Source organism: Pelobates fuscus, chromosome 9 (assembly GCF_036172605.1).
Source record: "Pelobates fuscus isolate aPelFus1 chromosome 9, aPelFus1.pri, whole genome shotgun sequence".
Classification (NCBI taxonomy): domain Eukaryota; kingdom Metazoa; phylum Chordata; class Amphibia; order Anura; family Pelobatidae; genus Pelobates; species Pelobates fuscus.
The window spans coordinates 67,890,384-67,962,472 of record NC_086325.1 but is presented as its reverse complement, the minus strand read 5'-3'; the positions used below and the strand labels follow the sequence as shown (position 1 = coordinate 67,962,472).

The window sequence follows — 72,089 nt, the reverse complement described above, 5'->3', positions numbered from 1 at the left end:
TTCCCTCGATCCTATTACCTCGTATCTCATCCGCACTTTCCCTCTCTTGCTCTTCCTCTCACTAAAATGTTCAATCTCTCCCTCTCCTCTGACACATTTCCCTCACCCTTCAAACATGCAACTGTAACCCCAATTCTGAAAATGCCCAACCTTGACCCTAACTCCCCCATCCAACTACTGCCCTATCTCACTACTGCCATTTCCCTCCAAGATCCTCGAGAGAGTTGTGTACACCACATTGACTGACTTTCTCGAATCCAACTCTCTGCTTGACCCCCTTCAGTCTGGATTCTGCGCTGGTCATTCTGTCGAAATGGCTGTGACCAATGTATCCAACGATTTAATTGCTGCTAAATCTCGTGGCCATTACTCTATCCTAATTCTCCTTGATCTTTCTGCTGTCTTTGACACTGTTGATCATCAACAGCTTCTTCGCATTCTCCGTAATTTTGGTCTACAGGATATTGCTCTCTCCTGGTGCTCCTCCTACCTATCCCAGCGCTCTTTCAGTGTTTCTTTCTCTGACTCTGCCTCTTCCCCCAACCACTCTCTGTCGGCGTCCCCCAAGGTTCTGTCCTTGGTCCCAGGGCCGCCATCAGGGGGTGACAACCATGACGGTTGTCACGGGCCCGGCGGCCCTGGGGGGGCCGGACTGCTCTAGCAGTCCTGGGCCCCTCTTTCATTCTCTGCACACATAGATAGCGAATATCGCTATCTATGTGTGCAGCCGCGGGCCCCCCGGCTCCCTGTTACCCAGCACACAGCTTCTCCTCTTCTCGCTTCTATTAACTCTCGCGAGACCCGGTTGCCATGGCAACGCTCCGCGGGTCTCGCGAGAGTTATTGGAGGCAATGAGCTGAATGTGAAGAAGCTGTGTGCTGGGCCCCCTCTGCGGTAACTGGGGGCCGGGGGCCCCTTCATGCCACCGGACCACCAAGGATGGAATCTCCCCCCTCCCTGGACACAGGTAAGAAGCAGGGAGGGGGGAGAAACATTTAATTAATTTAATATACAATTATAAAATTAATGTAAAAATGCCACTTTCCCCACCCCTCCCCCTCCACAGATTGCACATTTACACACACACACACACACTGCTTACACTACACTGATACACGCTGCTTACACTACACTGACACACACTGCATCCACTACACTGACCCACACTGCATACACTACACTGACCCACACTGCATCCACTACACTGACCCACACTGCATACACTACACTGACCCACACTGCTTACACTACACTGACCCACACTGCTTACACTACACTGACCCACACTGCATCCACTACACTGACCCACACTGCATCCACTACACTGACACACACTCTGCATCCACTACACTGACACACACTCTGCATCCACTACACTGACACACACTCTGCATCCACTACACTGACACACACTGCTTACACTACACTGACACACACTGCATCCACTACACTGACACACACTGCTTACACTACACTGACACACACTGCATCCACTACACTGACACACACTGCATCCACTACACTGACACACACTGCATCCACTAAACTGACACACACTTCATCCACTACACTGACACACACTATGCATCCACTACACTGACACACACTCTGCATCCACTACACTGACACACACTCTGCATCCACTACACTGACACACACTGCTTACACTACACTGACACACACTGCATCCACTACACTGACACACACTGCTTACACTACACTGACACACACTGCATCCACTACACTGACACACACTGCATCCACTACACTGACACACACTGCATCCACTACACTGACACACACTGCATCCACTAAACTGACACACACTGCATCCACTACACTGACACACACTGCATCCACTACACTGACACACACTGCTTACACTACACTGACCCACACTGCATCCACTACACTGACCCACACTTCATCCACTACACTGACACACACTATGCATCCACTACACTGACACACACTCTGCATCCACTACACTGACACACACTCTGCATCCACTACACTGACACACACTGCTTACACTACACTGACACACACTGCATCCACTACACTGACACACACTGCTTACACTACACTGACACACACTGCATCCACTACACTGACACACACTGCATCCACTACACTGACACACACTGCATCCACTAAACTGACACACACTTCCTCCACTACACTGACACACACTATGCATCCACTACACTGACACACACTCTGCATCCACCACACTGACACACACTCTGCATCCACTACACTGACACACACTGCATCCACTACACTGACACACACTGCTTACACTACACTGACACACACTGCTTACACTACACTGACACACACTGCTTACACTACACTGACACACACTGCATCCACTACACTGACACACACTGCATCCACTACACTGACACACACTGCATCCACTACACTGACACACACTGCTTACACTACACTGACACACACTGCTTACACTACACTGACACACACTCTTCATCCACTACACTGACACACACTCTGCATCCACTACACTGACACACACTCTGCATCCACTACACTGACACACACTCTGCATCCACTACACTGACACACACTCTGCATCCACTACACTGACACACACTGCATCCACTACACTGACACACACTGCATCCACTACACTGACACACACTGCTTACACTACACTGACACACACTGCTTACACTACACTGACACACACTGCTTACACTACACTGACACACACTGCATCCACTACACTGACACACACTGCATCCACTACACTGACACACACTGCATCCACTACACTGACACACACACTGCATCCACTACACTGACACACACACTGCATTCACTACACTGACACACACACTGCATTCACTACACTGACACACACTGCACCCACTACACTGACACACACTGCATCCACTACACTGACACACACACTGAATTCACTACACTGACACACACACTGCATCCACTACACTGACACACACTGCACCCACTACACTGACACACACTGCATCCACTACACTGACACACACTGAATTCACTACACTGACGCACACTGCATTCACTACACTGACGCACACTGCATCCACTACACTGACCCACACTGCATCCACTACACTGACACACACTGCATCCACTACACTGACACACACTGCATTCACTACACTGACACACACTGCATTCACTACACTGACACACACTGCATCAACTACACTGACACACACACTGCATCCACTACACTGACACACACACTGCATCCACTACACTGACACACACTGCATCCACTACACTGCCACACACTGCATACACTACACTGACACACACACTGCATTGACTACACACTAACACACTCTCTGCATTCACTAGTACAACACACACACACTCTGCATTCACTACACATTGACACACACTCTGCATTCACTGCACTAACACACACACACTCTGCATTCACTACACACTAACACACACTGCATTCACTACACTAACACACACTGCATTTATTACACACACTAAATTCACTACACTGACACACACTCTGCATTAACTATACACACAGCACCCACTACACAAACATCCTGTATTCACAGTATACACACTACATCCACCACACATTGAAACACTCTGCATTCACTATACACAGACACTGCGTCTAATACACACCCTACATCCACTACAGACACTGCATCCACTAAACACAATGCATCTAGTACACACAAACACATCCACTACATCACTGTACCCACACTACATCCACTACTCAAACACACTCTGCATTCAGTATACACACTGCATCCGCTACACAAACACACACTCTGCATTCACTGCACAAACAGTATCTAATACACACAAACACTACACCCATTACACACATTTCACTTCCACTATACACACCACATTCAGTCCCGCATCATTGTCAGCGGACTAGGTAGGGCGTGGGCGGGCCCGGGGGCCCCAGACCTTGTGCTTTGTCAGGGGCCCCAAAATTTCTGATGGCGGCCCTGCTTGGTCCTCTACTGTTTTCTATCTATACTGCCTTCCTTGGTAAACTCATCAGCTCCTTTGGCTTCCGTTATCCTTTCTATGCAGATGACATGCAAATCTACCTGTCCTCTCCTGATCTCTTTCCGCCCATCTTGACTCGTGTCTCTGACTGCCTCTCTGCGATTACCAACTGGATGGCTGCTCACTTCCTGAAACTCAACCTGTCCAAAACAGAACTTCTGGTATTTCCTCCCTCAAGTGTTGCTACTTCGCTTTTTTTGTCTCCCTCCAAGTCAACGGCGCTACCATCCCCTCTACCTCGCAGACTCGCTGCCTGGGTGTTCTTTTTGACTTCAACCTCTCCTTCACCCCTCGTGTCCAATCAATCGCCAAATCCTGTTGCTTCAATCTCAAAAACATAGCGCGCATCAGCCCCTATTTAACACCGGATGCGGCTAAGGTGCTCGTCCATGCTGTTGTTCTCTCTAGCCTTGACTACTGCAATCCCCTTCTCAGTGGTCTTACGTGTTCCCAGATTGCACCGCTGCAATCTATAATGAATGCGGCGGCGAGGCTCATTTTCCTGTCTGCTAGCACCTCCCACGCCAGTCAGTTTCACTTTTTGTATCACACAGCTTTGTTACAATGCAGCCGCCCATCCCATGTGTTCCCTAATAAGGGTTAATAAGTATATAGGGGTGTATATATATATACCCCTCTCTGTCTCAGTGGAGATATCTTTGCCAGAAGCTCAAGGAAGCAAGGTGAAGGGTCAGTGTAGGACCTGCTTAGGGGGGTCTGCCTTGAAGTTGGCAGGCGGGCATTCCCTCCAATGGCAGTTGGAGTAACTAAATGACCTCCATTTGTCTAAATATACATAGGGATTAAGGAGAGAGCGCAGGTAACTTTTTTTCTTTGTTTTTTAACTATATATTGGGGCTGATGTGTACTGTGGTCATTGCTGCCGCCCAGGAGTGATGGGAGTGAGCGCAGGACTTATCTTTTTGTATTTGTATTCACTTTTTGTATCACACAGCTTTGTTACAATGCAGCCGCCCATCCCATGTGTTCCCTAAAAAGGGTTAATAAGTATATAGGGGTGTATATATAAAAATACCCCTCTCTGTCTCAGTGGAGATATCTTTGCCAGAAGCTCAAGGAAGCAAGGTGAAGGGTCAGTGTAGGACCTGCTTAGGGGGGTCTGCCTTGACGTTGACAGGCGGGCATTCCCTCCAATGGCAGTTGGAGTAACTAAATGACCTCCATTTGTCTAAATATACATAGGGATTAAGGAGAGAGCGCAGGTAACTTTTTTTCTTTGGTTTTTAACTATATATTGGGGCTGATGTGTACTGGGTCATTGCTGCCGCCCAGAAGTGATGGGAGTGAGCGCAGGACTTATCTTTGTGTATTTGTATTTCTCAACCCTGATGAAGGAAACTGTGATTGAGAAAAAAACATGAATATCACTTAAAATCTTAAAGGGACACTCTGGACCCCTAATGTACTTCAGCTTGCTGAAATGCATCATGCATGACAAGTGTGTCCTCTTTTATTTTACATTCTACCAAAAATTATTTTGATAGAGATTGGAGCACTTTTATAAATTAACTTTGTAACACCCTCCTGGCTGTCAATCAGACACCAGTTCCGGTTTGGTTACCTCAGTGGAGCTAAACTCAAGAGGCAGTCAATTGCCCAGAGCAGCCGCCTTGCAAAGACTTCTCATTGGAGAATGTTTTGGCAGGGTTAGAAGAGAGGGGCTTGCAAAGACTGCAGACAAGAGAGCTGCAACTTTTGCAAGCTGTTTACAGATATACCCCCAATGAAAACATGCATAGTTAAAGGACCACTATAGTTCCAGAAAAACAAACTAGTTTTCCTGGCAAAATGTAGTCCTTAGGTCCACCCCCACCCTCATGGCCCCACTCCCGCAGGGCTGCAGGGGTTAAAACCCCTTCAGCCACTTACCTTAATCCAGCGCCAGGCTCCCTTGGCGCTGGTGACCTCTCCTCCTCCTGCCGACGTCAGCACCGAATGCGCATGCCTGGCAAGAGCCACGCAAAAAACGCAAATAGGAAAGCATTACTCAATGCTTTCCTATGGACATCAGCGTCTTCTCACTGGGATTTTCACATTGAGAATTGCGGAAGCGGCCTCTAGTGGCTGTCAGTGAGACCACCACTAGAGGCTGGATTAACCATCAGTGTAAACATAGCAGTTTCTCTGAAACTTCTATGTTTTCAGCTGCAGGGTTAAAACTAAAGGAACCTGGCACCCAGATCACTTCATTGAGCTGAAGTGGTCTTAGTACCTATAGTGGTCCTTTAACCCCTTAAGGACCAAACTTCTGGAATAAAAGGGAATCATGACATGTCACACATGTCATGTGTCCTTAAGGGGTTAAATGCATGCACGTTTTCATTGGCAGTATATACAATAAATAGTGATTTTGTAAAAAAAAAAACATTATTTAGACCAGGGGTAGTCAACCGTTTTCTACCTACCGCCCACTAATGCATCTTTCTTGATGGAAAAATTTCCTTACCGCCCACCAGTTTTCGCGCAAGTGCGGAATATTTTTTAGAAAGGAGGGTGTTTTTAAAAATAAAATAAATGTATGTACATTTATCTTTTTATTTCTACTTTATCCATGTTTATAATGTTTTTTTTAACTTTATAAAGTTTAATGAGAAAACAATAAAGTAAATTGAAATTACCTTTACTAGTGATTAATGAGGTCCTTGAGGTTGATGCTGCGAGACTAAATATTATCTGGTTCGATTTTCGTAAGGTGGATGGGGGGGCTGTAAGGTGGGTAGGTGTTCTGTAAGCTGGGTAGGTGTTCTGTAAGCTGGGTAGGGGTTCTGTATGGTGGGTAGGGGTTCTGTATGGTGGGTAGGGGTTCTGTATGGTGGGTAGGGGGACTGTATGGTGGGTAGGGGGACTGTATGGTGGATAGGGGGACTGTGAGGTGGATAGGGGGACTGTGAGGTGGATAGGGGGACTGTGAGGTGGATAGGGGGACTGTGAGGTGGATGGGGGACTGTGAGGTGGATGGGGGACTGTGAGGTGGATGGGGGACTGTGAGGTGGATGGGGGACTGTGAGGTGAATAGGGGAGCTGTGAGGTGGGTAGGGGGGCTCTATTGTGGGTAGGGGGGCTCTATTGTGGGTAGGGGGGCTCTATTGTGGGTAGGGGGCTCTATAGTGGGTAGGGGGGCTCTATAGTGGGTAGGGGGGCTGTGAGGTGGGTAGGGAGGCTGTGAGGTGGGTAGGGGGCTCTATAGCTGGTAGGGGGCAGTATAGTGGGTAGGGGAGCTGTGAGGTGGGTAGGCGGGCAGTATAGTGGGTAGGGGGGCAGTATAGTGGGTAGGGGAGCTGTATAGTGGGTAGGGGGACTGTGAGGTGAATAGGGGGGCTGTATAGTGGGTAGGGGAACTGTGAGGTGGGTAGGGGGCAGTATAGTGTTAGGGGAGCTGTGAGGTGAGTAGGGGGCAGTATAGTGGGTAGGGGAGCTGTGAGGTGGGTAGGGGGGCTCTATAGTGGGTAGGGGGCTGTAAGGGGGGTAGGGAGGCTCTATAGTGGGTAGTGGGCTGTGAGGTGGGTAGGGGGGCTGCATAGTGGGTAGGGGGGCTGTGAGGTGGGTAGGGGGCAGTATAGTGGGTAGGGGAGCTGTGAGGTGAGTAGGGGGCTCTATAGTGGGTAGGGGGCTGTAAGGGGGGGTAGGGAGGCTCTATAGTGGGTAGGGGGCTGCATAGTGGGTAGGGGGGCTGTGAGGTGGGTAGGGGGGCTGTGAGGTGGGGAGGGGGGCTGTGAGGTGGGGAGGGGGGCTGTGAGGTGGGTAGAGGGGCTGTGAGGTATGTAGGGGGCATTATAGTGGGTAGGGGCATTATAGTGGGTAGGGGGCTGTTAGGTGGGTAGTGGGGCATTATAGTGGGTAGGGGGGCATTATAGTGGGTAGGGGGGCATTATAGTGGGTAGGGGGGCATTATAGTGAGTAGGGGCATTATAGTGAGTAGGGGGCATTATAGTGAGTAGGGGGTCAGTATAGTGAGTAGGGGGTCGGGCTGTAGGTGGGTAGTGGGGCATTATAGTGGGTAGGGGGCATTATAGTGGGTAGGGGTCAGTATAGTGGGTAGGGGGGCTGTATAGTGGGTAGGGGCAGTGAGGTGGGTAGGGGCAGTGAGGTGGGTAGGGGGGCAGTATAGTGGGTAGGGGGCTGTGAGGTGGATAGTGGGCTGTGAGGTAGGTAGAGGGACTGTCTGTGAGGTGGGGGCGTTTGAATGGTGGGTAGGGGGCTGAAAAAGGTAAATACCTTTCAGTGTCCTCTTGGTACGGTGGGCAGCTTCCCAGTAACGTGTGGGGGTGGAGCTTGAGGGCAGGAGGCAGAGCTTCTGTTTGGGGGCGGGGCATGCGACCGGAATGATTTTAGAGTGTGCAGGGAGACTGAGAGGTCTCCCTGCAGCTGCTGGCAGCCACACCAGCCCCCAGCTCCTCCCTCCTTCCTCCCCTCGGACTGACAGGCTGGCACAGTCTGAGGGGAGGATTAATCAGAATGATTAGGTCTGTCAGCCCAGCCCCAGCCCCAGCCACACCAGCCCAGCCACCCACTCTCTCAAACAGAGGATTTAGCCGCCGAAATCCCTACCGCCCACCTGGAATCCTGAAACGCCCACTAGTGGGCGGTAGGGACCAGGTTGACGACCCATGATTTAGACAGTGGAAGGTCCCTTTAAAGTATAAAAAGGTATTTAAGGAGGACGCAGACTATGACCCTTGCTGCACTGGGAGATGTTTCCACTAATTCTTTCGTATATATAGTGGATCTCTGTGAAGTGAGAATGGCTGAAGGGGCAGGTGCATGTTTCAGGGATACAGACGAAAGGAATGTGTAAAACAAGAAAGCAATGTAACAATTATATGATTCATATACAATAATAAATAAAGAAAGTCTGGGAAAAAGCTGCATCATAATATAACCGTAAAAATGAAAATCCAGCGCACTCACTTGTCTACTAAACAGTTATTGTAGTGCTGAACAATTTTGTTAGTTTTATTAAAAACACCTAATCTAGGCAAAAAATAATGGGGGTTTAGTTACATTATATGATCATACATTGCATAAGCCTGCCACAAACGTCAATGTACCCCATCTTTGGCAGGTCCTACTCTGTCTGCTAAATGAGCTACTCGCTTGGGGAAATCCTTCCATCTCGAGTTCTCTGCAGTGCAAGGCTTAAATAGGGTCCTAAAATGAGGCACCTGTAACAGGGAGGGGTGCAAAACCAAGGAGCTGGCTAGACTCCTAAATATATACATTTGTGGTCGGTTAATATCGTATAGTGAAATACCTTGTGATTGGAATTAAGTCGGTGTGGTGTGCCGGAACCGACGTAGAGGGTAGGCCTCAAAAAGAGGGCCCCCCTGAATGAATTGTATAAGAGGGAGAGGTGGGAGGGGTGACCAGCGTGCGTACGGCAGGTAGGAAGGGGGGGGAGTAGCGTTTATATGGAACGCTTAACTCCTCCCACAAATACAGGCCTTACGGCCTTAAACTTGTGGTCGGTTAATATCGTATAGTGAAATACCTTGTGATTGGAATTAAGTCGGTGTGGTGTGCCGGAACCGACGTAGAGGGTAGGCCTGAAAAAGAGGGCAAAAGGAAATGCCAGAAAAACACACTTATAGCACTATATAAATCCGTTGTCTTGCTACTCATGCGTTGGGAATGTTCCTGTATAATATAGCCGATTCCTAGAGCCTCTAATTGTTTGTTCCGGCGTACTGCTACTGGATGTCGTGCTTATCGAATGGATGTGAAAAAATAGGAGCCAGTGGTCCTACTTACTCTAATGACAGGAGTGTGAATGTAGAATCGTATTTAGAAGTAGTTAGGGAATGATTAGTAGGTCATGTGTCTTGATTGTCTGGTTCGAATTTTGACGTGACGCGGTGTAGTGTTTGTGCCTTCTTAAATTTCCCTTGGGGAGACATGACTTACCTGTCTGATTAGTTGTGATCGTGGAGTTGTAGGGTTCAGGCACGTAGATTTAAGAACTGGTTGTGTGGCGCGAATGCTGTTTTTAGGGAGTCTGATACTGCCCGGTATTCCCATCTGTGTACGTACGTTACTGTAGAGCGATAAACCAATTATCTTTTGATATCTTGTGTAAAAACGGGGTATGGTTTGAAAGGCTTGTCAGAAACGTGTATGTCAGTTTGGAATAGTGCGATCGTGTGCGTATGAAGGTTTGAATAAAAGGAGGCAAAAAATTTAGAAAAGACTACAGGGTGATCAGTATGCCTGTGGAAGTCATGCTCCACTGATTCTTGGGAAGAATGTCATGATTCTGTTATATGTATCTTAGAGCAAATGAATAATGTTCTATATGATAACTTGTGTCGAGCCCCAACAGCCGAGTGACCGAAAGGGGATGATAAAATGCGGATTATGCTTGAGAGATGTGAGTTGGGTGAGGTACGAGACTGAGCGACTCTTGGATAGTCGGCCCTAATAGACACGAAAATGCTGCAATCCCTCGTCCGACGTTGCCTTTTTAGGACATCCTGAAAAAGAACATGACAACAACAATGAACTCAAATAACAACAATACGGTTAAGTAAAATAGAACTGGCTGGCTAACTAGTGCCGAAGCGAAAAGCTCACTACCCCGTGACAAGTGCGGCCCTGCTAGTAGCCAAGCGGCTGGTGAGAGGCTCTACCTATGATTTGGGCGTGGGGCTCGAGCCACTAGCGTGGTGGCGGGGTGGTGGCCTCTCGGTGACAGCAAAGATCCAAAAACGTGTGGCCGTGTCAGGTGAGGCCCTAACTATAAACCCGATAGGTGGGCGAATGCGAGGCACTAACTATGATTTGGGCCAAGGGGCGAAAATCTCCGTGTTGAGATTGGGGAGTTGGCCTCGCGGGACCAGCTACGTTGTACAGCTAAGGCCAGCTCCTAACCCTAGATAGCCAGTTCTCTGACCCTAGACGGGGGCTTGATAAGGGGGTAACGTAATGTGTTTGGTAACCCAAGTTGTGGATAATGATAGGTACCCGGAGATTCCCAGACAGAGACAACGGAGGGGGAGGAAGGAGGAAAAAGAGGAAAGGAACTGAAGTCGAGGGAAGGAAAATAACGTGCCGTACAGTGAAGTACTATGTAGATATAGCCGATAGAACAGTATCGATAGACCCTGAGGGTGCTGAAGATTCTCGTGATGAAAACTAAATAAACCTGACAGGAGATGAAAGAAGGTGTTGTGCAGCTGACGGAGAGATGAGGGTGAAATTAGCAAGGTAGTGAGTAACAAAACGAATGTTACGGGTAGCAAGTACGAATGAAGAGTTGTCGAGTGGAGCCGTGGCCCGATGAGGCAAGGCAGGAATCAAGCCCCCGTACCCCAAAACCCAATCGTGTAACAACGTGGCCTAGTAGAGGCAGTTGTTTGGAAACAAAACGAAAGTAAACCTGATGGAAACAGGGGACAATCGATTGACTAACGGCCAATTGCGTAACAATTGTAGGAAATGTAAACAAAAACACATTTATACCTGTTAGAAACAGGCGACAATAGCGAACCAGTAATTGTCTACTGATAGCAGATGACAACAATAGTAATTGTGAAACTAATGTAGCGTTTGATTGTCACCTTCAATTACACGTATGAAAACATTTACCTGAAAGTCTTGCCTGCACAGTATAACTTACAGAGCAGTCCCCCAACGAGGGTATTACATAAATTACTACCCTAGCCAAAGCTGGGCGTACTAGGACAGGCAGTCCAATAACAGTGAAAGAATGGTGAATCTCCTGAATAATAGAAAACCTTAGTTATAACATTAATATTTGCGAGCTTACGTAATCGTAATTGAGACAGGCAATTGTACAGTCAGCTGATCAGTCTGAGTCAACCGTGATTTTAAACACCAACGGAATTACCTACAACGTAAGACCACAATAAATAAAAAAACATTTGAAGACCTGATTAACCATGTTATTTAATGTATCACACCGGTGTTTGGATGCAGCCAAAACAGTGAGACTGATGGTTACAGAAAATTGCAAAATTGCTAAGGAAAACGCTGAAATCCCATATGGAAGTGGTACCTGCAACAAACATAGTTTCGCATAAATATACAGACACAATTGATAATAAATACCAAAACAAATCGTCTGCTGAAATATAACCTGATTGACGGTCTCATACTAATCGTGTTGTCTGTGAGTGTCAAGCGTTCATGAGTTAGACCGTTAGCGAGCTTGAGCGTATAAAATATAGGTCGATCCCCCATCGTGTAACAACGTGGCCTTGTCGAGGCAGTTGTTTGAAATGTGGACGAAACTTAATTGTACCTGAAAGAAATAGGCGACAATAGCGAACTAGAGATTGTCTATTGATGACACCTGGAGACAAAACAAGCCAGTAATTGATTGGCGATAGAATGCTGTCATGAACCTGAAATCAAGGTGTAGTTAAAAAAAAAAAGAAAGGACACCCTACAATCCAGGCCTCTAAACGGAATCAAATTATGCCGAACATGTAAAAGGTAACGCCGTTGGTCATACGAGTAGAAGATAGTAGGGAATATTTGTTGAGCATTCCGTGATATTACATATAGAATAATAACCAAAGGTCCTGTGCATACAAAAGAGACTAAGGACATTAACTACAATTCCCCTATAAGGTGACAACCCTAAAATAGTAGTATAGATGGAGGGAAAATGGTGAAGGAATGAAGGGTGTTACAGGAGTCTTAGGATGTTGGTTGCAAGATAGTGCGTTGATTATAACGTGAAACAAGTAGTCGAGTGACACCGTGGCCTGACGCGGCAAAGCGAGTAAACAACATTTGTATGTTAACAACCCCTGTAAGTTAATTATAAATTAATGGAGTAACAACCGAGTCGTAGTAAATGAATGAAAGGAGGGGATTTTAATCCATGCCCCATATGTTACTGTAAACTGTCCAAATGGTTGACAGAGAGTAATACATTACATACAGCAGTAGTCTTCATTGTCTAACTTAAACACAAAGTGTAGTAAATGCATGAATTGACTCGATTGACAAACGATATTACCAGACAGTGAAACGTTACACCAGTTAGTGATGGAAAATGGATTAACCCTTAGAATAACCGAACTAGAAATATAACAATTAATTCCTATGAATGCATAATCCAGAGCGGTGTCAGACATTGAGAATTGTTACATGGAAGTGCCAATGTAGATACACCCAAAACAGGACAGGCAAATTCAAAAGGGAATGCTCTCCCACCCACACAGCAATTGCACTATGTCCAAACGTATGCGAAGGAAATAGGCAACAGCTGTCAGCTGGGAAGCATTGATCGCTGTAAAAGAAAGCAATTGCAGGAAACATGAAAGCAAATCAAATAAAGTTGTATTGAATGAATAGAAAAAACGTAAAGGTTACATGTATGCAAGGCTGAATCTTCAGCTTATGGTATTACTGTAAAATCCAAGAAATGCTGCACATATATGAATTACTGACCCTTATATTCAACCAACAGAGCTGTATGTATATATTATATGTTAAGGTTTCCATCAAGTACAAAAAGAGAAAAGTATAATTGCACAGATGTTTCAGGAAGTACATGAGTAATCACTGCCATAACATACCATGGTATTATACAGAAAAATCACTCAAGGGGTTAACTGAAAGAAATGTACTAGAAAAAAAAACAATCACATATGCTCGTTACTACACATCGGAAAACAGCACTGAAAACCAGTCTGCAAATGACTAACATTGTAACAGCGTTCGCCTGTTAGTCCATTCGAGTGTTTGTACGTGCGAACAAGCAGGGGAAAAACCGTACGATATGAATGAGTTTTCTAACGGCAAAATAGCCTGAACGCGGCTATTTTGCCGATTACCTGACATTCGTATGTTTTGTCGGTTCGATTGCGCAGAACAGTGAGTGGGAGATCGAAGAGGACGCCGGGACTGGAAGTGCAGTGGAGGAGAGACCCGGATGTTCGACTGGACATTCATTCAGCGCTGAAGTGCTTCGGCTGAGTTTCCCCAAACGGAGGGGGAAGCTCTGAACTGGCGGGACGTGCGGCCGTAAACCGGAAGTGCGAGGTCATCGAGAGGGACCAGTGACCAGCGTGCGTACGGCAGGTAGGAAGGGGGGGGAGTAGCGTTTATATGGAACGCTTAACTCCTCCCACAAATACAGGCCTTACGTACCTTAAACATATGAGAAAAAGGGGTTTGGCTGCACTCACCTAAACATGCTTAAATGGGGTGCTGCTGGGGGCCATTATTTTTTGCCTAGATTAGGTGTTTAGGTGTTTTTAATAAAGCTAACAAAATTGTTCAGCACTACAATAACTGTTTAGTAGACAAGTGAGTGCGCTGGATTTTAATTTTTACTGTACTTACTGGCCCCCAGCAGCACCCCATTTAAGCATGTTTAGGTGAGTGCAGCCAAACCCTTGTTTTCTCATAATATAACCGTAACACTGAGATCTCTTCCCACAGTTATCCAAATTACACGGACATTCATTTTTCGGGTTTTATTTTTTCTTCTCCAAGAAATGAAACCTCTGTTCTAGCTAAGTTAGACCAGCTTTTCCAAATTCCAGCAGCAACTTAGAGTGCTGGAAAGGAAGTAGGCACAACTAAGCATTAACCCTTCGACATCACAATGTTTTTTCTGCTCATTACATTGGTGATAGAAAAAAATCTTTCTAATTTTACATGACATAAGTTGTCATGCAAAAGTACGGACTGTGTGCCTGTGAGTTAGTCTGTACTGATATTGAACATTGTTACAGTTTTATTCAATAATGTGGAAATTGTCAGGAATTTAAAGTGAATTACTAATGGTTTTCCAACATTCTGAACTGAAAACGTAGCTCTCATGGAGAATTTTTTCCCATTTTAGTTAATTAAGTCATTGGGGTGCCAAAATGTTGGTCCCCAGATGTGTTAAAACTACAAATTCCATGATGCTTTGTCATTCTAAAAGCATTCTAAAAGCATGCAGAGCATCATGGGAGTTGTAGTTCTATAACATCGAGGGATCTAGACTTGATCTGATTTAGACTAACATTTGAAATTCATTTTTAATTATTTTTGAATTCCTGACAATTCACTTTATTGAATAACCCTGTGTAAGTACATCAGCTAAATGCAGATGTTGTTGACTACATCTCCCCTGATGCTTTGCCAGCATTATGGCTTTAAGGGTATTCTGGGGGATGTAGTCTACAACATCTGGAATGCAGACGTTGCCTGCCCTAGAACACATGATCATTTTACAGTAACAGAGAGTGCTCTCTCTGTGATAGACATGTAACACATTAACATGTTTCAGGATAGGAAAGATTCTATTGGTGTGGGAGGAGAATTAAGTGACTGGAGGGGAGGGTGCTGTGTAGGAAGATAGGGTGTGTGTTTTCTGGGGAAATTATTTTGTGTGTGTCTCGGTGACGTCTCACAGTGCTCCCTCCTTTGGAAATAAATTGCTCTTTGACGTTATCGTTTCCAATCAGTTATATGGTACCTGCAAGTAACACAGCACTGGATACTTAAGTCAAGTGAATAATAAGAAAACTTCGTAGATGACAATGTAAACGTGTCACTGTATAAACAAATATATAGAAAAGTACCTGGGATTCCGATTTGGATTGCAGAAATCAGCAAGCAAGCATGGGTAGCAAGAATGGATGGCATGATCACCTCGTCTTAGGCATCTGGCTTTCTATGACTTTAACTGCTGGGTCAACCCAGGGGGGTGAGTATATTTACTGTTTAAATAAAGTAGCACGCTGAATGTAGAGAAGTGAGGAGTTAGACTTAATATCTGCATTAGGTCCATGTTGTCGCTTCTTAGTATTTCAGAACATAGAAAAAAAATGAACGTAATATTAATACATCAGTCAAGACAATCGAAGGCAGAGCAGTTTATTGTGAACTATATTGCCTATAACGCTCAGCCAGCCTCCAGACTAACTGAGGAAATGATCTCTTCATTGTGAAGATTACACATCACTAGGTTATGAGCGCAGACACATTACAATCAGATGATAAATAAAATAATATATAATATATAGCTGTATATAATATATAGCTGTTTAAATGTAAAGTTATATGAAATGTAAGCAGATAATTCCTGAATCAAATGGAGAGAAAATCCAGCATTGATGGCTCTTGCTGTCAGTACAGGGATGGAGAGATTAGCAGTTAGAGATGCAGGCTACTTTGGTATTGCATAGCCATCACAGTGGAAACCAAAGAAAATCTGGGGGGGGGGGGGGGGGGGGAAGGACAACCTTTTATAACAACTTAGAGAATATACGTGAAACCATGCAATTTTCTACAGTCAAATTTATACGTTGTTACTGAAAAGGCTATATGTGGAATGACATGTAGATCTATGTAAGCTACCTGACCTCACCTCGTAATACATATATAAATATGCAATTTCTCACAAAAATCAATTATTCATTAATGCTTTGCCACTGATATTTTTATTTCTTGAAATCTAGAATGTGTGGAAGTTAATAAATTCTTTTAACCCCTTAAGGACACGTGACATGTGTGACATGTCATGATTCCCTTTTATTCCAGAAGTTTGGTCCTTAAGGGGTTAAAGTATGTTTTGCTTGTCTCATGTGTACTGAACTGTAAAACATATGATTTCAAAAGCCACACCATCATATCTGAGGGCGATCTCACCCCTGTCCTCCTCCCGCCAGCCTTAGCATGCTCCCTACTACCTATACCCATAGAGGTAGCACTGCCCTGGTACATGTTTCCCGTTATTATATTCTGAGTTAACTGGTAATTGGTGATTCTTTGAACATTGCTTTGTTACTTCTGCAAGAGGACACATTTTACCATGTTGGGAAATTATAGATTTCAAGAGGGAACTACTGGTGAAAAAGTAAAGTAAAGTAAGCAATTAAGAAAGTAAAGTAAAGTAAGCTACATGTATCTAAAAATACAAGATCCGTATACTTGTCCACACTGGCAATTATAATTTAGACTTGCGCATGTTAAAATAAAAATTATCCATAAATTATTTTTTGTTCGGGTGGCCTGAAATTTGACTATTTTGTTTTGCCATCAATGCCATAATTTCATGAACGCTAATTCAAACAAGCCAAAAAATCGTAAAAATGGCCAAATCAGTTTGCTGCACAATATATGCAAATATTATATTAATGTTTCGCAGTACACGAGTACACTGGTAGGCTCATTTCCTCGCCATTTGGTTAACAGATCAAGTGAGAAGAAGTAACGAATAGAGTGAAAAAGAGGATGGTTATTAAAAAAAATCTATATTTATATATTATATATTCATTTCAAATTTTTTATTTATAAATATAGATTTTTTTTTACTGTTCCTCTTTTTGACCTCCATCGGTAACACCTCACTTGATATGAGTATAAAATCACCACTTAATGGCCGTGCCCTAACTATCAATCATTTTTTTCCAACAATCCATTTTTTTGTTTTACGCCTTGGGCAAAACTCTAAATTATTGTACAGCGTTGCTGTATAAAACAAACAAAACTGTTTGTCCATTTTCGATTTCAGCTGTGTCTTCATTCGGTTATAAGGCTATTTTAAGATACGGAATTAAAACGATCCACTGATCACTCAAAATGTACCCGAAACCTTGTCTCCCACGCAGACATGTACGTTCTAGATTGTCCAACATTGCATTAATTTCTCGCAACGTAACCTCACTCCACATACATACTAAACCACAAAGCAGTAACCCATCAGTTATGTTAAGCCTGTTTCTATTAAGCTTGATTACATTTAAAAATGTGCAAACACTCGTGCCAATGTTAAGCCTGTTTGAATCCATATTTACGCTGTTGTGGCGCTTGACAATGATATGTACCAATCTGCACAACAAAAATAAAAAAACAAAAACAAATGTGGCTGAATTAGAATTCGTTTAAATTGAATGCACAACTCTCATACAAATTTAGGACATGAGGTGGGCATGATGGTGTGCCAAGGAATCAACTCCTATATTCAGACCATCTGCTGTTTCTATTTAATGATGACAACATGACATTAGACAACTGTGGGATCTGAAATGTAGTTATACCACTCACAATACTTGATTTATTTATTGTGTCTTACTTTGCTGGGTGACAAACGAGAAATGCGTCTTCAAGTGATTAGAGAGTGGAAAAATCAAGTAAAATATTTCATTTGGCCTCGTATTGACACCCACACTATGCTTTCGAGAATACCAGTGTAAGAGAATTTATTAGGTTGAGTCAAAACTATTGTTTTTTTTTTAAAACATATGAGACAATGATAGAGGATTTACAACATCTTTGTATAACTTGTGAAATGTATTTAAAGAAATCCAACCATCTTTTCAATAGAATTTCCAATTCAGTACGAGAGATTGCTAAACTTCTACATAAGCATTTACCTTTGCTTTACATGATACGCTTTGCATTTGGGATCTTAAATTATTGCATTTAAAGAAAAAAACTGTGAGATCTTTTTCAGCTCCAAAATTCCACCCGAGAAATGTTGTGTCCATTTCTATCCAGGTTTTCATCACCAACCTGTTTTCCTTATAGCATTACAAAAAAAGTACCATTTGATTGAGCTGTAAAGGTACCTGTATGTAGGGTGCAAGGATATGTTGCTGTTACAGTTTTGTAAAAAAAAAAATTACGCCACACTGAGATCAGTAACTCTAGCAGTATTCTAAATTAATCATTTAATAAATTGTAGCACAACAGGGTCATTTGTCTATTAATATGCGATAAACTGAATTTGTAATTTTTTTATAGGGCAAAGGAAAACACACTTAACCATCTACCTCCACATTTAAATGTGTTTTCTGTATGTCTACATGAATATCCTATTGTGTTCTAGTGAAGCTTTTTCAACCTTTGTTTTAAAAACAATTGATTTCTCCGGGGACATGCCCCTTGTCTTTCTTTTAGGTATCCCTCCCACTCCTATTTTTAATCATATCTGTTATTGATGCGTTTTTGTGCTTTTTGTCTTTTTAAAGTATTTTTATCGATAAGGATTTGTGTTAAGGGTTTCCAGGTGTGACTGAGATTCAGAAGCACTCTAAGTTTAGACGAAAAGCGGGGTTGTCACCAAAAATAAGCTTTATCTAAGCTGTTTCTGTAGCCCCTTGGAGCGAAAGCAGTTTTGTAGAAAGAAAGGGGCCCTGACAGGGCTAGGAGACGGGTATAGGTGGAGCAGTAACAAGATTGGTAGATTGGGAGTAAGGGGTGGGAGCATATAAATAGGGGCAGCCATCTTAGGAATAGTAACTTTTAATGTACTCACCAACAGGGTTTGTCCCTCCCTCCCACCCTAGAGATTGGGTGATTTTGTTTTCTCCCGCTTGGTCACAGTGGCGGGGCTGGTAAAGGGAACAAAATGAGATAGGGACTTTGGAGTTAGAAAAGGAGCAAGGGGTAGGTAAAAAGGAATGGGTATATAGAATTAGAGTTATCAGTTGGTTATGGTGTTGGGAGGTTTCGAGTCTGTAGTTGGCTCAGAACCTCAGAGGGGAGCGGGTATCCAGGTATACCCTCACCACGGGCTGTTTATTTATGGTTAGGCATTGCCCTATTTATTATTGGGTCTGCTAAAATTATTAGATGGCAATAGGTGGGGAGCAATGACTTTTATTTATTATTATATGTTATGTTCAATAAAAGCTCTGGACAAGTTTTCCCATACACAAACGTGTTGTGTTTTATTAAAGGGGGTGTGGATGGTTTGATAGGTACCGATTCACCTGCCCATATGGTGACACTGCACCTGTCATACATAGTTCCCTGTGTCTGAATTTGTTTTGGGGGTTTTATTCCTGAGTGCTGTAATCTAAAAAAATAAATGACATAAAGAAATGTATCACAGTCAAGTTGACCAAACATGTTTACAGCAGGCAGGGTTAACACTAGATGGACCTGGCACCCAGACCACTTCATTGAGCTGAAGTGGTCTGGGTGCCTATAGTGGTCCTTTAAGCACTTCACAACATTAGGACATGTCATTACTAGCCATATTGGGTTTTAATGCCATTAGGATGTATTGACAGCCCTTTTAAATAACTTAAACCCCACCTGCCACCAATAGGTCCTACTCCTGAATATTATTAGTTTAAACTTCCCTTTAACCTCCCTTAAAGTAATATGGCGTTTCACTGAGCCCCATAGGCTTTTTTGTTTATTTTTTATTTTTTTTAACTATATTTATGTGCCCAGGTACTACATATTTAACCTTGGCATTGTTATTTAAAGGATCACTATAGTGTCAGGAAAACAAACTTGTTTTCCTGACACAATATCATCCTTAGCACCCCCCACCCTCAGTGCCCCCCTCCCTTGGTGCTGAAGGGGATAAAACCCCTTCAACTACTTACCTTTCTCCAGTGCTAGGCTCCCTCGGCGCTGGTGACCTCTCCTCCCCCGCCGATGTAAGCTCCCGAGTGGAGCGGAATGTGCATGCACGGCAAGAGCCGCGGGCGCATTCATACAGTCCATAGGAAAGCATTTTTCAATGCTTTCCTATGGACGATCTGCATTCTGGATGTGATTTTCGCATCCAGCGTTGCAGAAGCGCCTCTAGCGGCTGTCAAGAAGACAGCCACTAGAGGCTGGATTAACCCTGCAATGTAAACATAGCAGTTTCTCTGAAACTGCTATGTTTACATCTAAAGGGTTAAAACCTGAGGGACCTGGCACCCAGACCACTTTATTGAGCTGAAGTGGTCTGGGTGACTATAGTGTCCCTTTAACTAAAAGCCCTAGTAGTCACTGGGAAAAAATACCTAAAATATTCATTTTTTTCATGGCATTTTCATTTATATTCATTTTATCTATTGCATGTTTACTTTCTTTTTAAGTGCCTGGATCACTGAAGGGATACTGGCTGTCGTTTTTATAAACTTGAATATCACACACTAGGAAACTTCAAAGACTGTTAACATGTGCCTTGATAGAATCTTTGTTTCTCATGCTGAGCACATCTTGAGTATATTGTCACATTTTGATACTATGTATCAATGTGTCGTTCTAGCCACGTGTTGGTGTTATAATTGAAGATATAGGGTGAATGTGTATTTGCATTATATAGTGCTAATATAAATATTTTGGCATTTCATGAATAGCAGCAATATTATGCAAGAGCTGGTCATACTGAGTGACCTCAAATTCATAGAATTTCTGGGAAATAGTATGTGTAACATTTGTTTCCTGGTTCCCGTTTCCAAGCATTATTTCACAATGATTGGAGAAAAGGACTGAGCTTTGCATGTATCAACTTTCACAAACTCGTGCTCATTCTGTTTGATAAAAGCACAGTCAAAGAATAAACAAGAAAATATTTGATTTTAATAATAGCAAACTCGATAAATTCTTGCTAAAAAATTGGGGTATAAAAACAAAGGGAAAAGAGTATAGATGTGTTAGTCATAGAGTCCCATGTTTTATGTGCCCCTTTTCATGCAGTGTATTGTACAAGAAAAATGACAAGCTGGTAACATTATTATTCCAAGAATATTTTTTTTCGGTATATTGAGTATTTAGTGGATTTACTTTCTCATTAACAACAGCACTTGGGATAAGAAACTGTGGAAATCTGACTTTACATTTTTTTTTACAAATACTGTCTTCTAAGGAGTCACATGAGAATGGATCTCAGTGTGCTTTTATAAAATATAAGCAATGTTTAGAACTATTTTGTAACACCAACAGTTTTGTTCACTAAAGGGAGGATTTTTGGCAATTCAAAGTGAAGTTAAAATTTAAGGCCAAAGTAGCCAGACTGGAAGCAGAGCTAGCTTGGAGAATGCTTCCGGTTAGATTATTATTAAAGTCCACTGTATTGGTTATGATGCCAGGAGTACCTTGGTCTAGTCCCCTAGTCATGGGACAAGCAGTTTAGCAATGAGTGCTTACCTCACTCTGGTGCCACGGGCGTCGCAATTTAATGGCTGAGAGCAAGAGAGTGTTAACCTTTTTACACTGATCATCCACAACATTAAAACCGCCTGCCTAATATCGTGTAGGTACCCCTCATGCTGCCAAAGCAGCTCTGATACATAAAGTTATGGACTCCACAAGACTTCTGAATGTGTCCTGTGGTATCTGGCAGCAAGACATTAGAACTAGATCCTTTAAGTCCTGCAAGTTGCGAGTTGGGGCCTCAATGGATCGGATTTGTTGTTTCAGCCCATCCAACAGATGCTCAATTGGATTGAGATCTGGGGAATTTGGAGGCCAAGGCAACACCTTGAACTTTTTTTCATGTTCTTCAAACCATTCCTGAACAATATACTTATAGAGGTGGAGCGCAAAGTTAGATCCACATCCCCTAAGGGTCCTTTAAGTGGCTTCAGCTCAGATGAATATATGGAAAAAAATAAAGTGCATATAATAGTGAAGCACTGTTACATTCTATTACACAAATTTATTTGTAATTCACTAGACATCAAACACTTATAGTTATAAAGAGATAAGATCCCTGATAAAACAGGGTCTTATGGTGTGTCCATAGAATCTTAGATAGGGGATAACCCTTAATATCAAAATGAATGTAGGAACTGCTGGTGGGCCCCAGCCCTATACAAGACAGGGCTCAGGGGTACCAAGGAAGATTCTATGAGTTTACTCTTGTATGGAAATAAAAACACCTTTATTATAGGGTACACGTTCCCCAAAAAAAAAATAAAGGAAACTTATAAATAATACTAACACATCTAATAAAATAAATCGAGAGAGGTAGTAATATATAAATGAGACAGGAGTGAGCAATAGGGTACCTAAGACCCTTTAACCAGGGATAACTTATGTATCTGAAAGGTCTGTGTAAAATACAGACACGGCTTGTTGAGGGCAAAAAAAGCCCCTGAAAGAAATAGTATTGTATGTAAAGCTATAACTTTGTCAACAGTGCGATAGATACAGTTAGGTAATAAAACTTAGAACATTGTGTCAAGTGTATCCAGGACTGAAAAAAGTCTTATTGGATCTAATACTCAATGCTTCTAGTTGCTGGGCTTCAACGTATGGCTACTTTATCAGGCTGTCCATAAAAAGAGTTTTAAATTACAGGATGGTATTGTGCCTATTGGAAAATAGTATAACCTTCATATGGGTTCCAAACAGTACATATATGAATTGCTCAGCCCAAAGGTGAAGGGCTATAACTGTGGTATGCAATAGCATAGGCAGCAGATAAAACACGCTATTACTCTTAACGGAGGGTTATCAGACCTATATCTCTGAGTCTGCGTTGAATTATCTACATACGGGGTAAAAATGCCCCAAATGCTAACCACTGGAAATCTTATGCAGGCATCATTAAGCTAAAGTCTCTCCAGACAATTGCAGTACACCCTAGGCACAACAGTGATCACACTGGTACTCTTAATATGATGTTGTCTAGCCACTGTAAATTTATACAGGCATCATTAAATTATAGTCTCTCCAGAAAATTGCAGCACACCCTAGGCATAATAGTGATCACACTAGTACTCCTGTAACAGAGGTGCTAAACTGAAGTTCTAAAACTGAGATTGCACGGCCACAAAGCTTGAAGAAGCCCAGAATCACTCTCAACTGATATGTCCATCAGACTCCTATATACTCATCTACCTCCCCCCACCTAGTGAACACACACAAAGTGCTCGGTGATAGTTTAAAAAAGCATTAACCTAACGCACGTTTCGGCGCTATGCAAGCGCCTTTCTCAAAGAGATTCTATGAGAAAGGCGCTTGCATAGCCCAGAGAGTGATTCTGGGCTTCTTCAAGCTTTGTGGCCGTGCAATCTCAGTTTTAGAACTTCAGTTTAGCACCTCTGTTACAGGAGTACTAGTGTGATCACTATTATGCCTAGGGTGTGCTGCAATTTTCTGGAGAGAGTATAATTTAATGATGCCTGTATAAATTTACAGTGGCTAGACAACATCATATTAAGAGTACCAGTGTGATCACTGTTGTGCCTAGGGTGTACTGCAATTGTCTGGAGAGACTTTAGCTTAATGATGCCTGCATAAGATTTCCAGTGGTTAGCATTTGGGGCATTTTTACCCCGTATGTAGATAATTCAACGCAGACTCAGAGATATAGGTCTGATAACCCTCCGTTAAGAGTAATAGCGTGTTTTATCTGCTGCCTATGCTATTGCATACCACAGTTATAGCCCTTCACCTTTGGGCTGAGCAATTCATATATGTACTGTTTGGAACCCATATGAAGGTTATACTATTTTCCAATAGGCACAATACCATCCTGTAATTTAAAACTCTTTTTATGGACAGCCTAATAAAGTAGCCATACGTTGAAGCCCAGCAACTAGAAGCATTGAGTATTAGATCCAATAAGACTTTTTTCAGTCCTGGATACACTTGACACAATGTTCTAAGTTTTATTACCTAACTGTATCTATCGCACTGTTGACAAAGTTATAGCTTTACATACAATACTATTTCTTTCAGGGGCTTTTTTTGCCCTCAACAAGCCGTGTCTGTATTTTACACAGACCTTTCAGATACATAAGTTAACCCTGGTTAAAGGGTCTTAGGTACCCTATTGCTCACTCCTGTCTCATTTATATATTACTACCTCTCTCGATTTATTTTATTAGATGTGTTAGTATTATTTATAAGTTTCCTTTATTTTTTGGGGGGGAACGTGTACCCTATAATAAAGGTGTTTTTATTTCCAGACAAGAGTAAACTCGTAGAATCTTCCTTGGTACCCCTGAGCCCTGTCTTGTATAGGGCTTGGGCCCACCAGCAGTTCCTACATTCATTTAGACATCAAACACTCCTAACACTGAAGAGAAATAGATCAAAGTCTATTTCAAGTAAAATAAATAAATCAGACAATACACACATTTAGTATATAAAACAATAAACAAGCTAAATATTAAGCCTCTTACGAGATAAAAATAAGTGAGTGTATGCAGACTCAGCTGCTACTCACAAACGCTTTTGTATTTGCCTGAGCCCAGGTACGGTGTTGAATAGCAGACGGCTTCTCCTTTCTCCTCCACGGATGTTTTCGGGGAAGACAGACCGCTGACAGATGCTGTGCAGCCGATGGGGTTCTTCGAGCTTCCCGGGTGCTCCGCCCCCTTTACGTCAATACGTAACAAACGTGCGTGGTGTGCGTCACTGCGTCGTCTACGCGTTTCGCCGAAGCTTCCTCAGGACGTAAAGCAGTGATGCCGTCTTGTCTGAATTGTCCATTATTTAAAGCAGTCCGCTCATTTCTTATTGGACCACTTTTAATAGTCTCTCTTGAACAGGTGTACATCAAGTGCACGATCTCTATTTAACCCTATGGTTTACCTGCATTTAATACACTGTCTATTTTACAAAATACACATAACAATAAAATACAATTTAATACAAACAATACAGTACTCTTAATTTTGCAGCTTGATCCCTAATTTTCAAGGGGAAAATAGATAAAAAAATTAATATTAGTACTCAATCTCAGCATATTGTTAAACCAGACTTTAACTCAATTTAAATAAAGTGCCCCTTTTCCAAATATCGTGCACATACTTAAGGTGACCATTCCCCTTTTAAAAGTGCTATGATTTAGATACTCTAAAAGTATAAAAAATAAATAAATAGTAATAATAATAAAAAATACAAAATAGTCTATCATAAAATTCATTAAATATTAATAGAAATTTTATTATAAAAAGTGACACAACTCAAAATCATTATTTAGGCCAAATGGAATGAGGGTATTGAGTTCAAAGATCCATCTCATTTCCATTTGGCCTAGTTTTTTTATGCGGTCTTCACCTCTCCAGTTAAAAAGTGCTTTTTGAATTCCAACAAAAGATAGGCCAGAAGGGTCACTATTACGTGATTCGTCAGACCAGGCAAGCCCCTTCCATTCCTCCAATGTCCAGTTCTGATGCTCACATCACCATTAAAGGCACCTCCGTCAGTGGACAGAGGTCATCATGGGCACTCTGACAGGTCTTTACTGGTTGTCCTTCCTTGCTCCACTTTCGGTACATACTAACCACTGCATACCTGGAGCACCCTGTAATACTTGCCGTTTTGGAGATGCTCTGACCCAGTTGTCTAGCCTTCACTATTTGACCGTTGTCAAAGTCACTCAGATCTTTTAGCTTGATAATTTTCTTGCTTCCAACACATGAAATGTAATAACTGACTGCTTAATATATCCCACCCATAGAGATGTCCCGAATAGTTCGCTGGCGAATAGTTCCTGGCGAACATAGCTTGTTCGCGTTCGCCACGGCGAGCAAACATATGCGATGTTCGGTCCGCCCCCTATTCGTCATCATTGAGTAAACTTTGACCCTGTACCTCACAGTCAGCAGACACATTCCAGCCAATCAGCAGCAGACCCTCCCTCCCAGACCCTCCCACCTCCTGGACAGCATCCATTTTAGATTCATTCGGAAGCTGCATTCTTAGTGAGAGGAGGGACAGTGTAGCTGCTGCAGATTTAATAGGGAAATCGATAGCTAGGCTAGTATATTCAGTGTCCACTACAGTCCTGAAGGACTCATCTGATCTCTGCTGTAAGGACAGCACCCCAAAAAGCCCTTTTTAGAGCTAGAACATCAGTCTGCTTTTTTTTTTCCTGTGTAATCTAATTGCAGTTGCCTGCCTGCCAGCATGTATGTCAGGCTCACAGCGTATACTGTGCCCACTTGCCCAGTGCCACCACTCATATCTCGTGTCACAACAGTCAGTTTCCTTCACACGTGTGCGTTTCAGGGCCTGCCAGGGCACAGTGTCACACCAGTGCAACTCATATCTGGTGTAACAGTAGTGTACATTTAAAATAAACAACACTTTTTTGACTGTGAAATAATAGCAGTCAGTTTCTTTCACACGTGTGCGTTTCAGGGCCTGCCAGGGCACAGTGTCACACCAGTGCAACTCATATCTGGTGTAACAGTAGTCAGGGGCGGACTGAGAACCCTCAGGGCCCCCGGGCAAAATAAATCAAGGGCCCCCTTACAGGCCCCACCCATACTCCGCAGCAAGCGCCACCCATGTCCCGCCTCCATGCACCGCCTCCAGCCACACCCTACACAATCTTTAGACACAAGGAACAAAAGTGCAATAATCCCTTCAAGGCCCCAGTAGAGACTACAATTGAGGGCTAATGGGCCATGGAGGGGGGTATTTCTAGCAGAGGCTATCTCAGTGTCCTTTAGAGAGTGTGTTAGAAAGAATCCCCTCCAGGCCCTATTAGAGACTACAATGGAGTCTAACAGGCTTGGAAGGGGGTCTTTCTAACAGAGGCCATCTCAGTGTCCCTGCTGGAAACAGTCGCCTCCAGGCCCCAGTAGAGACTACAATTGAGGGCTAATGGGCCATGGAGGGGGGGAGCATTCTAGCAGAGGCAATCTCAGTGTCCTTTAGAGAGTGTGTTAGAAAGAATTTCCTCCAGGTCCCATTAGAGACTACAATGGAGTCTTATGGGGCCTGGAGGGGGGTCTCTCCAACACTCTGGTTCCTATTCACAATATAGCAACACAACATAGCTGATACCTAGGCCAAGTTGGCTCCTCTTACCTTAATTACTGTTGCTGGCTGGCAGTCTGTGGGCTTGCTGGAAGGCTGTGGGCTTACTGGCTGCGGCTGGCAGGCTGTGGGCTTGCTGGCAGGCTGTGGGCTTGCTGGCTACTGCCGGCAGGCTGTGGGCTTGCTGGCTGCGGCTGGCAGGCTGTGGGCTTGCTGGAAGGCTGTGGGCTTACTGGCTGCGGCTGGCAGGCTGTGGGCTTGCTGGCAGGCGGTGGACTTACTGGCTACTGCCGGCAGACTGTGGGCTTGCTGGCTGCGGCTGGCAGGCTGTGGGCTTGCTGGCTGCGACTGGCAGGCTGTGGCTTGCTGGCTGGCAGGCTGTGGCTTGCTGGCTGCGGTTGGCAGGCTGTGGGGTTGCTGGCTTTAAGCCTAACTGGTGGCCTGTAGGCTGGCTGGCTGTCTACTGGCCAGCCTGTGGGCTGGCTGGCCTGTGGGTTGGCTGGCTTGCTGGCTACTGGGGCACTCGTAGATTATTTAAAGAAATAATCCATGCACAATAACCACTACTACTCTGTGTAGTCGTTATGGTGCCAGGAGGGCCGGGCCCCCCTCCCAGAGTAAGTAGTCAAACCGTTTAAGAACAGTTTGACAACTTACCTGGGGTCTGCTGGGATATGAGGCTGTAGTAGGGTATAGGAGCAGTGGTGCAATGTGTAAGGGGTGCAGTCTGTGTGAAAGGTTCAGTGTGTGTGAGGGGGTGTAGTGTGTGAATGTGTAGGGTGTGTGGGGCAATGTGTGTACGAGGGGGCTGTGTATGTGTGTGGCAATGTTAGTATGGGGGGCTGTGTGTGTATGGGTGGGCAGTGTATGTATGTGTGTGTGTGTGAGGCAATGTGTGTAAATGTGTATGGTGTGTGTGGGGGCAGTGTGTGTGTATGGTGTGTGTGGGGGCATTGTGTGTGTATGGGGGGCAGTGTGTGAATGTGTATGGTGTGGGGGCAGTGTGTTTATGGGGCTAAAGTTCACTCTCACCACTGCGACCACCAGGAATACCTGGTGGTCACAGTGTTGAGAGTGAACTCTAGCCCGTAGCTCCAGGGCTAGAGTTTACTCTTGCAAGAGCCGTAACGTTGCCGTGGTAACCGCGGCAACGATCTGTGCTCGCGCAAGAAGGACCCAGAGGAGCTGCAGGCTGAGCTCCCGGGTCCTCTCTTCCTCCCTCCCCTGCCGGTGCCTGCGGACAGGGGAGGGGGCAATTGCCCTCCTCTTACTCCCCCCTCCCCCTCTTCTTACCCCCTTCCCCCTCTTCTTACCCCCATTCTTACTCTCCCCTCTTCTTACTCCCCCCTCCCCCTCTCCTTACTCCCCCCATCTTCTTACTCCCCCTCCCCCTCTTCTTACTCCCACCTCTTCTTACTCCTCCCTCTTCTTACTCCCCCCTCCTCTTTTTACTCCCCCCTCCCCTCTTCTTACCCCCTTTACTCCCCCCCTCTCTTCTTAATCTCCCCTCTTCTTACTCTCCCCTCCCCCTCTTCTTACTCCCCCCTTCCTCTTTTACTCCCCCTCCCCCTCTTCTTACCCCCCCCTCCCTTCTTACCCCCCCCTCCCTTCTTACCCCCCCCTCCCTTCTTACCCCCTATCTCTCTTCTTACCCCCTCCCTCTTCTTACCCCCTCCCTCTCTCTTCTTACCCCCCTCCCTCTCTCTTTTTACCCCCCTCCCTCTCTCTTTTTACTCCCCTCCCTCTCTCTTTTAACCCCCCTCCCTCTCTCTTTTAACCCCCCCTCTCTCTTTTAACCTCCCCTCTCTCTTTTAACCTCCCCTCCCTCTCTCTTTTAACCCCTCCTCTCTCTTTTAACCCCCCCTCCCTCTTTTAACCCCCCCTCCCTCTCTCTTTTTACCCCCCTCCCTCTCTCTTTTTACCCCCCCTCCCTCTCTCTTTTTACCCCCCCCCCTCTCTCTTTTTACCCCCCCTCCCTCTCTCTTTTTACCCCCCCCCTCTCTCTTTTAACCCCCCCTCCCTCTCTCTTTTAACCCTCCCTCTCTCTTTTAACCCCCCCCTCCCTCTCTCTTTTAACCCCCCCCCTCTCTCTTTTAACCCCCCCTCCCTCTCTCTTTTAACCCCCCCTCCCTCTCTCTTTTAACCCCCCCTCCCTCTTAACCCCCCCTCCCTCTTTTAACCCCCCCTCCCTCTCTCTTTTAACCCCCCCCCTCTCTTTTAACCCCCCCCCTCACTCTCTCTTTTAACCCCCCCCTCACTCTCTCTTTTAACCCCCCCCCCTCACTCTCTCTTTTAACCCCCCCCCTCTCCCTCTCTCTTTTAACCCCCCCTCCCTCTCTCTTTTAACCCCCCCCCCTCTCTCCCTCCCTCCCTCTCTCTTTTTACCCCCTCCCCGTAGCGTGGCCGAGAGGCTCTGCGTCCGCGGTGCCGACCGGATTGATAGGAAGGTGCACACACACTGAGTGTGCATCTTCCTGTCAGTCCGGCCGGGTACAGGAAACAGAAACTTCCTATCACTCCGGCCGGCACCGCGGACGCAGAGCAGCTCGGCCACGCTACGGGGAGGGGAGGTGAGAAGCTGCAGCCGCCTGAGCGCTCTTAAGAGAGCGCTCAGGCGGCTGCAGCATTTAAAGGGGCGGCCGGGCCCCCTGATGGCGGGCCCCCCTCCCGGCCGGGCCCTCGGACCATGTCCGAAGTGCCCGACCGGTCAGTCCGCCCCTGACAGTAGTGTACATTAAACAAAAAAACTAGAAATTTGACTGTGAAATAATGGCAGTCAGTTTCCTTCACACGTGTGCGTTTCGGGGCCTGCCAGGGCACAGTGTCACACCAGTGCAACTCATATCTGGTGTAACAGTAGTGTACATTTAAAAAAAAAATTTTTTGACTGTAATAGATTGAATAGCAGTTAGTTGTCTGCAAGCGTGTGTGTCAGGCCTATAGCGTCTACTCTGCCAACTTCTGCCAGTGCACAGTGCAACTCATATCTGTTGTCACAGTAGTTTGCACGCATAGTACCACTAATCGAAAAAAAAAATGACAGGCAGAGGCAGGCCACCCTGCAGGGGCCGTCGTGGTCATGGTGCTGTGATTCCCTTTGGCCCTAGAATAATGCCATGTATTCAGAGGCCACATACCCTGAACTCGAAAAGTTCTGAGGACATAGTTGACTGGCTAACACAGGACACCCAATCTTCTACAGCTTCCGCTCGGAACCTTGACGCACCATCCTCCTCCAGCTTAGCTTCGGGCACCTCTCAAGTTACCACTCGCCCGCCTGCCGCCACCACCAACACTAGCACCGCAGCTGATTCAATTGATCTGTCAGAGGAGTTATTTACACATCAGTCGGAAGAAATGAGTGGTGCGCAACCATTATTGCAAGAGGATGTAGATAACAGGGATATGTCTCAGTCAGGCAGCATTACTCACATGGAAGTACGGTGTGATGATGATGATGTTGTACCCGCTGCTGCTTCCTTTGAGCTGAGTTGTCAGATACAAGTGAAGCGGTTGATGATGATGATGCGTCCATGCATGTCACGTGGTTGCCCGCTAGAAGAGAAGAAAAACAGGGGGAAAGTTCAGATGGGGAGACAGAGAGGAGGAGGAGACGAGTTGGAAGCAGGGGGAGGTCATCGCAAGGAGCTAGTGGCACAGTCAGACAGCATGCATCAGCACCCGGGGTCAGCCAGACAGCACGCCAATCAATGCATGCTGTTGCCACCACCAGAATGCTGTCATTGCAGAGCTCAGCAGTGTGGCATTGTTTTTGTGTGTCTGCCTCTGACAACAGCGATGCCATTTGCAACCTGTGCCAAAAGAAACTGAGTCTTCAGTTTCTTCAGCCATCTTCAGCCACGTCAACCACTGCTGTCCTCCTTGCCCCCTCTCAACCATCCGCCACTCCGTCTCTCGCCTTGAGCAGTTCCTGCTCATCTGCCCACAGTCAGGTGTCTGTCAAGGACATGTTTGAGCGTAAGAAGCCAATGTCACAAAGTCATCCCCTTGCCCGGCATCTGACAGCTGGCTTGTCTGAACTCTTAGCCCGCCAGCTTTTACCATACAAGCTGGTGGAGTCTGAGGCGTTCTAAAAATTTGTAGCTATTGGGACACCGCAGTGGAAGGTGCACAAAAGGCAATCCCCAACCTGTACTCGATTGTGCAAAAGGAAGTAATGGCATGTCTGGCACACAGTGTTGGGGCAAGGGTCCATCTGACCACTGATACCTGGTCTGCAAAGCATGGTCAGGGCAGGTATATCACCTACACTGCGCATTGGGTAAAGCTGCTGACGGCTGCCAAGCATGGAATGCGTGGCTCTGCAGAGGAGTTGGTGACACCGCCACGACTTGCAGGCAGGCCTGCTGCCACCTCCTCTACTCCTCCTACTCCATCCTCTTCCATAACCTCCTCGGCTGAGTCCTCTTCTGCTGCTGCGTCTTGCTCCACATCAACAGCACCCCCCCCCCAGCTCTCCAGGTACTAGTCCACATCCTGGATACGGCAGTGTCACGCCGTCTTGGGATTGACTTGCCTGAAAGCAGAGAGTCACACCGGACCAGCACTCCTGTCCGCCCTGAACGCACAGGTGGATCAGTGGCTGACTCCTCACCAACTGGAGATCGGCAAAGTGGTTTGTGACAACGGAAGAAATTTGTTGGCGGCATTGAATTTGGGAAAGTTGACACATGTGCCGTGCATGGCACATGTGTGTAATCTGATCGTACAACGCTTTGTGCATAAGTACCCAGGCTTACAGGACATCCTGAAGCAGGCCAGGAAGGTGTGTGGCCATTTCAGGCGTTCCTACACGGCCATGGCGCACTTTTCAGATATCCAGCGGTGAAACAACATGCCAGTGAGGCGCTTGATTTGCGACAGCCCGACACGTTGGAATTCAACACTCCTAATGTTCGACCGCCTGCTCCAACAAGAAAAAGCCATTAACGACTATTTGTATGACCGGGGTGCTAGGACAGCCTCTGCGGAGCTGGGAATTTTTTTGCCACGTTACTGGACGCTCATGCGCAATGCCTGTAGGCTCATGCGTCCTTTTAAGGAGGTGACAAACCAAGTCAGTCGCACCGAAGGCACCATCAGCGACATCATACCATTTGTTTTCTTCCTGGAGCGTGCACTGCAAAGAGTGCTGGATGAGGCCGTAGATGAGCATGAAGAGGAAGAGGAAGAGTTGTGGTCACCATCACCACCAGAAACAGCCTTATTAGCATTGCTTGCTGGACCTGCGGCAACGCTGGAAGAGGATTGTGAGGAAGAGGAGTCAGAGGAGGAATGTGGCTGTGAGGAGGAGGAGGAAGACCAACCACAACAGGCATCCCAGGGTGCTCGTTGTCACCTATCTGGTACCCGTGGTGTTGTACGTGGCTGGGGGGAAGAACATACCTTCAGTGAGATCACTGAGGACGAGGAACGGGACATGAGTAGCTCGGCATCCAACCTTGTGCAAATGGGGTCTTTCATGCTGTCATGCCTGTTGAGGGACCCTCATATAAAAAGGCTGAAGGAGAACGACCTCTACTGGATGTCCACGCTACTAGACCCCCGGTATAAGCAGAAAGTGCCTGAAATGTTACCGAATTACCGCAAGTCGGAAAGGATGCAGCAGTTCCAAAATAAATTAAAAATTATGCTTTACACAGCGTATAAGGGTGATGTCACAGCACAACGGGAATCTAACAGGGGAAGAGGTGAAAGTAATCCTCCTCCTCCCACGACCATGCCGGCAAGGACAGGACGCTTTACACACGTGTTGTTGATGGAGGACATGCGGAGCTTTTTAAGTCCTACGCATCGCCACAGCCCTTCGGGGTCCACCCTCAGAGAATGACTCGACCGACAGGTAGCAGACTACCTCGCCTTAACTGCAGATATCGACACTCTGAGGAGCGATGAACCCCTTGACTACTGGGTGTGCAGGCTTGACTTGTGGCCTGAGCTATTCCAATTTGTGATAGAACTTCTGGCCTGCCCCGCTTCAAGTGTCCTGTCAGAAAGGACCTTCAGTGCAGCAGGAGGTATTGTCACTGAGAAGAGAAGTCGCCTAGGTCAAAAAAGTCTACATTACCTCACCTTTATTAAGATGAATGAGGGATGGATCCCGAAGGGACTGACAGTGGGCGATACATTCGACTTAAAAAGGCCTGATGAGGGCGACGTAACAGGGATTAAACTGATAAGAATAGTACTACTTAACACACCACTCCTATCTGGTGGCACATTAGATTGCACGCGCAGTGCCCCAAATTTGAAGTAGGAGGACCGATCAAGCATCTTTTTCCATCTCCCGGTTCCTAAAATCGATGCCATATACACGTCCCCTGATAGGGGACGTAACAGGGATTAAACTGATAAGAATAGTACTACTTAACACACCACTCCTATCACGTGGCACATTAGATTGCACGCACAGTGCCCCAAATTTGAAGTAGGACGATCGACCAAGCATCTTTTTCCATCTTCCGCTTCCTAAAATCAATGCCATATACACGTCCCCTGATAGGGGACGTAACAGGGATTAAACTGATAGGAATAGTACTACTTAACACACCTTATAATAACTCAGAGAGAGGCAACGCAGAGAGAGGAGTCTGAAGAAGAGGAGTCAGAGGAGGAAGGTGGCTTTGAGGAGGTGGAAGACCAAACAAGTCCCAGGGGGCTTGTTGTCACCTTTCGGGGACCCTTGGTGTTGTACGTGGCTGGGTGGAGGAAGAGACCTTCAATGACATCAGTGAAGACAAGGAACAGGACATAGCTAGTTTGTTATCCAACCTTGTGCAAATGGGGAGTTTGCGGATGTGCAAATGGACTGTTTGCGGTTGTTTGTGGTGCGTTAAACGGGGAGTTTGGTCTGTCACTGTGAAGCAGGCGTAACCCTTACACTACTTGATCGATACAACATCATACCTGATGTTTTAAAGCACGTTATTCCAAATAATTTAGGAATGTTAGGTGATTTATGCCCTTTTTGGATTAAAACCAGACTCTGCATCAACTATGTAATTTTCCATGGGAGTTTACCATGGATCCCCCTCCGGCATGCCACAGTCCAGGTGTTAGTCCCCTTGAAACAACTTTTCCATCACTATTGTGGCCAGAAAGAGTCCCTGTGGGTTTTAAAATTCGCTTGCCTATTGAGGGGCGGTTCGCCCGGTTTGCCCGTTCGCGAACATTTGCGGAAATTCGCGTTCGCCGTTCGCGAACGGAAAATTTTATGTTCGCGACATCTCTACCCACCCATTGACAGGTGTCATTGCAGCAATATTATCAATGTTATTCACTACACCTGTCAGTGGATTTTATGTTGTGGATGATCAGTGTATATAATTCGCAATGCTAAAAAATTAGATTTTGTGTTTGTCATGACAAAGTCCCTTTGAAGTTGACTTTACAAAATGTAAATGATTGACATTTGTACACAGCATGATTTCGATGTTACATGTCTCATTCCAATTATTTGCTTATGCAGTTTTTAGTTTTTTTTACTTAATAATACTTTTATACATTAATCATAGTATTATTATGCTTGGAAATCTACAATGGCAAACACTTTGAATTAAACATGTAGCCTAGAAATCATGTAGTGTGCAAAAATAGAGAAAATTTATGACAAACTTACCGTAATTTTCTTTTCCTGGCTATTTCTCATGGCAGCATCACTTATGGGTAGCTCCTCCCTTAGCAGTCACAGGACAGGAATTAATTAGATTAATTAATTAATTAGACCTATGGTATAAAGAGTTCCTCCTCCCCTTACACCACAGTCCAATTATAAAGCTGAAACAAAAAATGGGTGGGAACCCTGATGCTGCCATGAGAAATAGCCAGGAAAAGAAAATTACGGTAAGTTTGTCATAAATTTTCTCTATTCCTGGCTAATCATGGCAGCATCACTTATGGGTAATACCCAAGCTCACAGGAAATAGGGTGGGAATAAAATCACGATAAAATACACAGAACAAATTATTATGCTATGACTGAATTTAATATCAACGGGACAAAGAAACCGTAGACAAGACACTCTTCCCAAATGAGGTGGAAGGAGTATCCACATCTAGTTTGTAGTGTTTCATGAACGTTATCGGGGAAGACCAGGTGGCAGCCTTGCAAATGTCATCGTATGGAACCTCTGCCCAATTAGCCCATGAAGTCGACAATGCTCTGGTTGAATGAGCCTTTATCTTCAGTGGAGGAGAGCGATCTTTATTGAGATATGCCTTCCTGATTACAAGAGCAATCCAACGTTTCAACGTAGATAGAGAGGCTGCCTCACCTCTCCTGGCCCCTGAAGGCAAAACGAAAAGCTGGTGAGTTTTCCTGTAAGGAGCAGAACGTTCAAGGTACATAGACAGGCAGTTCATGACATCCAAACGTTGCCACTTGATTTCATCTGGTGAAGAAGGATTGGGGTAGAAGGATGGCAGGACCACCTCTTGAGATAGATGAAAACGAGAGACCACTTTAGGAAGAAATGCTGGATTAGGTTTCAGGCACACCCTATCGTGGTAGAATTGTAGACAAGAAGGCAAGGTGGAGAAGGCCTTGATCTCTGAAATTCTCCTAGCGGAAGTAATTGCCACTAAGAACAATGTTTTGTAAGTTAGGAGGACAGCATCCAAATCCTCAAGAGGAACGAATAGATCCTCAGTCAGGTAGTCGAGAACAAGCGGAAGGTCCCAAGGAGGGGTAGTGGATCTCGAAGGCGGTCTCAACTTGAAAGCTGCCTTGAAGAACCTGGAGATCAATGGGTCTGATGACCAAGAGGTGTTGCACAAAGCTGACAGGGCCGAAGATTGAACTTTAAGAGTGCTGATGCTAAGGCCCTTATCCGGACCTTCTTGGAGGAACTCCAAGATTTCAGTGTTGCGAGGGCGTATGAAGTCAACTTGCTTGGCCGAAGCCCATTCTTGAAACACATCCCAGATTCTATGGTAGCATGAGGATGTAGAAGCCTTCCTTGAGTGTAAGAGGGTATTGACCACTGCTTCTGAAAGGCCTAATTGTCGAAGTCTTTCCTTTTCAAGACCCACACCCCCAATTTGAGGTGTTCCGGATGAGGATGGAAAATTGGACCCTGCGTTAGCAGATCCTCCAGAACAGGCAGGGGCCGAGGCTGTTCCCGGCTCAACATTGACAATAGGGGAAACCACGGCCTTCGAGGCCAAATTGGGATTACGGCAATAACCTTCTTCCCTTCTGGCCAAACTTTCCTCAGGAACCTGGGTATCATGGGTAGGAGAGGGAACGCATACCCCAGATCGAACGACCAAGGAAGAGATAGAGCATCCTGGCCCAATGCCTGACTCTCTGGGTGGAGGGAGTAGTAATTCTCCACCTGGCAATTCCTGAACAAAGCCATCAGGTCGATCTGGGGCATGCCCCACCGATGGGTGATCCAAGCAAAAACCGACTGGTGAAGTCTCCATTCTCCCGGGAGAATTTCTGTTCTGCTGAGAAAATCCGCCGTTACGTTCTCCGAACCTGGGAGATAGATGGCCTTCAGTCCCTGGAGATAGGTCATGGCCATTTCCATTAAAGGAGCTAGTTCCTTCAAGAGCTGCTTGCTCCTTGTGCCCCCCTGGTTGTTTACGTATGAGGCCACCGCTCGGTTGTCCGTCTTGATTAACACCCAGGAATTCCTGATCTTTGGAAGGAATACCCGAATGGCCTTGGAAATAGCTCGTAGTTCTCTTAGGTTCGAGTGGAGCCGACTTTCTTCTCGGGTCCACCTCCCCTGAGTCCACGAGGAATCGAGGTCCACGGAGGCTCTTCCAAGGGAAAGCCCTCTGCTAGGTTCCTCCTGATCTTCCACCAGTTCAACTCTTTTCTTACTGGCAGTGGCAGAGATATCTTTTGTTCCCAATCCGCTTTTTCTCTGTCGAACTGGAGAAGGAAGCAACTCTGTACAGGGCGAAACTTCCATTGGGCCCACTTCACCAAACCTATCGTAGACGTTAAAGAACCCAGGAGACTCATGACTTCCCTTGCCGAGGCCCTTTCGAGAACCTGTAGCTTCTTGACTTTGTCTTTTATCTTCATGACCCTCTCCAGAGACAAAAACACACGGGCAGAAATGGTATTTATCCCCGCTCCGAGGAACACGATGGTCTGAGACGGAATCAGGGAGCTTTTTTCTATATTGAGAAGCCACCCGCCATCTTGAAGGATGTTCATTGCCATTAATGTATGATGCTCCACTATACTTTGAGAAGGCCCTATGATGAGTATGTCGTCCAGGTAATGGAATATCTCGATACCTCTCATCCTTATGACGGCAATCGAAGAGACAAGGACCTTCGAGAAAGTCCTTGGCGCTAAGCTGAGGCCAAACGGAAGCCCTCGGAACTGAAAATGTCTTCCTAAAGCCCAGAACCGAAGGAACTGCATGTGATTGCTGTTTACAGGGATTTGGTAGTAGGCGTCTTTTAAGTCTACGGAGGTCATCCAATCTCCCGTTTTTACGCACTTTAGGATAGTCTGTAAGGATTCCATTTTGAATGTCCTTACGTCCAGAATGGCGTTCACTCCTTTCAGGTTCAGGATGAGACGCCACTTTCCCTGGGGCTTTGGGGCCAAAAACACAGTGGAATACATCCCCCGGAACCTTTCGTGTGTAGGGACTTCCTCCAACACCTTCTGTTCCAGCAGAGTGGAAATGCAAGTCCTCATGGCCCTTCGTTTGACACCTGCCGACACTTTTGATTTTCTGAAAAGGGTAGCATGTGGACGAGAGGAAAATTCCATCCTGTAGCCTTCTTTTATGATGGAAGTGACCCATACGTCTGTGACATTTGCGGCCCATACCGGGTAAAAGAACTGCAGTCTTCCACTCACCGTACCCGGATGGGCCCGAGCACCTTCAGAAGGTCTTCCCGGAGGTTCTGGTACATCTACCTCTGGAAGCCTTATTGGAAGAGGAGTGAGAGAAGGACTTCCACGAGGAATTCCTGGAATACTCCCTTCCGGGCTTGTAGCTTCTGCTGTCCCGAAAGGACCGATCCTTGAATCGCCTGGTCTTCCAGGAGGAGGAAAAACTCTTTCTGCTGACTTGTGGAAGAAACGCTTTTTTCCCATCAGCCGCTTTCTGAATGGCATCCTCCAGGATCTTACCAAACAGGAGATCCCCCTGGAACGGGAGACCACACAAGGACGCTTTGGAGGCATAGTCCGCCCCCCAGGAATGAAGCCATAAGGCCCTTCTGGAGGCCACAGACAGGGCCATACCCTTGGCAATCATGCGAGTGATGTCCAGGGAGGCTTCAGAGCAAAACTCAGTAGCAAGGCTCAAATCCTTGAGACTCTCCAGGAGATGTTCTCTACGGACACCTTGACCAATGTCTTCCACCAAATTAGCGAGCCAAACTCTTAAGGCCCTGGAGAGAGTGGTCAGCGCCACTGCCGGATGAAGGGCGGAGCCCAGCGCCAGATAGGCTTTAATTAGATCACCATCCATACGCTTTTCCATAGGTTCTCTTAAGTATGCCATGGAGTCTATAGGAAGCGTGGTCTTTTTAGCCATATGGATCACCGCAGCATCAACCTTGGGAACCGAATTCCAAAGGCAGCAGTCCATGGCAGAATAAGGATAAGTCCTCGTGAATTTGTTTTTCAAGGCGGACTTCCTCCTCGGCTTATTCCATTCCTGAAGGATCATGTCCCTTATAGAGAAATGTACCAGGAACGTTGGTCTATTGGGTTTCAAGTCCTCAAAAAACCTGTCAGCCTCTCTCAATTCAGATTTTTCTTCTGTGAGGCTAAGAGTGTCTCTGAGGAGGGTAATAAGTCTATCAACAGATTTAGAGTCCAGAGACCTGGAGGCATAGTCAGCTTCCTCCTCCCCCTCATCCGAGACCTCCCACAGGTCAGGATCCTCCTCAGAGCTGGAAGACTGAGGTTCCGCTCTGCGTCTCTTAGGAGGGCCACCACATCCCGTGGTAAACTTAAAGCCCTCAGCAATTGCACGGGAAATCCAAAGTTTAAGGTCGTCCTGCGGTGAAGTCTTACTGGGGACATTAGCCGCTTCCGACAAGCATTCCCTGCAGAGGTTCCTTCCAGGTGGAGCTGGGGATGAACAATTGATGCATCTGTTGGTCTTGTCTCTTGATTTTCTTGCTGGAGAATCCAACTGTTTGCTGGGGCCGAAAGAAAGCCATATATAACATATATTACAGGCTCAGTATGGCACTCTTTTAACAACCCCCCCATAACAAAATAAATGGCTCACCTATGTTTTCTAGAGAGGGATCTAGCAGAGGCAGAGGGATAATCCATACTATGAAAGGAACAAAGGCAAAATCAGAAACACATTCCTAATAATCCCAAAAAGGCAAACTGGTAAGCAAACCCAAAGCCCCCAGCAAAAACCACGAAAAAAACAGGCAATCCTACCTCATAACAGCAGAAAACACACTCCAGGCAGCCAGGAGACAGCAAGAAGGAGAACTGGCGAAAATTCAGACCGCAAATCAGAAGTTCCGAACAGCTGACAGGCAAGTGTCAGTATTCCCCTGTTTAAATACCTCTGCGCCCGGTCCACGCATGCGCAGAGCGCTGGAACGCACGCCATGCATTCCAAGCCTCGCGGCCGGCGCGAGGCACTTCCGGGTTCGGCAATTCCGCGGCTGGAACGCACACCGCGGCAAACCAGCAAATCCGGCCGAAAAACAGCCCCCACAAGGACAGCAACTCCCAGCAAGCCCCCAGGGGCAATACAGGGCACGCAGGCAGGAAACAACATCCAATAGAGCCCAACAGCACCCGCCATCAGGACGGCTACAGTATGGATCCCCAAAGCACTGCCAACAAGGTAAGGGGGGTGGGGGGGATTTCGACCCCAATTACTAGGGGCACTTCCAGAAACAAGGGGAAATTTTTAAGGATAACCAACCCCAGGAAGCTTAGAACAGTGTCTCCCTCAGAACACTAAACATATATCCCACGCAGCAGTTCAGTACTTACTCTGAACCTGACCCAGTTAGTCCTGCTCATGCAGGCTGTTTACTGGGTCCTTCAAATGAAGAGAGGCTGAACTTCATTTGGAACGAACCCACGACAAACGCAGGAAGGTGGCCATAAAATAAAAAGTAAAAAGTCCTGTAGAACTTGCTAAGGACAGGAAAAAAGACTGTGGTGTAAGGGGAGGAGGGACTCTTTATACCATAGGTCTAATTAATTAATTAATCTAATTAATTCCTGTCCTGTGACTGCTAAGGGAGGAGCTACCCATAAGTGATGCTGCCATGATTAGCCAGGAATATATATATTGTTGTTGTTTTTTACATGCTTGTAACAGTACCTTTTTTGTTTTTTCAATAGAACATTTTTCCCCACCAACCAACCTTACTTTGAATATGAACATATTTACTCTGCGATGGGAATGGGAATCATCAAATAACAACAACACAGTTTGCAAAACATATTATTACAGTTATGTTAATCGACCAAAAGAAGTAAGCTTTCACTTAAATTGTTTTCCTTGTCTCTTTCAGTTCATGCATAAAATTGCTTGTTGTAACGTTTATCAATACATTCAAGTTAAACGTGTTTTTGCCAATTATAGGTTAGTAGTTCAAATGATTAGCGCTTCCATATCAACTCGCTTAAAGCCTTGGATTAGTTTCATTTTGGGTTGTATCTGCAATGCAAAAACAAATTTAAAAAAATAAAAAAAATCTCTTCCCTGCTGCTTCTGTGTTGGTCTTCACATGGCACAGAAATTAATTTCTCCTTGCAGTCCCTTTCCAAGATTCTGTGACGCAACCTCTATTCTCTCCATTCAGCAATGTGCAATAATAGTGTGTATTACTAAATGTATAAGGGTGTTTAAATAGCAGTATAAATATAATTTATATAATTATATAATAATCCAGTAGGGAGAGTTCTGAGTAAATACCAAGGGGAATTATGAGGCATCTGTATTTAACATGTAGCATAATGGCCACATAGAGAGATTATTGAGACAACCACAGTCAAAAGACAACTACAGTCAAAAGTTCGGAATATTGTATCCTCTTCCCAGAAATCTTTTAAGCAATGTGTGACAGCACTAACATTTTACAATCTTCTTTAACAACTTCTGCTTCAGTTATTCTAATGGTTATTTGTATTTCTTAGAATCCTAAAAGCTACAGAAGCACTGCCACCTCTCGGACTGAATCTACACTTGAAATTAATTTAAACAAATGGATTAATTTTAGTGTTCATTTGGGATGTCCAGATGGGAGCAGACAAACTGAAAAAACAAGTATGGCCACTTTGTTGGTTTCAGGTAAGTAAACATTGGGAATATTTTAAAACAAGCTAGTGTCTTCATAAATACCACTCAAGCTAATGAGACTGGTTAAAACAACTAGGATGACTGTGAGTTGTAAATCCGAACTTACCTGGGGGTTAATCTGTAATTAAAAGATAAGTTTGCATACTATGGTATAAAATATGGGAAACCAATGAAGGAAAAATAGATAGCTGTATCTGTAAATCCTCGTGGTCCCCAAAGGATGGTTGTGACAAACTGCCATTTGCCACTGGGCATTGGAGAGGACTTATTGCTAGCCTCCTGCCCTGCGACTATGGCCCTGGAAAGTATTGCCCTTTGAGACTTGTATGTGGGCCCAATGGATGTTTGTATGCTGTTCCTGGCCCTTTAAATACTTGGGAGCAGTGTTCCAACTTTTGAACTGGCACTTCGAATGCAGTCGAAGTGCCGAAGCCGTCGAAGTGCCTAAGCCGTCAAAGTGCCGAAGTCGTTGAAGTGGCCGCCATTCCAGTCGAACACGTGGTGGCGGCCATTTTAATCCAGTCAAACGCGGTGAGCTGTAACTTCCCCTACTCTTCGACACTTCGACAAAAGTCGAAGTGAGTTTGACGATTCGAACGGCGCCTTCGGATCGGACTTTGTAACTTTTCAGGGCAGAAATAGACTGACCGCACAGCCTGAATCTGTGGAACTGTTTTGGGCAGGGAAATGTGCTTGCGGTCGGTCATAAAGGACTTCCAGCTAACTCTTTAACCCCCGGATGGAATTAGCTGAATTTTGGATGTGTTTGTAAGTAAAGTATGCTGATTATTAATATGTGCTTTTTATTAATATTGGATGTATAGTTTTAAAGTTACAAAAATGTATAAATATGTATGTTTAAACTGTATGTTATAATTGGGTTACCTCTCAGGCTAAGGGGAGGGAATCTGTGGGAGGTAAACATCGTGTGATTGGGTAATGTTTAATTGGATGTGGCGGTCTCCCTTGCAGGGGAGAATTGCATAAAAGCAGAGTGTGTGTAATTAAACTAGAGACTTCTTCTTGACCCTCAATACGTAGCCTTGTCCCGTTATTGGAGGGAACAGCTATATCACACTGGGGATTGCTATGCGCTGCATACTCCCTAGAGCTTTAATCACTTAGTTCTTGTTCCTGATACTCTCTCCTGGAGGAGAGGTCTTTCCCACACGGTCCTGAATGCTGAAGGTTCATTCAGGGTGGAAGGAAGACGGCGCGGCTCCAGTTAAGCTACGGCGGTTGTGGAGTCTGTGGTGGTTGTGGTGTCCAGTGCGGTGCTTGTGGTCCTCGGCGCAAGCTAGGAAGCGTCCGTCAACGGAAGGCGTCCGTTACAATGGTAAATATAGATAAAGCTTAAAAACCAATATATAACTCCTACTAAACCGGTTGTAAGAAAAAGCTCCCACCCAAGCTCCAAAACAGTTAATCACTGAGGGAAAAAAGTATCCCTGCTGCTTTTGAATGTTTGCCCACTGACAAAGAAATGATCAGTCTATAATTTTAATGGTAAGTGTATTTTAACAGTGAGAGACAGAATAACAAACAAAATCCAAAAAAACGCATGTCAAAAAAGTTATAAATTGATTTGCATGTCAATGAGTGAAATAAGTATTTGATCCCCTATTAATAAGCAAAATTTCTGGCTCCCAGCTTGTTACCTCTATAAAATACACATGTCCACAGAAGCAATCGATAAGATTCCAAACTCTCCACCATGGCCAAGACTAAGAGCTGTCCAAGGATGTCAGGGACAAGACCTACACAAGGCGTGAATGGGCTACAAGACCATCGCCAAGCAGGTTGGTGAGAAGGTGACAACAGTTGGTGTGATTATTCGCAAATGGAAGAACAACAAAATAACTGTCAGTCTCCCTCGGTCTGGTGCTCCATGCAACATCTCACCTTGGGGAGTTTTAGTGATCATGAGAACGGTGAGGAATCAGCCCAGAACTATATGGGAGGATCTTGTTAACGATCTCAAGGCAGCTGGGACCATAGTCACCAAGAAAAAAATTGGTAACACACTACATTGTGAAGGACTGATATCCTGCAGCGTCAGCAAGGTTCCCCTGCTCAAGAAAGCTCATGTACAGGCCCATCTGAAGTTTGCCAATGAACATCTGAATGATTCAGAGGAGAACTGGGTAACTGTGGTCAGATGAGACCAAAATCGAGCTCTTTGGCATCAATTCAAATCGTCCTGTTTGGAGGGGGAGGAATGCTGCCTATCACCCCAAGAACACCATCCCAACCGTCAAACATAGAGGTGGAAACATTATGCTTTGAGGTGCTTCTCTGCTAAGGGGCCAGGACAACTGCACCGCATCAAACGGACAATGGACGGGGCCATGTACCGTCAAATCTTTGGTGAGAACCTCCTTCCCTCAGCCAGGGCATTGAAAATAGGTTGTGGATTGGTATTCAAGCATGACAATGACCCAAAACACACAGCCAATGCAAGAAAGGAATGACTCAAGAAGAAGCACATTAAGGTCCTGGAGTGGCCTAGTCAGTCTCCAGACCTTAATCCCATAGAAAATTTGTGGATGGAGCCGAAGGTTCGAGTTGCCAAATGTCAGCCTCGAAACCTTAATAACTTAGAGAGGATCTGCAAAGAAGAGTGGGACAAAATCCCTCATGAGATGTGTGCAAACCTGGTGGCCAACGACAAGAAACGTCTGACCTCTGTGATTGCCAACAAGGGTTTTGCCACCAAGTACTAAGTCGAAAAGGTCAAATACTTATTTCACTCATTGACATGCAAATCAATTTATAACTTTTTTGACATGCGTTTTTTTTTATTTTTGTTGTTGTTGTTATTCTGTCTCTCACTGTTCAAATACACCTACCATTAAAATTATAGACTGATCATTTCTTTGTCAGTGGGCAAACGTTCAAAATCAGCAGGGGATCAAATACATTTTTCCCTCACTGTAGATAAGCAAAGAAAGCTATTCTAAAGTCCTAACCAGGAGAAGGTATATTTGGACAGAATATACAAGATTTGTGTATTCACTAAATGATGGGTTGTAAAAGGAGTGGTGATTAAGTCAGTTGTTATAAATCACATAAAACTGAAGATATATAATGGTGGCAAAATATAATCAAGTAGATACAAATTAGCTCTGCAAGGTAAATGTAAGAATGTAGTCCACAATGTATCAGCTTCGTAATATGCAGTATGGGAACTTCTGCTATGGAAAAAGCCAGAAAACATGCTGCATCAGCTGTATTACTATAGTATTAGACTATGTCCGAAAATTAAAATAATTACTAATACATAAATAATATAATAACTTGAGGATTGTGTATCATCTAAAAAAAAGTGCTATTAGAAGTTGGTTTCAGAGTCAGATGAATACTCACAGGTGATGCATATAAGTGGAGCACATCGCATGGAATAAACTTCTATCCTCATAGATGTTCCCTCTGTACTTTCTCCTAGTAGCTGGCTTCAGAGAAGGATAGGGGTCTTGGGAAGGTGTTCGATGCTAGCTGTTGTTCGCGTGTGTTCTAGACACGTGCAATTTGTTTCAGTCCAAATTTAAATTCGGAGGAATTTTGGTAATTCGGACATTCAGATGCTTCCGAATGTCCGAATTGCCGATTGTCCAAATTGCTGAATTTCCGAAGTGCCGAATTTTGGAAGTTCTGAAGTGCTTCGGGTTTCTGAAATGTGGCAAAACAGGAGCGGGAGGGAAAATTAAGGGAATAATGACAGGAATCTAACCCTACCCCTAACCTAACCCCAACCCTAACCCTACCCCTAACACTAACCCCAAACCTGTCACGTCTAAACATTTGATATGAAGGAACACAACTGCAGATTTCTTATAGTTGAATATTTATTATAAAAAGTAAAAGGTATTGACTTTAATTCCAATTTACAGGTACTGTAGCTTTAAGTAATAAACGATAACTAAAGTCCACAATTATATGCACTGTAGCTTTAAGTAGTAAACAATAACTGAAGTCCACAATTATAGGCACTATAGCTTTAAGTAGTAAACGATAACTGAAGTCCACAATTATATGCACTGTAGCTTTAAGTAGTAAACGATAACTGAAGTCCACAATTATATGCACTGTAGCTTTAAGTAGTAAACGATGACTGAAGCAGATAGAGTCCTTTAGAAGTAGTAATTAATTAGGTGATAAGAAGTTACATTAGCTGTTCCATAACTTTAACTGAAGCAAGACTGATGCAGATAACTGAGATGCAGTATGAGTTGAAGTTAGCTGTAACGGGGTTGGTTTTACCGTAGGACTTTGGAGACAGGTAATAACAGCTTTTAGATGTAATGCTTATCACATTGGTTTTACTTAGCTTCCGGCACATAGAACACTGGTTCCCGAGATCTCCTCAGAGGCGGATGAAGAGTGTTTAAGCTTTAGTCGTGGATGAGGAGAGGTGAAGGGAACTTTGCAGAGTCTTTCAGTCCGGTCCGGTAGCAGAGGCTTTCACAACGAAGTTGTACCGGTTGTTAGGTACGGAACGTAGTTTAATAATCCAGCGTCGATCAGCTGGTGCGGTCAGATTAAATAGGGAGACCGTGTCATAAAGAGGTGTGGCTAAGCTCCGTGGAACCAGGAAGTAAGGGGATATCATAATTAAGGCATGACAAAACCTAACCCTACCCGTTACCCTAAATAGTGGAACTAAAATCGGACACTGAAACTCCCGAACACCGATGAACTTGCACGAACGCCTGCTCTTTCCCCACACGTCAGAAGAGCGCCATTCGGTAGGTTTGCTTGTATGATTTTTTTTCTTAAATGATTTACAGGTGGTCTTCAATTAACAACCTACCTGTTTTTCGACGGCTTGCGCTTATGACCAGCTCTCTAGCATGGGGATTCAAGGGATTCCCCACGTTAGAGAGCTGGTCTATGTTCAGGGAAGCTTCCCCGAACATAGATTTCATGGATTCCCTGCGCTAGTAAGCTAATCTATGTTTGGTCAAGTTCCCCGAACATAGACCAGCTCTCTTGCGTATGCTTGCAAGTGCATCCTTACTCAGCGACCAATTCGATTTACGACAGAGTCGTAAGAACGGAACCCTATCGGTAAGTGAAGACAGCCTGTATTTCGAAGTTAACTTTTGTTTTACCAACTGCTACTTCTGTGAACAGCAGGAAAATTAGGAAAAGCAGCAGTTGGACAGATAACAGTAGCAACTAACTAAAATCATTACGTTTTACTAAATGTAATAAACATTTAAAAAATGAGAAGTGCCTCCTCTAGAGCAGATTATGCTCATATATGGTGGTCATGTCCGAATATATTTTAACTATGGCAAAAGGTAGCAAAATTCTGTAAGGAAGAAATAGAGGTGGATCTAGATTGTACTTGTAGTTCTATGATACTACATCTTGGATGGCCCATAATTCCAAAGGATAAAAAATAAATAATTATTCATATCCTTATAGAAACTAAAGCTACTCTTGCAAGATACTGGAAGAGTCCAGACTCCCCGTCTTGGGAGATGATAAAACATCAGGTGCTGAATAATTGTAAAATGGAGATAGGGATATTGAGACAAGATAATTATTTTATCCACGAATCGAACCATGGCAGAAATGGATTACAAAGTTAGGAAGAAGAAATGAGACCTAGCATACATCATGGTCTATATGCCTGGGAAACGTAGTTGGGGTGGTGGTACCTGTGTGCAAACTTTCAAGTAGGTTATAGTTAAAGTGAACCTGATTGGCAGAGAGAGTGAATGTTAATCCTTCTTTTCAGGTTCCCATTAGTAGTACACGATGAACTCTCAGCAAAATGTAGTGTTTTTTTGTTTTTTTGTCTTGTGTAAATGTATATATGATTTAGTTTTATGTGTAAAAGGAAAAAGGAGAAAGAGAAAGGGGAAAAAGAAAGGGAAGAGGAAAGGAAAAGGGGAGAGAAAAGTAGGGGGAAAAGAAAAACAAAAGGAAGGCAGGAAAACTTACTAAAGAGCATAATTACACAAAGACAGGGATAGGATAAAGTAAAGATTGATTATATGCACTTAATTTTTTTCTCTCCCTTTTGTCAAAATAACTGTTGAAATATAATAGACTGTAATGTTTTTATATTTACCTCATGTCTTTTTCTATTTTATTTTTTCTCTTGTAATATTGTATGTGAATACTTTTTTTTTTTTTAAAAGAAAAAAAATGTTCAATAAAGATTAAATATACAAAAAAATAAAAAACGAGAAGTGAAAATTTGAGGACAGTTGTCCTTTAACAACCACAAATTTCTAATAAACTTAAACCAACCATACCATAAACCCAATCTTTAACGTCTTCTTGCTTAGAATGTCTGCAACAACTGATAATGATCACCACAAAATTCTCTTAAACTCTGACTATGTGACAGGGTCTCCTTTAAGGAACACTAGAGACACCAAAACAACTTTAGCTTAATGTGTATTGATCATGCCTCTGACGTCTCTCTGCTCAGCTCTTCCATTTAGGAGTTAAATCACTTTTGTTTCTGTTTATGCACCTTCCCTGGATGTGACTGACACCGCCTGCATGAAAAAAATGGCTTCATTACAATCAGATGTTAACTTACTTTAGATTGTTTTATCTCCTGTTCTGTAAATGGAATCACATACAGGCTCCTGCAAAGGCCAAGCAAGCTATTTACAGTGCATGAGATGAGAAATGCTAAATTAAACAGAATTTAAATTTAAAGTGTAAACATTAGATCTCACTTTACAGGACATGTTTAGGAAGGCTGTTAACGTTCCTTGCAGGGAGGTGTGACTAGGACTACAAAAACAAAAAATGTTAACTCCTAAATGGCAGAGAGCTGAGCAGTATGATTGCATGGGCATAATCTATACACCAAAATTAATTCATTAAGCTAAAGTTGTTTTGGTAACTACTTAAATCTTGATACATTGATAATATAGAAACTGAAATTATTGCTGTTGTATTGAGCCTGATGATGGTGTATTGCTTTCCTCTTTGTAGGTAATGCAAAAACTGCTGTGAGAAATTTCAACTGTGTTTGGTACAATAGTAAGTACATCAATTGCACATGGTTACCTGGAGAGAAAGCACCTCCCAAAGTCAACTACACTTTACATTACTGGTTAGTATAAAGTTAATTCCTCTCAGTTCTAAGATGTGATAAGTGAAGTATATAAATGAAGCCATTATGCAGTATTGAAATGTAAGTGATGCCATGGTACAACTTCATGTGAACTATCTTAGTAGAGTTTGTGTTTTTACCTTAATTTTAAAAACAAGGTAACATGGCAGTTGACATGGAAATGCCCACTTCTAAATGGCCATAGTCCGAAGTTGTCAAATGGTGGGAAAGCATGTCTTATCCTTTTTTTTTTTTTTTTCAAGAAATCTGGATGAATTCAATTCCTTCCAAGCAACATTCACATGTTTCATGCAACTCTAAATTGTAGGAGATTGTATTTTGGTTTATGCAGTGGTTTTCGTGCATTTGTCTACCATGATAAGTCGGCAGTGGGAATCTATTTTTTTTTTAATCTACATAATTTAAGAAATATAAGAAACCTGTGTAAAGTGCGCAGAATAAATAGTAGTTGCACTTTTCACAGATTTTCAACAACACTGAAAAACCAAATAACTCTAAATACCACTTTGCACCCAAAAACTATTCAATCAACTTTTTTCTACATATTCTAAGGCTAGTCAGGCTGATTGTGTTGTTAAAGGCACTCTAAGAGCTAAAACTAACACCCCTTATATTTCTTGTGCAATTTTATATAATCGTATTGCTTTCTGTGCTTCTTCAAACTAGAAACTCTTAGGCTGCTAGTCTGTCATTTATTGTGGTACTAAGTCTCCCCATATACCTTTTATTCCAATTCGTGTGAATGCTTCCCTTCCATTAATTAAGGTGCTAGTGGGATGAACAGTTACCCTAACACTAATTACCCAAAGCTAAAGAAGAAGGTCTCCATCGATTTCTATTAAAAAAAATACGCCTTCACTAGATTTTAGAAAAAATAAAATACCCAAGATAAAATAATGTTTTTAATAATTGATTTATTCAAGCCTTGCAAACTGATTACCTAGAGTTATACTCTTCTGACCGTTTAATCAGGCTTCTAAAATAAAAAGTAAATGTGAAATTTTCAGAAGTAAACATCATAATTAAAGCTAATGTTGAGTGATATCCTAAAAAAATGAAGTTAAGTTAATAAAATGTAAATCATTTCAAAAACAAAAAAATAGTAAGGGCCCTGTGTAAAATGATGATGCCAGTGAAGTCTTTTGGATATCAAGAATAGTCTGAAGGCCACTAGAGGTACGATTTAGTTCAAATGAAAACATTGCGATTTTTCTGGTGTTTTGAAATCTTTTACACTGTTAGACGAAAGAGGAAGCATTTATGCATCAAAACCACAAGATCAAGATGCAGTGGCTTTGATATTTAAAGGGCCGTTTAACTGCTTTCATTCTCTAAAATGTAATCTTAGAAACCTATAACAGTAAATCAAACCACAGAAATTGCTGTTTAGATGAAACTGTTTATTACGTTTGTGGAGATTAAATGATAAAAAAAAGCCTTTCAATGTTAAATTGCTATTATTAAGCAATTTATTATATGTTTTTTTTCCATATGTTTCAGGGTGAAAAGTGAGAGTTCTAACATGGAACTAAAAGTACCTCATTCTAGACTGTAAGTAACGTGGAAATTATATAAAAGGATAGAATGATAATATATATCGATGTGGGTCGGGGAGTGTATCTAAAAATATATATATATATATATATACATATTTATATATATATATATTTAACCCCTTTAGTACTGAATACATTTGTATTAAATTAATAAATGACTGAGGTATTCGTATGTTAGTGGATGAATCCATTTTTTTATTTTTGTTATGCATTTGTTCTGCTGTAATTTCAAAGTGAATTCAATGTGAATTCCAAACCGAAGGTAAAAAAAAAAGCTCAGCTTTTTTATTTGGTAATGAACCCCATAAGTGTGAATCCAAGAATAACGTGAAAAAATAAATTGGAATAATGAAACACAAACATTTTTTTCACAGTTGTGCTCACACTTTGACACAATAGCATCTATAGAAAAATCCCTTGATTTTACAAATACCTCGTCTAGGATTCCAAATATTTTCTTCAGTTATAGGTGAGATAGTACAAAAGAGAGAATTACAGTTATAAACGTACAACATTGTAAAATGTGGTATGCTATAACAGAAAAAAAAAGAATTTGCACAAAAGTTCACATAATCTAGACTATTTGAGAAGTAACTAGCTGCATTTTGGTACAGTTTATGTCAAATACTGTAACATTTTTATATTACCAATTAGATATGTGCATTCAGCTTTGAAGCTACAAAGAATATTTAGTTTTTTTTGGTTATTTAGTCAGGAAAAGAAAGGAAAAGCATTGTTCTCCGAATGTCAGAATGACTGAATGTCTCAATGACCGAATGTCGGTCAAACAACATTTGATTATTTAGTTAATATTGTGAACGACATGACTGCTGACTACCCCAGGAATACCCCCACCCTTCGCCCAGTAACACACATCAGACCTTGTTATATTGGGTAAGGGCAACGGCCACAGCTTTATTGATACTTTATGCCAGCAAGTATTCAGCAATGTTGGCTGTTGGGGTGGTTCACCAACAAACAGGTCTATCCCGTTTAAACCATGAGACCGGAGCAGCCTGCCTCCGCCATCAGCTCCCTGCAGGCTGCGACTCCCCAAGCCTCCTCGGCACCTTCTTCCGCTTATGACTGCACTGGCCAGGACTCCCGCATGCTGTGACAAAACAAGAAGAGACAGAAAACCAAAGCACACACCAAAAACGACCAACAATTATTATTGCTAAACCCTAAGGAGGGAGGGAAAGTCAGGATCCCTGCACTTTTTCCAAGCTGACTGGTAAGTCCCCGCCCATCTGTCCCTTATATATCTGTACGGTCCCATATTGTGATATTGTATCCATGTTGTCCCATCCCCTTTTCTCTGCATCAGTCATGTCCCCCCTTCCTTATCAGTCCAGGGAGGGTCTTGAAATTCAGCCAATCACAGTCCAGCAAACACAAGGTCTGGTGAGCGTGTTTTCTTACCAATCCTGTGATCACAATCACAGACCAATCATCATGCAGTGCTATTTTGAGACTGAGTGTTTTTGCGTTTGATTGATTGAATGTTTTATTAGCCAATCAGTGTCATGTTCCTACCGAATGAGACCAGTGTTGAACTTGTACCGAGTACTGCCTGACTAGCTCTTATTTTCTGTTGAGAGTGAGTCAGTATAAGCTGAATAACAGTGTAGCACTGTTGGCTTGTTGGACTGCAGTCTTTTAGCTTGCTACCTAGTTTCTGGAGCTAGTGACAGAACAGACTAGTCCAACAGAGATAATAAAACTTAACCACTGGAGATTTTATCTGCATTCTCCTTTTCTGAACTGATTAAACTGACCTGTGTAAAGCAGATTACTTTTTAACTGGTTTTCAGGGACATGAATTAACAGTGACCAGTGAACTAACTGCATTGTGTTGAGTTAGATGTTGGATTGAATTGTGTTCCTTTCTGACAGCGTTTAGTCTTTTTCTTCTAGTCTAAGAGAAATTGAGCTGGTTAATAAAAACTGATTACAGAGAGGACTCATTTTTTCCAATAGTTTAATTAGTTTAACTATGTTTTCAGAGTACAAGGAAGGTGCTGGTAGTGTCCCACATCAGTCCAGAGTAGGGGATCTGCAGTTTATTAGCTGTTATTCAGGAACTGCTATGTTCACAGCTGCAGGGTTAAAACTAGGGGACCTGGCACCCAGATCACTTAATTGAGCTGAAGTGGTCTGGGTGCCTGTAGTGGTCCTTTAAAAATGAAAAAAATCTGTAAAAAGTAAAATAAATTTATGACCGGGGAAAGAGAAACTATAGGACAGATAGTGGCAGCACTTAAGCCTTTCAAGGTTGCCAAAGACAATTTAAGTCAAGCCACAGCAAGCCTTGAGCAGGTGATTCCATTATTCGTGTTCTAAATAGCAACATGGAACCAGTCATAGAGAGTCAAGAGATTGAAACTGGAGAGAGGTTCATTCAGACATGGCAGTTTTTATTATTATTATTTTTTTATATTTGTTTCTATTTTTTTTTTTTTATTGAAAGAGGAATTGAAAGGTTAAATGCATGAAATGATCAACACCACTCCAGTGTTAATGCTGGCTACCATTTGTGAACCAGGAATAAAGGCTGATAGAGCTGTCAGAAGTAATACCGTGCCTATATAGAAAGACAGACTAGTTAATAAAGTGCATGAGATGCAGAAAAAGGTATGATGATGGAATATCAGCAGCAGGTGACAATAGGAGAAACAACAATTCAAATAAATTGTGAAATTCCTTGTAGCAGTGCAGCTCTGAGCAGCAGACATCCTCCTCCTCAGCCGATGTCTATGATCGTGGAGCTAAAGAGAGTGGAGCAGCAACCATTTGGGTCAAGGTTCTTACTAGAGCCATGGAGGGGAGGAATGGGTGGAGCCACATGATCATCCCAGAGTACCACCTCTGAAGAGGTGAAAGCATATCTGTTAGAACCTACTTTGTCTCCAATTACAGAGCCTCTTACGTACTGGGAACTAAAAAGTCAGGTCTGACGAGGGCTTAGTTTGTTTGCGCAACAATTGCTGCCACAGTTGTCACTGGCAACATCATCAATCCCCAGTGGTCAAAGCTCTCACCAGATTTAGTTAAGAATTTTATTTTTTTTTTTAAATCAACCTATCCAAGATTTGCTATCCATGTCTACCAGATAATGCAGATTGATTGTAGCGGAACCATTAGCCCACTTTTTTCATTCCTTTTTTGTTTTAGGAGTGCGTTGGCCACTTTCCTGGGCTCACGTCCAAAACAGTCAGTTGTTGCTAGCATGAGTTAAAATATCCCCCTTTAGGGCTTGTTGGTACTGGGGTAGGGCTGCATTACTTCACCCTGTAGAGCACTGGAGAGTTTCATTAGCATTTTGCAGGGACCTAATAAAAAATGGCTCAATTTTTTGACAGTCTGCCACCTCTCTACCTAGGCTCACATTCAAATGCAGCTGCTTAAACGGACTCTGGCTGAGTATACCCCCTCCCTTGCCACTTGCCTATATTTATATTTATTATCTTTTCTTCCTTGTGCGGAATCTCAAAACCTGGGTGCAGCCATTTTGCTCTCCTCTGTCCATGATATCTGCTGTGTGCTCTTTTGTGGCATGATTTTACTGATGGATTTTGGGTAACCTTGATTGGTAACTGAAATTGAACCTTGCTTTAAGCTCCACCCATTGCCAGCTTTTGTCAACTTTGCTCCTAAACATACGTCCCTACTTCACCTTATGTGTTTTATGAAAAATAGCGCTTTAAAAAAAAAAAAAAAATGAAAATAAAAATAAAATTAGATTCCGACACTGACAGAGACGTTTTAATTCTTAGCTGGTGCTGAAATGGCTGATAGCTAGGAAAAGACAATTATAGTAAATGTTTGTTATTTTTAAATCTGTTTTCAATTCTAACTATTTGGATTTGAATTTGTTATAGGTTTGAAGAGTTCTTAGACACGGCACAGACTTGCAGCCAGTATACCTATGAGAATGGGGTTCCTGTAGGATGCCATTTTGAATTTACCAATGAAATAGAAGAACTTCAATTTGTGGTTGCAGACGTAATTAATAAACACGTTGAGCCCTTCTACTCATGGATGAAACCTTTTTCTAAATGTATGTTTTATTCAATGCAATAACATTATATATTTAGCAAATACCAATGTAGACTTGATTTGATGTATGTGATACACAGTTGAGGTTGTAGCTGACCCTCCATTTATTTGAGATCATGTAGGACTGGAAAAGGAAAGAACTTGTGAACCTCCACCATTCCTGGTTTCTCCATAGATTTCAGCGATAATACAGTGCAAATATTTAAAGGGCCTTCTATATATCTAATATAGCTCTTTTATAACGTCCTATTAAAAGCATTGCAACAGCTATACTCACATACAAGTGAGCTCCCTGTTGTACATTTAGTTATGGAAAAAGTATAATTTAAAACAACTTGTGCAAGATAATCACATCTGACTGAGACTAGGGTACAACTTTAAATTGATTGCAATGAGACAGTTATACGTGTATCTTTAAATGGTTTATGAAGGACGTATAGCTGTACATGTGACTCCAATCATCTCATAGTTTAATTGTCAATTTATTTTTATTTATTTTTTTATGCCAAAAAAGTTTTATTGAAAAGAAAATATGAATGATTTTTGCATGATGTTCTATAAAGCCTTAGGTGCTTTGAAGGTCTAAATGTCCTAAATGGTCTAAATTTTTTTAAATAATTGCTGTAACAAAGCAGCCTTTTTACATTTCAAGATAGACACTATTTAAATGATATTGTTTCAAAACAGGACAGTTCTAAACTTTAGCTATTAGAGTGTTAAAAACTGTCTGTTGACATTATTATTTTTTAAAGTGTGCCTCTCATGCCAAATGTTGATTGTTATTATTTGAACAAGCTTTTAGTTTCATTCAATTGAATTGATAACACAGTGCTTTCAAATAACACAGATTTAAAAAAAAACAAAAAAAAACGAAGTTCAATAGTGTTGCCTCCCCCACCTGTTATTCAATTTGTAACATACACCACTTTGCAATTACAATAGTTAGTTAATTGATATGAGAAGGTAGCTTTCAGTGTTGGCTCTCCTACTTGCCTTTGCAGAGTACTGTAGTTGCTTTGATTAATCCTTGTTGGTTGCTAGTCTACAAGACTCTTATAACTTGGCATAGAATGTAGGTACAAAGTGAAAGAATAGCTCTGTCCCTGTAAAGTACTGGCTAGGGATGCATGAACAAGTGATTTAACGGCTAAATGGCAGAGAATTGAGCAGTGAGACTGCATGACTACTTCATTAAGCTAAAGTTGTTTTCGTGCTTACATTTAGAGTAGCCATTTAAGCATCGCTCTCTTTACTGATATTACAATATTTCCCAGTATGCATTTGACCCCTAATTGGTTTGTTTTTATGTTTTGTAACGCATTTGAAAAATCTGGTCTTGACTTTTAGTGAACACTCCCCTAAGAGTTGACAAATCCAAGTGCACGTTTTTCAAAAGTGTAATAAATTTGTGGGTGCAATTATTTACTGTCATAGAATAATATATTATACGAGTTTAAACCATTCTTTTACTGTTTCCTTCTTCTAGTGCAGTTCCCTCCACCAATCATCAAAATATCAAGACATGATAAAGGGGAGGTATATGTCAGCTGGAATGTATCAGGTCAACCATCAAGAAAATTACCATATCAGTATCAATTATATATTTTTAATTTAAATAATGAAAAAGCACTGCCTACGGTAAGCAAACGTTTTACATTGCAAACTAATTAAATGACCACTCCAAGTATCATTTTACCTGTGCCATGCACTAGTGTCCCTTTTACTCATTCTATTAGTAATAGATCCAAATATTTAGAAAAATAAATCACAACTACTAAGAACTGTCATAGCTTTCTGTAAAAGAGACCATCATGCAGCATTGGTAATGATTCTTCTTGCTTGTTAACCTGATTCATTCTTATCTTTTCATAAATGAACATAAGCTTTTTAACAGTCCGCTTGTAGGTGGAAATGGTTGAAAGCTATATTTAGCGTGTTTTACTAGAGGCCAAGATCGGAGAACAAAACAGAAAAATTAGAGGAGGAAATAAAATAGCCTTTTCCCTAAGCCTTTTGTAAGTGTTCCCAAACACACACACACACAGATACACAGAGCTTGTTAATTACTGAAATGTTATTTAAACAGTTACTCCATCCACCATGGCCACTTTAGTGATTTGAAGTGGTCATGGTGGTAGGAGTCTGTATGAGCAGCGTTTCTGCTTAAAACATGGCACATACAGAGAAGTCTGCACTTGTGTTCAGGACTGTCAAATGTCAATTCTGTACAAAAAAAATATGTCCGTTGTCAGCGCGACTCACTGGAAATGGACATATTGAGCTTTTCCCTTGCGAGTAGTGCCCTTTTTTCCCCTCCCTTCCTTTGTTGAGCAGTCTCTGTTGATGTTCCTCAAGCCACAGTGAGCAGAAAAATGTCCATCTTGATTGTCTTCTAAACTTTTGGCAAACTTTTAGAATGTGCAAATAAGTAAACAGTCTATGTTCAAGACCCCCATTGCACATAGAAAAAGCTAAATAGAGAGTTCTTTAGGATGCTATGTTAATTATTATTTTGCTTTTATGAGACTGATGGATTCATCTCTGACAATGCCAGCATGACCAACTAAGGATGCTATATCGCATAGATAGAACATGCCTTTTTATTTGTTATCTGGACCACCAGATGTTTAAACGGCAATTGGATAAAAACTTGCAAAACCATAAAGTACAGGGATAGCATTTATTTGTTTTACATTCTTTATTATATGTGTGCATAGTTGAACATACAAGTTAGTTAATACATTTTAGCAATAAAATGCTATAGTAGAAAACAGCATGTTGTATAATAATAAAAGTAGGTATAAATGCTGAGTAGTAGGCTATAACAACAAGTGAGATTAACCACTGAAACTCGACTCCGTGTAATGGTGGAGTGTCATGTAAGGTATACATAAAAATAAAACAGGAAAAAATTAAAGGGTCTAGCAAGCAGTAACACAAAAAATAAGCATCTACAATGAATAGTGAGGGAGCCCCATTGTTGATCTAAGGAGATATTCTGGGGTCAAGAAGGAATTTTTCCTAGTTTGTTGCAAAATTGACTAGGTTTTTTGTCTTCTTTTGGATCAACAGCAAATACAAATGTGTGGAAGGTTCTTTTTAGCTATGTAACTATGTAATTAATCTTAATATTTAAACTGAACCTGTCATGACAGATATAGTTTGCCATTTTCTAACCTTCTGGCTTGACTCATCTTATACAATTGAGTGTTTGTTCCATTAATATTATTAAAAGTTAATATTTTAATTTATTTCCATTAGCCGATCTCTTGCTGATAGCATCACTCATGTTTTCAGTGTGTGTTACATTTGCTGTAAGACACCCCTCTCCTGTACCAACTTGCTTCCCATAGCAGGTTGAAAGACTCCAATACTTTATTTGTACTTTGTGTCAAAAAAACATGTATCTGTTCTCTCTGTCCATTCTCAAGTTGCCTACCAAAATATTGTTTGATAAATTATTCTGTCTCTTTCTCTCCTCTCTCCTGCTGCACTCACAAAGTGCCTTCCCCTCCTCCCTACTTCCCCTTACAGACTTTGCTATAACTTATACTGACTTTAAGTAGGAGAGACATATACAGGAGGGTTTCAATGATAACAGACTTGCAGCGTACACAATGTAGTGATCAAATATATACTCTATCATTTACGAATTAAGTTGTATTTGTCATGACAGGAACCCTTTACCCAGGAAAATGAGATGAACAGCAAGCAAATCGAAAATATAGATCCTGATGCCAAATACACAGTAAAATTGAGAACTAGATATGACACTGAATACCCCTGGAGTGAGTGGAGTGAGGAAAAAAATATTTTAGGTAAAACAGAAAACATGTTATTAATCTCCAGACTGCATTTTAAGAAAACAGTTATTACTGTGGCATTGTGTAAAATATTTTAAAACATGTTTGTTTTTATAATGACCAATACGGTTACTTCTCTAAAATGTACACCACTGTTCAATTTCCATGCACATTTTCAATATGCATTGAAAATCACCTTTAACCTTTTCATGTAATGCTATTTTTTCTATTAAATTTATATTAGAGATTTAGCAAATTACATCACAATCCAGTTCAGACAAAATCTGGCCAAACAGAGCAAATGAGGTGGAGAAATATAAACATTGTTTCATTTCTTCTTCTATGCTTTTTTTTAGCTGTGTTAAAAAGGACAGAGCTTAAAGTGGCACTGTCATGGCTGAATCCAGTTTTTTGTTTTTTTTAACCCCACTCCCGACTCCACTACATCTAAATTTCCCCCTAGTCACCCCCAAATGCCCCTAAGCCCCCGATATTACCTCTTTTTAAATCTTTGGTTGTGCCCGGACCTAGGTCCTGGGCGCCACCATCTTTGTGTGGGTAGATGAAGTCCCTGTGGGACACGTTATCTGCCCACACTAGATAGACGTTATCTGCCCACACTAGATAGCGCTGTGAAATTCTTGCGCATGCCCAGTTAAAGCATTCAAATGAGAATTTAATGCATTAATTTGTCAGAAATTACTATTGTCCTCCCTCTCTGGCCCCCACCCATGATCGGCAGGTGGGGGCCCTAAATGAAAATGGGGGGGACCTATTGAGCGACGGGTGAGGGCTAAGTGTAAAAATAACCCCACCCTATGACTAGGGATCCCCATGCCCCTAGTCACCCCCCCCAACCAAAATAAAATTAAATGAATCCCTACCTATCCGCCTCACCCTAAAAATAGTACCGTGAGAAGTCTTCTTTTTTCTAAAACCTTATTTTTTCAGCCCCCAAAAAAAGCCAAATAAAAAAACATAATACCAGTCGAACTTATCAAATAAAAAAACAAAAACGTAGCGCAAAAACAAATCAGCCAGAAAAATAAAACCCCAACGCTAAAAATTAATCCATCTTCACCTGGAAAGGGAACAGCGCAGATTGAGCTCCGCGGGGGGGGGGGGGGGAAGGCTCATGTAGGGCCTCCACCCTAATAGCCCCCACTCATGCGGCACAGGTGGGCCTCGGGAGGGGGGATACAAGGGTTTTTTGTTTTTTGTTTTTTTTTAAAGATCACTTTTTACTAGCGGCATAGCGAGTTGGGGCAGAATTTACTAATACTAAGTAATTTTAACTTAGTATTAGTAAATTTGGCTGAAAGACCAATTTAGGTCTCTCAGCCTTTTGGTAGACAGCTCCCTGATACCGTGGGAATTAGGGAGCTATCTACTAAGCGGGTGCAAGATGCAGCCACAGCACGAATAGGATCGGAGTTTCATTCATTCGAATGAAATTCCGATCCGAACAAAGTCCCGAATTGCGTCCTAACACGAATGGAGAAACTGTTCTCATTCTGTTAGGACGAAATTCGGTAGTTTCGCTGGTGTTCTGTCTAAATGACCGGACATTCAGGAATACTGACAGGAAGCATCTCGAGATCACGGAGGAAAGGTGAGAATTGTGGGAAAATTGGAAACGGAGCACACTTTGTTCCTCCGCTGGTCAAAGCTGGTCAAGTGTAGGTAACCTCCATAAGAGAAATAGTCCCTACTTTTGTCTTAAGGTTTAAAGAAATCTAGAGCAGACAGGAAGAAATGAAGAACAGATCCCGAGAGAGGAAGAGAAGAGGAATAGATTGGGGAAAGGTAAGTTCGCCATGACAGTGCCGCTTTAAAACAATGATTGACAGGGAGCTAAAATGGAGGAGCTTAGTTATGATGAGCTGTGGGCCTCTACATCTGATTTTTTTTTCATGCTTTACAAATACATATTTGTCAAATGTAGGAACAAGTAAACCTATTTTTAAAAGAAATTGAAGTTCCCCTTTAAATGCAGAAGTGGCTACATGACAATATATATTCTGTTTAGTAATATATGTTAAACATCATGTGAACAAGAACAGTCTGAATTCTGATTAATCCCTTAAAGTTATTAGAATATGTCCCAATCTCAGTGTGCTGTAAGGCAGGAGGACAGCAGGTGTAGGTTTAAGGCAGTGGACCTGTGACATGAATTACTGAGCTAAAATCCTCTCGTGCCATCAAGGGCACCTGCTGTTAAACCCGCTAGGCTAAGACATCTAATTGCTCTAAGCATTGCTCCAAATAGTAAAGGGGTCCTAAACGTGCTATTTTCATGATCTAGAAATAGCACTTGTTACCATGCTTTTTATTAATTAACTTAGCATTTATTATGTTTTCTTCATCACCTTTACTATTTGGTATATGCTTAGAGCAATTAGGTGCCCTTGAAGGCATGGGAGGATTTTAGCTCAGTACTAGCGAGTGCCTGTCAGTTTCTCACTTTGGTATTATATGACAGCAGTGTCCTGTTTACCTGAGACCAACAGCTACCACTATCCCGTTCATCGTAAGGTTCTATTTAACCCTCAGTGTCCACACATTAGTGTCTGGCTACATTTATCCCAGACACTATCTGAGGAAGAATCTCAGTAAGCACTCCGTTCACCTGTTATCGAGTGTTCTTAGATTTATCTGGTATCTCTACACAGTAGATTTTTAGGTTTATTATTTTATCCTAATAAGACACTCTAGGAGTATAGTGCGATTTATATTTCTGATTATCAAGCAATCAGCACAGCTCCACAGTATTCTACTATTCCGGTATTCGTTGGGTTTATATTTAACTATCACCGTCCCAATACTTAGTAACTTTTTATTGCTGCTCTATATACTATTTGAGAAAGTTGCTCTGAGTTACTTATATTAGTTACACTCAGAGATCGATTTTGGTATTTCTGGGGACATCTATTCTCATGTCTAATGCCTAGCTTGCTTTACAGCTAAACCCTGCTATATAGCCATATTTATACCAGTCCATTAGTATTACTCCTTGTGACACTATCTCTATATATACCACTAGGGCCAGCCTATCAGAGATACTTTGATCTGCGATATATATTCTTAGAACTCTTAGTGTTTTGGGTATAATTCTAGATAGTGTTACCTGTTTAACACCTATCACTTTGTTCACCTTTTGTACACGAGCACACACTTTTGTATTATTGTATCTTAGTACTAATACATTATTTATTATTTTTTGCTAATATTTAGCTCCTAGTCTGTCTAGCAGTACCTTGTGGGTATATGGTACCCACTTCTAGTATCCTGTTTATCCCAGTCCCTTTCTGGTACAATTCCCTTGTTTTCCAGGCTCAGCGCTATGTTTTAACTGTACAACTTGTGGTAAAAAAAAAATCTTGTTTTTATGTTTGTGAGCTCTCACGATTATATTGACTCTTATAGGGTTTTAAGTATGGTTGCTATAGGGTCGGGGTAAGGTTGGTATAGGATTAGCATTAACTACCAAACATATTTAGATCCTACACATATTAGACACTTGACTGTTTGTAGAGTAAAGAAAATGGCCAATTGTACTATACAGATAAATTATCACATGTGAAATGAGAATAGGGGCATAGGAGAGAATGAGGCTGAAAGCTTCCAGTTAAATTCAAGCGATTAAGTACAGATTTCTAGGCTTAGGTTATTACTAATTAAGTGTTACTCCAGCGCATATATACTATTTTATTTATTTATTTATTTAATTTTTAAATAGTACACACTGCACATTGCACATCATCATCTTGACACTTACCACTATGACCACTTTAAAAAGCAGAAGTGGTCATGGTGGTTGGAGTAACCCTTTAAGCTAACAGAAGTAAGCTGTGTAACCAGGAGACCCGTATTCTATGTTTATAACATGAACATCTCTGTATCTCTTTTTATTAGGGAAACCCAACTCTTGGACCAGAAATATCATCTTAGCTACTGTAATCCCCATCTCTGTGACCATCTTCACAGTCATTGCTGTTATTTATATGAAAAGGTAAATCATTTATTTGTAAAAATAGAAAAAACGAATCTTGGGACTTCTTTGTGTAGATTAATACATGGATGAACTTTTCAAACTCCAGTTTGGGATTTATTGAAATAATGTATTTTTTTTATAATCTTTATTGATAAAGTTGTGTTTTTCATACAAGTTATTATATAAGGTAAGAAGATAGAAGCAGAGAATCTGCAAATATCCATAATCACATTAGAACAGGTAATGAAACTTGTCAAGAGTCACAAAGAGCGTTTCAAAGTAACAAACGCACATAAAATAACTGTGTTCGTTGTTGTTACTGTGCTGGGAGAGGCAGCATCTATCTATTTAATGTGTATAGTGTGCAAATATGACATTTGTTAAATATAAAATGTAATTTATGTATTCATGTTTGTTTTGTTTTTTGTATATCACAGATTTTTTCTATGCATTTTTCCTCCAATACCTCATCCTGGAAAAATATTTGAAAAATCTTTCAGCAACCAAAACAACTTACAGGTAAATATTGTTATTACTGTGGACGGGGCGATAAGCTAAAGATATAAGTCTGGTAGTGTAAGTTCTTTGTAGTGTACCAAAAAACTATATAGTAATGTTCATGGAAAAGGACCCCCCATAGTAAGTTAGAAAAATCTTAAACGTGGGAATGGGGTGGAATTACCCAGTGTCACGGCTCCCCGTTCTTCTGCCGGCGTGGTCGTACATAAACTAAGCGGCCACACCAACAGAGATGTTGTATACTTAACTTTCTTCCTTAACCTCCTTCCGTTCCTGTCCCCAGCGAGTACGACATTCCTAGAGATGCCGGCCGCTGCGGTTCCGGTTTTAATAGGAAACTCACCTTCGCCCACATCAAAGATGACGCCAACGTGCGTGCGACGTCACTTCATAGACGCGCACGCACGTTTTGGGGTCAGAGGCCAGAAACAACCAATTACAGCCACAAGAGGGGTATTTAAACCCAAATTACCTTTTGGTCCCCCCCCCCCCCGTGACATCACAATGCCCCACCCATATGACCTGCCATGTTAACTAACGCTATTGCTGCAGTGCCGCCGTGTTTACATGAAAAGGCCTGCAGGGACAGGCTACAGACCGCAGAACCACTACATTAAGCTGCAGTGGTTCTGGGGACTATAGTGTTTCTTTAATGTGAGGTAAATTAGAGATAAGTGCCACAATTAATATACTAGATTGCCTACTTACAACCAGATGAGGATGATGATGGGCTCTAACTGCAGTCTGGCTCCACTGGTCTGGTGTAGAACAGGATCTATGGAGGCTGTTTGTAACTGTGGTCACAAAAATCAATGTTCTGGGAGAACGGGAAGCAGCTCCATTTTTTGGTGCCCTTTACACAGCTCAAGGTCTGAGTCCCAGGGTCCACCAATGAGTTTGTTCACAGGGGGTGGAGTGTGTAGGGGATGTCCCGATTTGTGTGTAAGGAATGCATTGTGTGAATTTGTGTTTGTATGTGTAAGGGCTGCAAGGTGTGTTTCTGTGTATGTAAGGGATGAAGTGTGTGAGTCTGTAAGGGGTGCTTTGAGTGTGTGTAAGGGGTACATTGAGTGTGTGTAAGGAATGCATTGTGTGTTTCTGTGTGTGTAAGGGATTCATTGTGTGTAAAGGTTGCATTGCGTGTGTGTGTGTGTGTGTGTAATGCATTGTGTGTTTTTCTGTGTGCAAGGGGTGCATTGTCTTTGTGTGTAAGGGGTGCATTGTGTGTGATTGTGTGTGTGATGAATGTCAATCTCTCCCCCCTCCCTTGTCACTCTCTTCTCCCCCCTCCCTTGTTACTCTCATTCCCCCTCCCTCCCCTGTCACTCCCCCCTCCCTCCCCTGTCACTCCCCCCTCCTGAAGGGAATGGTTATACTCAACAGAACAAACACAATAAGCTGTTGTTGTTCTGGTAACTATAGTGTCCCTTTAAAGTTTGCTTCTCTTGTTTTAGATAAGCTTTCCTGACAAACTGTTACTCAATAAAGTGGCTGTCGCTAACATTAGCAAGTAGCAGTTGTTCCCCAGTTGCAAAATGTCACCACAAGCAACTCAGAATTATTAGATTAACAGTTGTCATAGAGTGTAATGTCGCTAATATTTACTGGCTGCTAAAACCTGATGAGTACACTCACATGCTCTGCTCTCTCTATTAATATATATATATAGTTCCAAAATAGAAATGGCTGCTCTCCGGTCTTAAAAATAAAGTTTTATTTAAAAAAGTTTAAAAAGACGACCTGAGAGCAGGCATTTCTATTTTAAAACTGTATCATTTGGAGCCCTGGTAATTGCGTTCGGCAGTGAAGAGGTTAAAGCGTGAGTGCAGGGGATTTTTGTATTTTTATATATATATATATATATATATATATATAATGCAGGGTTCAATGAGACCCCAATATTACTTACTAGATGTTTAACAAGAGATCTTCTACCCCTTTCTTCATCCCAAAGGCTGCAGGATGAAGGGTATTTTAACTGGGGAACATTCATGCCCTGTAGAGTTTTCCCTCTCTGGGGTTTATCTCACCACAGTCTTGTTCATCGATCCCAGTCATATTACCCGTTTTTGTTTCTCTAGACAGTGCCAGCCCTGCACTCTGCTATCAATCAGTAGGTGTCAGTGTGTCAGAGTCTGGTATTCAAGGCCAGGAGTTATGTTTATCACCAGTCAGTAACAGAGGTATGGCACAAAGAAGGGTGCTAGAAAAATGTTGTGGTACAAATACTTCTTATAGAAGAGGCTGCTTTAGAGGCAATTCAGATATAGATAAATATATAGATATATATATATATATATATATATATATATATATATATACAGGCAAATATCAAACTTCATACACTGCTTAGGGACTTTGCAAACATATAGAAAACCATCTCAACATGTATTTATAGGTATACATATACAAAGTGGTAGAACTAAAGAAGATAGCAATTTGTTGGACCCACCAACCGCCTTAGGATGACCACAAACACACATTTAGATACACATTGACACATATTCAGACACACAGAATTACACACATTCAGATACACAGGATGACACACAGATACACAATGACACAAATACAGAAACACAGATACACATACAGACACACAAACAGACACACATGTACATTTGTTAGACACCCTCCTTTTTCCTTTAGGATTCTGGAGGATGGTTTTCGTGGGGTCCAGTCGGCTGCCTGAAGTTATTGGGAGTCAGAGTCTCTACCGATCCGCGCTCCCTCCTCTCTTCCTCTAATGCACAGCTGTGTGTTAGCTGGGAGGAAAATACAGTCTGTCACTTCCTCCCAGCGCTGACATCATTAGAAGGGCCCAGTGGTGCTATTAAAGGGCCGCAACGCAGACTGGGCCCATGAGGACATATTGGCTTCGGGTGGCCTTTGCTGAATCGGCCACCTAATGGGCCCCCTCAGAGTGCAGGCCCCGGCAGTATTTTTTTTTATACATATACTGTATCTGTAAAATATATATATACTGTATCTGTAAATTGAATGTGTGTGTGTGTGTGAGCAAACCCTGTGTGCTTTAGAATGTGAGCGCGTCCCCTGCCTTTACTCAATGCTCTGGGAATGTACTTGTATGCTAGAGTTTCCATTGCTAAGTGATAGATTATAGTACAGGGAAATGACTCATTGAGAGATCAGTAATATTTACTATGAAAGATTGTTTTTTGTAAGTATCATTAGTAGGCAATAGTGTCTGGATTTCTACTGATACCTCATATAGAAAAATTATAATTGTGAAAAAAAATTGCCATTGTACTATTAAAGCTAAATTGTTTCTGAGGGGTTAACTGCTGTTTCATAAACTCTGACAGAAAATGTTTAAATCTAGCCACACACGATTTCCTGTTCCATGCAGTGACTTGTATTGTTCCTTATCATCTATTCAGATACATTTTGGCATCTTTATCACTTGCTTGTTGCTTGACTGGTTTCCCAGCTTCATTTCCCCCCCTCCCCCCCCCCCCCCCAAAAAAAAAACAATTATAATGATTTGAACTTTGTGTACGTCTTTGTACACTTTGTTTTGTTTTTTTATGCTGCACTTTCTTCTTTAGAAATATGCAATGGAATTTCCCAAAGGAATGGCTAATATCCTTAGCGCTCTGAGGAGGAATCTTGTATTTAACATTTGTTTACAGTAAACACTTAATCAAAATGGAAAATGTGATGCTGCTCTCCTCTAGGAAACTGTCTTTTGGACCGATTTCTAATTTAATTTGTTTTTAAATTACTTCAAACTTTGCTCCGGAAACTGGCATTTAGAGAAGGAGTTGGGTAAATGGGTTATAATTAAAGAACAACATTCCCGGCAGCCACTTTCCTGAGGCAGCAGCTCATGTCACACCTTCATCCTCTTTGTCTTGTGCTTAGCTCTATTACAGTCTGATGAGGTTCTAATGCAAAGATCTCTGATATCGGAAGGACATGTTTCCTACTCTGCCAGTAGAACACTAATTATAGATGTGGTGGGTATAAATCTGATCAGAAATTACCTCTGTTCCCAAAGCTAAAATACTTCCAATCCTCCCCCAAATGTATTTACTTTAAGGATTTTCTGAAAATGGCATTGCCAACAGTTTTCCCTTTGATCATAAAGGGGAAATGTATTCACTAGGGATGTCCCGAACGGTTCGCTGGCGAATAGTTCCTGGCGAACATAGCGTGTTCGCGTTCGCCACGGACGGCGAACATATGCGATGTTCGGTCCGCCCCCTATTTTTTTTTGTGGTCTTTCAGCCAAATTCACTAATATTTAGTAAAAATTACTTAGTGTTAGTAAATTGTGCCCCTACTCGCAATACTGCGAGTAGGGGCATGTCTATTAAACAGTGAGCAGCCTGTGGCTGCTCACTGTTAAAAAAAAAAAAAAAAGGGTCCCCCCACCCTGAGCGGGTGGGGACCCTAAAGTAAAAAAAGGGGTGGGTAGGGGCCCTAAATACCAATAAGGGGGGACCTATTGTCCCCTGAGCGGCAGGTGGGGGCCCTAAATACCAATAGGGGGGACCTATTGTCCTCCCCCCCAGCCCCGACCCCTGAGCGGCGGGTGGGGGCCCTAAATACCAATAGGGGGGACCTATTGTCCTCCCCACGGCCCCCACCCCTGAGCAGCGGGTGGGGGCCCTAAATACCAATGGGGGGGACCTATTGTCCTCCCCCCCGGCACCCACCCCTGAGCGGTGGGTGGGGGCACTAAATACCAATGGGGGGACCTATTGTCCTCCCCCCCGGCCCCCACCCCTGAGCGGCGGGTGGGGGCACTAAATACCAGTAGGGGGGGACCTATTATCCTCCCCCCCGGCCCCCACCCATGAGTGGCGGGTGGGGGCCCTAAATACCAATAGGGGGGAGTAATTGACTCATAACTCTCTGATTGGTTACTTAATCCACCAATCAGAGTGTTATGAGTCAAATTACACAGCGTGGGAAAATTCCGAAGAACTTTCCCACGCTGTGTAAAATGACACAGAGCACTGGCTTAAACCAACCAATCAGAGTGTTCTAAGCCTAATTGCAGGGCGTGGTGAGGCTTTATAAGCCTTGACCCGCCCTGCGGAGCTCAGTACGCGGCGTGCCCTCGAAGGGTGAAGAAGAATTAATTTTTTTTGCGCTCGTTTTTTTCTTTTTTTTTTTTAATGGAAAGTTCATTTTTATTTATTTACAGGTTTTTAGCTTTATTGACTCCCCCCTCATTATTTTTAGGGTTAGGGGGTAGGTAGGGGGACCATTTTTTTGGGGGGGGGGGTGACTAGGGGTTTGGGGACCCCTAGTCACCTGGTGGGGACATATTTTTTTAAGGGGTGGGGGCCGGGGGGGAGGACATTAGGTCCCCCCTAGTGGTATTTAGGGCCCCCACCTGCCGCTCATGGGTGGGGGCCGGGGGGTGGACAATAGGTCCCCCCACTGTTGGTATTTAGGGCCCCCACCCGCCGCTCAGGGGTGGGGGCCAGGAGGGGAGGAAAATAGGTGTCCCCCGCTGTTGGTATTTAGAGCCCCCACCCGCCGCTCATGGGTGGGGGCCGGGGAGGAGGACATTAGGTCCCCCCCCTGTTGGTGTTTAGGGCCCCCACCCGCCGCTCAGGGTTGGGGGCCAGAGGGAGGACAATAGTTCACCCCTATTGGTATTTAGGGCCCCCACCCGCCGCTCAGTGGTGGGGGCTGGGAGGGAGGACATTAGGTCCACCCCTATTGGTATTTAGGTCCCCCACCCACCGCTCAGGGGTGGGGGCCGGGGGGGAGGACATTAGGTCCCCCCTAGTGGTATTTAGGGCCCCCACCTGCCGCTCATGGGTGGGGGCCGGGGGGTGGACAATAGGTCCCCCCACTGTTGGTATTTAGGGCCCCCACCCGCCGCTCAGGGGTGGGGGCCGGGAGGGGAGGAAAATAGGTGTCCCCCGCTGTTGGTATTTAGAGCCCCCACCCGCCGCTCATGGGTGGGGGCCGGGGAGGAGGACATTAGGTCCCCCCCCTGTTGGTGTTTAGGGCCCCCACCCGCCGCTCAGGGTTGGGGGCCAGAGGGAGGACAATAGTTCACCCCTATTGGTATTTAGGGCCCCCACCCGCCGCTCAGTGGTGGGGGCTGGGAGGGAGGACATTAGGTCCACCCCTATTGGTATTTAGGTCCCCCACCCCCCGCTCAGGGGTGGGGGACAGGGGGAGGACATTAGGTCCCCTCCCCTTATTCTTGTTTATGGCCCCCACCCACCGCTCAGGTGGGTGGGGGCCCATCACTATTGTGGCCAGAAAGAGTCCCTGTGGGTTTTAAAATTTGCCTGCCTATTGAAGTCTATGGCGGTTCGCCGGGTTCGCCCGTTCGCGAACATTTGCGTAAGTTCGCGTTCGCCATTCGCGAACGGCAAATTTCATGTTCGTGACATCACTAGTATTCACCAAAAAGCACATTTACGGTAACTTGAGAATTGTCAGACAGCCACTAAAAGAACTTCTTCATGAAGGCTTTCCATAATTGAGTCTTCATGTTCAGCTTCATCAAACACTGTAAATGCCTCTCATGGTGAATGTAATGCTTCGCTATGAGAAGCTTCCAATCGCAACATATGCATCCTAGGGGCCCCAGTGCTTCTTCGTTACACAGTAGTTGGCTCACAATCATTTTGAAAGTAGCGCTCAATAATAATATGTGCAGGAATAACTTAACTTTATATATTTAATTATAACATTAGGGGGAATTAACGGAGCACTCTATCTATTAATATCACTATATTATTTTAATGACAAACACAAAATTCATGGATTTAATTTATTAATGTTTTGATTTTTTATTATTATTATCTGTTCCCCACAGCAATTCATGCAATACAATATTATAAAAGAAAATGAAGATGTTTGTTCTGTTATTCTGGCAGAGTCTCCTTTGAGCTCATCCAGCTCCTCCACTTGCTCCTCTTCTGTAGAGTGAAATTTACATTCTTCTTTGAACAAAGCATAATGCGTGCACCTCCAGAAGAAGAAATGCCTAATTTGAGAAAGCACATAAAACTGCTCAATGCCTAGTGCTATTAAGATTGATCACACATTGCTCGGTGAACAAGAAACAGTCCAAGCAGTTGTATCTGAATGATGTCTTCCTTCATTACTATATGGTTTTTTTTTGCAGAGCCAAAGATCAACTTATTTCCTTAGTTACAACGTGTTTTCAAGTTTTTAGGAACATAACAGTTCCTCCTCGTTACATTTCTTTATTTCTTTGGAGGGGTTTTGAATGACTATAAACACAGAAAAAAAAACTGATAAGATTCAGCTCAACCTTTGATTAACTTAAGAAACGGAAAATGACCTGTGACTATATAACAATGGCTTCAATGTGAAATCTATCCCAAGGACATTATAGGAGATTTACAAAATGTTCCTGTTCTGAAAACTAGTCCAAAGTTCAAAAAGTGAGGCAGTCACAATATAAACCGATGGAATAAGCAGATGAAAATGGAATAAGCAAGAATATTTCTGATTACGCCACTTTTATAACTTTACACCAATTTACGGAGTACAACACTTTGATACATCTCCCCCACTGAGTCGGACGTAATACAACTTTTTAAATCTTTTAAATATAAAACTGTGTGTGAATTTCACCTACCAAGACATTCCAATGAGCTACAGAAGACCATTTGAGTCACATCTTTCCAACCAATGAATGCCTGATACACTTGCTGAGACAAGTGAGGTTTTCTCTCTCGAGTTAGTAATTGGCTGAGGTTGGTGAGGCACCACAATTCTTGACTAAGCACGTGTCGGTCATATGCAAGTATTGGGATTTGTGTACATTACATTATATGTATAGTGGGTTGTTTGTTGTTTTTATAGTGGACATTTGTTGTTTGAAGGTATCATTTTTTTCAACAATTTTTATTTTTATACTTTTGTATTATGGAACAGTACAGTATTAACATGGGGTAGAGACTTCAAAGGGCTAACAAGGGTTAGAAAAGGGAGTTGGAAAGCAAAGTTCGTAAGTAAGAAACATCCCCTTAACATTGTATACAGGTGGGTCAGGGATGGATGGGGTGGTTAGGATAGGGAGGGTCAATGAAGGAGGCAGCCAAACTCTAATTATCTCTAAAGATGATTTAGGTGGAATTAACTAATTGGGCAGGATTGGCTGGTATGGTCTGGTTTGGGCATTGGGTATGACAATCTAACCAAGGCATCTATGCAGGAGTAACAATTTCAAAGAGGCCTGGAGGGATCAGATTGATTTTTATTTTACTAGTTTTATGGGGTTGACGTAGTTTGACATTATATTCATTAGTGTCCATATTAAGTAACACCCAACTGTCCCTATTTAGGAAAGAGAGTCCTTTTTCTTTTACCCAAATCCCTCTGATCCTCTTTTATAATGTCCCTCTTTTCTAGGCAATTTATACTGTTTTTTTTTTTTTTGGGGGGGGGGGGGTTTTGGTGATCTTTCTTTTATTATGGCAGAAGATTCACAATTTACAGAATAGTAGGCAAATGGCATATACAACAACTTATAACAAATGATACTCCTAAGCGAGGCAGCCACTTTTTTATAATAGGAACACATGTTATCAGGTTAGATATTCATGAATGGAGTAAAGTTTAGATGCGAAGAACATGGCCTGACAGGCTAGGTATGCATGAGTATTTTACGTGGCTTGTACAGGCATTAATATTAAACAAGATAGAACAGTATGCATGTGTGCACGACTAAAAATGAATCATGGTGTGTCTGCATCATTAATGCAGACACACCATGTTATCTAGCATATCTAGTATTTTATATGCTAGATAACAAAATAAAGGGAAAAGAAAAAGAAGATAAAAACCGTTGAGATTGAGACATGCTGATAAGAGAGAAGTACCACCTAGAGGAGCTCTACTGGCTACAGCCTATGCATACCTAATAGTGGGCTTAGCGTTATTTAAGGAGAAGAGGAAAACAGTATAAAACCAGGGAGAGTATAATGGGCTCAGAGTTCTGTGGTCATCCAATGCCTGTTGCCAGCAGGCCATGCTAAGGCAGGTGATCTTGGTCTACAGGACCATCACAGGCTGTATATCTCATCGCTGTCCACCAGCTCCCACCGTTATATACTCTCCTCACTGCAGTCAGGCTGAGTCTTCGATATTCCGTAGAACGCTGGGCCGCTTGGGTGCTTGGGCCGCATGCAGGTAGGTGAGGTCGGTGAGACCTCCGTCTGGCAGGGTGTCTCCGTGTGGGAGATCTGCGAGTAGGCTTTACCACAGGTGC

General features: G+C 43.0%; 1 protein-coding gene across 1 annotated transcript; it reads left to right on the top strand.

Annotated features, from left to right (window-relative positions):
• Positions 1-15,553: 15,553 nt before the first annotated feature.
• Positions 15,554-71,251, top strand: IL13RA1 (interleukin 13 receptor subunit alpha 1). The gene is made up of 11 exons (XM_063432046.1): positions 15,554-15,757; positions 40,846-40,979; positions 41,644-41,797; positions 48,773-48,893; positions 50,415-50,465; positions 54,352-54,530; positions 56,016-56,167; positions 58,206-58,347; positions 62,248-62,344; positions 62,764-62,845; positions 69,663-71,251. Exons 1-11 carry the CDS (start codon positions 15,673-15,675, stop codon positions 69,774-69,776), a joined length of 1,311 nt encoding a protein of 436 aa, XP_063288116.1. The 5' UTR covers positions 15,554-15,672; the 3' UTR covers positions 69,777-71,251.
• The last annotated feature ends 838 nt before the right edge of the window (positions 71,252-72,089 follow it).

Bases quoted from the DNA above. Each gene is read 5' to 3' on its own strand.
- IL13RA1 (XM_063432046.1), top strand. From the start codon at position 15,673: ATGGGTAGCAAGAATGGATGGCATGATCACCTCGTCTTAGGCATCTGG. The intron at 41,798-48,772 runs GTAAGTAAACAT...TCCTCTTTGTAG, and splicing joins GGCCACTTTGTTGGTTTCAG to GTAATGCAAAAACTGCTGTG. The intron at 54,531-56,015 runs GTATGTTTTATT...TCCTTCTTCTAG, and splicing joins GATGAAACCTTTTTCTAAAT to TGCAGTTCCCTCCACCAATC.